Here is a 60,948-nt window from a genome sequence, read left to right as displayed (position 1 = left end):
CTTCCTACACGTACACATGACTTACATCCTCGATAAAAACTTTTCACTGCTTCTAACAACTTGCCACCCACCCCATATATTCTTAATACCGTCCACATAGAATCTCTATCAACTCTATCATATGCCTTCTCCAGATCCATAAATGCTACATACAAATCCATTTGCTTTTCTAAGTATTTCTCACATACATTCTTCAAAGCAAACACCTGATCCACACATCCTCTACCACTTCTGAAACCACACTGCTCTTCCCCAATCTGATGCTCTGTACATGCCTTCACCCTCTCAATCAATACCCTCCCATATAATTTACCAGGAATACTCAACAAACTTATACCTCTGTAATTTGAGCACTCACTCTTATCCCCTTTGCCTTTGTACAATGGCACTATGCACGCATTCCGCCAATCCTCAGGCACCTCACCATGAGTCATACATACATTAAATAACCTTACCAACCAGTCAACAATACAGTCACCCCCTTTTTTAATAAATTCCACTGCAATACCATCCAAACCTGCTGCCTTGCCGGCTTTCATCTTCCGCAAAGCTTGTACTACCTCTTCTCTGTTTACCAAATCATTTTCCCCAACCCTCTCACTTTGCACACCACCTCGACCAAGACACCCTATATCTGCCACTCTATCATCAAACACATTCAACAAACCTTCAAAATACTCACTCCATCTCCTTCTCACATCACCACTACTTGTTATCACCTCCCCATTAGCACCCTTCACTGAAGCTCCCATTTGCTCCCTTGTCTTACGCACTTTATTTACCTCCTTCCAGAACATCTTTTTATTCTCCCTAAAATTTAATGATACTCTCTCACCCCAACTCTCATTTGTCCTCTTTTTCACCTCTTGCACCTTTCTCTTGACCTCCTGTCTCTTTCTTTTATACATCTCCCACTCAACTGCATTTTTTCCCTGCAAAAATCGTCCAAATGCCTCACTCTTCTCTTTCACTAATAATCTTACTTCTTCATCCCACCACTCACTACCCTTTCTAATCAACCCACCTCCCACGCTTCTCATGCCACAAGCATCTTTTGCGCAATCCATCACTGATTCCCTAAATACATCCCATTCCTCCCCCACTCCCCTTACTTCCATTGTTCTCACCTTTTTCCATTCTGTACTCAGTCTCTCCTGGTACTTCCTCACACAAGTCTCCTTCCCAAGCTCACTTACTCTCACCACCCTCTTCACCCCAACATTTACTCTTCTTTTCTGAAAACCCATACAAATCTTCACCTTAGCCTCCACAAGATAATGATCAGACATCCCTCCAGTTGCACCTCTCAGCACATTTACATCCAAAAGTCTCTCTTTCGCGCGCCTGTCAATTAACACGTAATCCAATAACGCTCTCTGGCCATCTCTCCTACTTACATACGTATACTTATGTATATCTCGCTTTTTAAACCAGGTATTCCCAATCACCAGTCCTTTTTCAGCACATAAATCTACAAGCTCTTCACCATTTCCATTTACAACACTGAACACCCCATGTATACCAATTATTCCCTCAACTGCCACATTACTCACCTTTGCATTCAAATCACCCATCACTATAACCCGGTCTCGTGCATCAAAACCACTAACACACTCATTCAGCTGCTCCCAAAACACTTGCCTCTCATGATCTTTCTTCTCATGCCCAGGTGCATATGCACCAATAATCACCCATCTCTCTCCATCAACTTTCAGTTTTACCCATATTAATCGAGAATTTACTTTCTTACATTCTATCACATACTCCCACAACTCCTGTTTCAGGAGTACTGCTACTCCTTCCCTTGCTCTTGTCCTCTCACTAACCCCTGACTTTACTCCTAAGATATTCCCAAACCACTCTTCCCCTTTGCCCTTGAGCTTCGTTTCACTCAGAGCCAAAACATCCAGGTTCCTTTCCTCAAACATACTACCTATCTCTCCTTTTTACACATCTTGGTTACATCCACACACATTTAGACACCCCAACCTGAGTCTACGAGGAGGATGAGCACTCCCCGCGTGACTCCTTCTGTTTCCCATTTTTTTAGAAAGTTAAAAATACAAGGAGGGGAGGATTTCTGGCCCCCCGCTCCCGTCCCCTCTAGTCGCCTTCTACGACACGTGAGGAATGCATGGGAAGTATTCTTTCACCCCTATCCCCAGGGATAATATATATATATACATACACACACATATACACATATATACACACATACACACATATACACACACATATATATATACATATGAAAAATGTAAGAAATAATTTAGAAAACTGAAACTTCTATCTTGAAATGAAATTAAAAAAATGAATGTCACATTGGTTAAATTGATGAAAACTACTATTGATGTTTGTGTAAATAAATTATACATTTCCCTTCTCCATAGCCAGAGGTTGAACCATTATTATTATTATTATTATTATTATTATTATTATTATTATTATTATTATTATACTTCGTCGCTGTCTCCCGCGTCAGCGAGGTAGCGCAAGGAAACAGACGAAAGAATGGCCCAACCCTCATATGTACACATGTATAAACATACACGCCCACACACGCACATATACATACCTATATATCTCAACGTATACATATATATATGTATACACACAGACATATACATATATGCACATGTATGTAATTCATACTGTCTGCCCTTATTCATTCCCGTCGCCACCCCGCCACACATGGAATGACAACCCCCTCCCCGCGCATGTGCACGAGGTAGCTCTAGGAAGAGACAACAAAGGCCACATTCGTTCACACTCAGTCTCTTGCTGTCATGTATAATGCACCGAAACCACAGCTCCCTTTCCACGTCCAGGCCCCACAAAACTTTCCATAGTTTACCCCAGACGCCTCACATGCCCTGTTCACCCTCCTGCATGTTCAGGCCCAGATCACTCAAAATCTTTTTCACTCCATCTTTCCACCTCCAATTTGGTTACCCACTTCTCCTTGTTCCCTCCACCTCTGACACATATATCCTCTTTGTCAATCTCTCCTCACTCATTCTCTCCATGTGACCAAACCATTTCAAAACACCCTCTTCTGCTCTCTCAACCACACTCTTTTTATTACCACACATCTCTCTTACCCTTTCATTACTTATTCAATCAAACCACCTCATACCATACCACATACACATATACATACATACACATCCACACACACAATATATACATACCTATACATCTCAACGTATACATATATATACACACACAGACATATACAAATATACACATGCACATAATTCATACTGTCTGCCTTTATTCATTCCCATCACCAAAAAAAGGCAGACAGTATATATATTTATATATATTGGATAGTATTACTGGACTCCGCCTGCATTTTATTACACTTAGTGGCTGTATCATCATCACAAAACGAAGAGTCCAATATCGTCATGGAACTTCTTGCACCGGAAGGAGTCAAATTTTTTTTGCTTTTCTTCTGAATGGGCATAACATTGAATCTGCCAGAGCTCTATTTGAGGGTTTGGGATTTGCATGGTAATCATATACTGTATACTTTTTTGGGGGGAGTGGCATGTGGTTTCAAATAGGTTGCAGCAGGGAAGTGTTTGGGGTTTGGCTGTGGATGGTAGTCACTGGTTTCATTTCATTATTAAACATTTACTTACATTATGAATAGATACTGAGGAGCTTTGGTAATCCATTGATTTAATAATAGGTGACAAACTAATTCTTACACTCAGATTTACTCGAGTCTCATCCCTGCCTTATTGGAGTGAAAGAATACCATCACTGGGAAAACAAGGGAAGATGGGTTCTCATATTTCAAAATTCGGGAATATTAGAACTGACAGACAGGTTCAGGTAACTAGGAGATTCATTAAAGTCCCAGGAAGGGTTCCTCAACTGAGGGGAAATATTTACGTCAGGGCTGAAACAATTTTTGAATTCTTCTAATGCATATGAACCTGACATTGCTTTCGGCTTTTGAATTTTAAACATTGATAAATAAGTGGTGACTGAAGCAACTGTATATATAAATTGTTGATTATTAATATGTATCGTACTAGTCATTGTTTATCGCATAACTGTTCCCCCAAGGAACTCCCTTCAAGGGGTAGCCACAGCAAGTTTCCATTTATCCCTGTTGTTACATGCCTCCCTTGCACACAATGTTAGTTTTCTGCAAGTTATAAGGGTTTAAATTTGCTAAGGTTGAGAACATTACTCTCTTTACTTTGGCTACATGTGATTCAGTAAGGAAGTGATAATCAAGATAACAGTTCACTTAAGCATTATTCAAATGCACTTAGTATAATAATACATTTAAGAAATGTGGAAATGCAAAGCGTTAATAATTTGTAAGTTTTGAGAATTTTTTTTAATCAAAATATCATTGGATGATGATGGTGAACTGGTTTCTTCAATTGGGACTCAGTATTCTTTAAAATGGCTGGTTTAAAAAAAGAGGTTTGAATTACATTTATTCTGTATTTTTTATAAATAAAGCATAAAAAATCTAAAGCTATAAGGATAAGATCTGGTGTACATGTGTTTGGTTGTCCCTTGTCAAACCATTTTCCAATATACAATACTCAGTGTGATACTTCCCCAATACCCAACAATTTGTGACACCACTGATCACAATTTCAAAAGATTCATTTACCTCAGTAGTGCCCTAAAAGCATCCTTTACAAATGAACGTCAGAATAAATATACCAGTGTCTTCTTACAATTCACACTAGCTTTGACTATAAACACAAAATACCTTCAAAAAGTCCTCATTTCATACACAGTCAAAGTTTTTAACACCATATGGTCATATAATGAATAAAAACAAAGGGGATGGAGGAGAAATAGAAGGTGACTAAAAGAAGTAAAGAATCCTCCCCTTATGTTATTAGTCATACTTTTCAAAGAAGGAACAGAGGAAAGAGCTACTCAAGGATTTTTCTGTTGTGGTTCAGTCATATATTTCTGATGCTACTTTGCTGAGGCTGGAAAGGGTGAACAGGATTGAAAGAAAGAAAAAAAGGCAGAAAGAGTAAGCTCTGCTCTTTGTGCATTCACTAGGGACAACCACAAGAGTAAGTGGCATCCCCTTCCTCCAATTTCTCCTCCTTCAGTTTCCTCCAGGCAAACATGGCTTCCAGTGCATCCCACAGACAGGATTCTTTTGGGTAGTCATTATCCACCAGGTTCACAAGGTAGTAGTTCTGCGTGAAGTGACGGATTATTTCTTGAGATCGAGAGTTTTCTGGGTATAGTTTACCCCACTGTTCCTCCCACAATCCAAATGCTTCATCCTAAATTAAGAAAAAAAAAAGCCACTTAAAAGTTACTTAAACTTTATGATCAAAACATTCAAAAGAGGTAAAGTACACACATAGACAACATACAGAATTTAAGAAGTTGTATGATAGTAGAGAATGTTCCAGAGTGGGACCCTATGAGTATAAGACTTCCTCCCCATACAGTAGAAATAGGAAATTACACATAAAAGACAGCATGAAATAGGTATAGAAAGATAAGAGGCACAAAGAAATTAATGTATATTGTGTTTAAGGAAGGTGACGATTTAAAACTCTGTCATAAATCTATGAAGGAAATATTACTTGAAAAGCAGGAGATCAGGCTTTAGGATTCAGAAGGAAGACTTATAGTAGATGATTTAAAGATATGTAAGGAGATGAACAACAAGTTCAGATGTGTTTACATGAAAGTTTACATGAGAAAGATAGACAACAGGAGGCCTGACTGGCTCACAACTGGGTTGTCTGGAAAAAAATAAAATCTAACTTGACAAGAAAATGTAATTCTGTTCAGCAGCTTTTAAAGCTATCACTGACTCCCCACTGCTGCACATTAGCCTTCTAGTGTCCCCCATTACTACTGTCACTTTTATAATTTATTTCAGGCATTTTTCCTCAGAGTATACCTGAATTTATAAAAATTTTTCATGGTAGACTGCACACAGAAATCTGGAGAGCTGTATGACAGTAGAAATGGTCAAGAGATGGGGGTCCAGCAAGTTTAAAACTCCTTCCCCTTACAGTACAAACAGGTAATTAAATTATTGCACTAACACCAGTCAGATGGAATGGGAAGGAGATCATGGAAAGCAATGAAATATCTAGAAAAGACATAAGCAAGATAGTGAAAGTCCCTGACCCATATAAGGTTCATAATCCTGATACAAGCTCCCCAGGTGTGCTGAAACATACATGCTGAACTCAATGATAAGCCCTTAGTACTTTCCAAAAGGAAGAATGAATCAAAGTTATTAGGGCAATTTTTTAGTCAAACAGAATGAGTGATACACCACAATTGGTAACACAGTTCTAAATGGAAAGCAAATTGCTAAAGCTCAGAAGGAAAATGATGAGAGGAAATAGTGAGCACTAGACAAGGATTGGTTTGCTGGAAGAATTTTCCACTCTCATGTTTAACTATGAAATATGTCATTCATGGTAAAATGGGTAAAAGAGCACACACAAGTACAATGAAATTTTTCAAGAGGATGTTCAAATTACAAGGAAGGAGTGACTGAGTACTGATGAGTTTTTGAGAATCAGATTTCCCTACCTGCATCTGAAGGTACTGATGGTGACTTCTCATTCACAATGCAACCACTTGCAGGCAGTCTGGTAATGCTTTCATGTGAACTAATATAATTGTGAACACAAACACTGAAAAGTGCTTATGAAAACAATATTGAACTGGAGGCAAAGAAATACAAAAGCATACTCATGTGTTTGGCTGCACTGATGGCTGAGGTCATGCCCCCTGTGATGCCTTACAATGGGAGCAGACAGACACATCTATCAAATAAGTATGAGGGGTATAAAATACAGAAACATGCAAAGATTGTGGGCACCTGAGGTTACACAGGAACCATCTTGCTGCAGAACAGAATATACCATTTAGGACAAATAAATGGATTCCTTTTAATACAGGTTTCTGGCTGTGGTACAACTTAGCCATAAGGACTATTGCTCTGATTATCCACAATATTTTCATATAAATAAACACTTAAATCTGCTTACCTTCCAAGCCTTAAAACTGAGAGGGTCCACTACAGTAGGTTGTATGATCTCAGTACCTGGAAACACACCCCATGTCACAGCATTTGAACGATGTTTATGACAGTTACTGAAATCAGCTGAACCCTGTTGAAAAAATATACAAATATTTAGCATAATGATAAAATGATGTCAGCAGATGTGACCTTTCTTTGTCAGTTCCTGGCAGTACCTCACTAATGTGGGGACCAGAGATCAAGTATGAAAAAAAAATTAAGTAATCTTGTACACTATTACTTAATGTGTACACATCAAAAAGCTAAGGACTCAAATATACATATACATAAACTCCATAATGAAAATTAGTCTGATACTACTGAAGTCATTAATTTCTGCTGATGGGGCCAATGAATCTAGGGGATAAGACATTCTAGCTCCATTAGGGAATGGCAGAGAAATTACCAAAAATAGCATGCTGGTAACGACATTTGTAAATAAGGTCAAGATAACCTTAAATGAACAACAGCTCACTTGGGTCTCCTTTTTATCAAGATGAATGATGTCAAAAACCCAAATCTGGAGAAGCGTGAATGAACACAAACTGTTGGTAAATACACCATCTCTCTCCGGGGATAGGATATCCTTGTCTTAATCATTTATCTAATTGCAGAATCTAGAAAGTTCTTTCTTTGTAAGACACCATCTCTTTAACTCTTTATACCATCAAGTCATCTTTTAAACACCTGTGTAATGCCTCCATTCAGTTTTACTGTTTAGTCTATTTCAACCTATATTCAAAGAAGGTGTTGCAAGCAGCATTTTCCAATATTTGGACTGTTACCAACCCCTTAACACTAAAGTGAGAGGGTTCATGAAACACTGTTTCAATCACATCCTTACAAAATCTTTATCTTAGTTTTAAAAAGTATTTCTTGGACAAATTAAACTTACAAAGCTACACTTTTCTTAATTACTTATATCTAATACATTTAACTTTTTATCACAAAAAACAAGTATACCAACCATACAGCTGTATATTATACATGTTCTACATTTGTCCATAAAAGTAAAACACTTACATCATGGTTTAAGATATGATAGTTGATTCTGGGAAAAAGTGGCAGAACATTCAGGAGAGCATCTACATTCTGACTGCATGTAAAGAACTCCAAGTAGGCCTTTTGGTAGACATATCCTCCTGGCATCCCCCATCCAACAACTGGGTCCTCACTGCTTGCTCCATTGACATTAGGCTGAAAAAATAATTAGGTGAGAAAAACTTACTTAAACATAAATTTTTCTTGGTGATGAGGACAGGCTGACTGGTCTATTCTTCCCATTAACATCGAAATTGGCACGCCTAATTATGCAATGAAAATACAAAAGTATATTTGCAGCCTTACCTTCCCTTCTTAATGTGTACTAATTTCTATTCCAGGCACCCAAAACTTCATATGAATATCATATGATCACAATTAGATCACTAAACCCCCAATATGAGGATGTACCAGTGAGGTTGAATAAGCTCTGGAGAATTAAATACCCACTCATATGAGAAAAATATTTTCTTACAAGGCAAAGCTTAATCTTATTCATATGATATTCCCATATGATCCCCCTACATCCCTACAAACCTCAGTCTGTGAGTCTTCTCATATGAAAATGACCTGACAATCACACCATAGCATCTTAACACTAAACAAGTTATCATGAGCAAAAACAAGCAACAAGACATGACACAAACAGAACACTACAAAATGTCTACATCCCCACAGAAATTCACTGTAAACCCAACTTGCACTCATCTAAAAACGTGAATGATCAAACATTTCAACTCAACAAAACTTCAGCCCTACTAGGTATCACATACAACACAAATACAATGCTCACACCTCATACCACAAACATCAACACAAAAGGCCATAAAAGCCTAAACACCAGCACAGCTCTTACTGATGCCAGTTTCAGAAAAAACAGAATCCCTTACAATCCTCAACAAACAATTCATTTGTTCCACCCTAACTATGTCCAACCTCAGCAGAGCACCCACTGGTACCAGCTTCAGAAAAACACAGAATCCCTTAGAATCCTCTACAAACATTTCATTTGTTCCAGCCTGAACTATGCTTAATCTGCCTGAGCATCCATCCTGTCAAAGGCAAATACAACAAAGATGCAACACATATAAAACAGAGCATTCAGAACAGTCATAGTTCCCAACAACCAGAAACATTCAATGCCTACTTAATAAAAGATAAATATTCCAATAAGATCTCACTTTAATTGCTCGGCATTTCAATCTTTGTAATAGCACCAAATCCTTCTCGTCCAAACTACTCCATTACAACCACTAGCCCCTAAGCAGATATCAAAGGTTTATCCCTGTCTCACACTCCAGCAACCTATACTCACAGGCCTCCTTCGCTATTAAACACAATATTGAAAAAACATGCACATTAAAATGACCCACTCACTAAACACCATCCTACCGGATGGTATGTTTGATGGTAAAGTAATCCCAGAGATGCTGTATGGGGGTAAGTCTTGGGCCTCACTTGTAAAAGAATAGAAAAGGTTGGATGTGTTGGAAATGAAATGCCTGAGGACAACATGTGGTGTGAGGAGGGTTGATAGTGTAATGAATGAGAGTATAAGAGAGAGGGGTGGTAGTAAGCAGAGTATGAGTGAGAAAGAACAGGGTACGCTAAAATAGTTTGGACATATGAAGGGGATGAGTAAAGAGAGACTGACCAAGTAATGAAAGGGTAAAAGATGTGTGGAGACCAGAGGAGAGAGAAGCAGAAGAGAGCGTTGAAATGGTTTGGACATATGGAGAGAATAAGTGAGGAGAGATTGACAAAGAGGATATGTGTCAGGTAGAGGGAACAAGAAGTGGAAGACCAGACTGGAGGTGGAAGAGAAAAGGATTTTGGGCGATAGGGGCCTGAACATACGGGAGGGCGAAAGGCATGCAAGGAATAGAGTGAATTGGAACAATGTAGTATACCGGGGTCAATGTGCTGTCAATGGACTGAACCAGGGCATGTGAAATGTCTAAGGTAAACCATGGAAAGCTGTATGGGGCCTGGATGTGGATTAGAAAACTGTGGTTTTGCTGCATTACACATGATAGCTAGAGACTGAGTGTGAACAAATGGGGCCTTTTTGTCTGTATTCCTGGTGCTACCTGGATGAAGCAGGGGATAGTGATGTTGTATTCCTGTGGGGTGGGGTAGCGACAGGAAAGGTGCATGTATGTAATGTCTGTGTATGTGTATGTTTATGTATGTATATGTTGATATGTATATGTATGTATATGTGCGTATGTAGGCGTTTTATGTACATATATTTGTACTTGAGTGAATAAGCCATTCTTCATTTGTTTCCTGGTGCTACCTCGATGATGCGGGGAACAGCGATCATGTATAATAAAATTATTATCATTAATATTATTATACTTAATCACTGTTCCCGCATCAGCAAGATAGCACCAGGAAACAGACAAAGCATGGCCTATCCACTCATATACACACACATATATATACGTAAAGAAAGAGCTTTGAAGTATCGAAGCCTGATCATGCAAGAGTGTGAGTGTGCAAGGGATTGGTGAGACTTGGAGTGATGTAGTACATAGTGGGCAGCATGGTGTCATTGGGCTGAACCATGGAATATGAATTGGTCAGTGGAAATCATGGACCAATTTAAATTCACATGTAACGGAATATCATACCATCTGTGAAAGTTGATGACAAGGGGCTTTAACACACCTGACTGCTGATGAAGGTAAGTAACATACATGACAGCTAATAGTAACATGTAATGCACCTGAAAGTAGATAGTGGGGGATGACAGCGTATTTAAAAGCAGATAATGAAGGTTGTTGATAAACATGAAAGCTGATGGCTAGAGTTAGTAACCTGTCTGACAGCTGATAGCAAAGAATAGCAAGAACACATCAATTAAAGAGTTGACTGACAGTACACCTAACAACAGGTAGTAACAAGTGGTAACAGGCCAGACAGCTAAAGGTTAGACATAGCAAAACATCTGGCAACTGATGATTATTGCTAGTAGTACACTTGTTAGCTAATGAAGAGGGTTGGTAACAGACCAGTTAGATGATATGAAATCTAACAAAACAGTGGATGACAATTACATAAATTAGTAATACATTTGACAGCTAATAGGCTTGGTAACCCTTCTGATAACTCATGATGAAGCTTCATAACATACATGACAGTTAATAATGAGGATTACCTCACATGTAAGAGCCAATCATGAAGGCAAATAATACACTTAATAACTGATGACAAATACTGGTAATATACCTGACTGCTTGTTATAAGCATGAGTAAAATACCTGACAACTAAGGCTGAGGACTAGAAACATACCTAACATGTAATAGTGAACAATGGTAACATATATGATGGCATGATGATGGTTGAAAATATAGACAACTGCAGATAACAGGGGTTAAACACATGATGGTTACTAAAATGAGATGACTGCTTAAACTTGGTAACATACCTGTGAGTTGATGGTGAGGACTCCTCGTTTATTGAATTCTGAAAGCTTGTCTGTTAGCAAGGAAGTCTCAGCACTAAGCTCATCATCATTCCAAGGAACCTGAAGTTATATTATTCAGCACTATCAAAACAATTATATTCAAGTTGTACATCTAACAAATGATGAATACCTTCATTTTGCTTAGTTCTAACAGCTGACTTAAAAGATGGGAGAGAAGATATTAAGCTGGTACTTAGTTACACAACTCTAGAACCCCATTCATGGGGATCCTGCAACCTCAAGGCTGCACTCCATACAGAATCAGAATAAGATAGGATTCTTAGGGATAAGAAGGTTCTCAATGACAATGCACTTCTTTCTTTTACGCTAACAACAATACAGCTTCATCAAAAGTGACTTCTCAGCCAGTGTTCCCACTTGCTGGCAAATACAAATTCTGAGGCATTAGTGTTGATATTTTTAGAGATAAAACTACTCTGTGCATTTATGTAAACAAGCTTTTATCTGCAAATAAAAAACACGTGAAAATATATATAGTAATTAAATATGAAAAATGTAAAAGATAATAAATACACAAATGTTTAGAGTGAAATCACACCTTGCCAAAACAAATCTTTATGAAACTCCTACAGCACTCTGGAAGCCAGCCATGTCCACTGGGTGAGACCATAGGCCATAAAGTGTAGCAAGGTTGTGTGCGCGTGTCTATGTGGGGAGAATCCAAGGTATCTCAGCAGTGTTTGGCGACTCCACTGTGGTTGCTGCAGTGTGGGTATGAAAGGTCCAGAGATGTGTTGAATCAGTGTTTTTAGAAATGTATGGATGGATGATGCCCGGAGCTTAGATGGGAAAGTGTGACTCAAATTTGTCTGGGTTGCATGGTTTCGGATAAACATGTCAGCAAAATTACTTTAAGAGTGACCTGGAAGGATTATTCGTTAGTGCTTTTCGAGTCATTTCAGTCTCAGTAGGGTGATATATAAGACTGAGTTGGAAGGATGATTCTTTTGTGCTTGTCAGGTCATTTCAAGTATGTATGTGTTTTGTCAGTTACATTAGCTGGAGTGGAAGAATTTCTGAGTACAGGTTGCTGAAATGATACACTGGGCAGGCTTTGCACTTCTACTTGGCAGTAGATGATTAGTTACAGAGTGGCTTGGGTGGGAAGGGTCTACTGCTGTTGCAGAGAAGTGAGTGCCGATCATGTTGAGGAGGGACTGAATTGGGAGGATTCTTTTGTTTCTTAGTGTATGGGTTGTCAGCCAGTGACTGTGTGGTTTGCAACTTTATATTTGCTTTTGAGAGGGTGGAAGACCTGGCAGGTGAGATATATATCAGAGTGAAGTGAATGAATTGCTTGTAAAGGATGCTAAGGCATTGTTTTTCTAGTCCAAATTTGGTGCCAGTGTTCTTAAGAGCATTAAATTTATTTGTTGCTTTTCTATTGATATTCCTGGTGCAGGGAGTGAAAGGCAAATGTGTGTCATATATGGTACCAAGAATGGTTGGTGTTTTGTACAGTGGTAGCAATGGTTCATTCAAGGTGACTGGAGGATGTGAGCTGGATTTGTGTGAATCTGACATTCAAAGAGTGATTGAAGACTTCTGTGGAGATGCAGACATGCTGATTTTTGGTGAACCATTGTTCCAAATTTGTAATGAAGTACTGCATTTTGCTAATGCTACTGTAATGTCAGAGTGTTGTGATGCGATTGTTGGACTTTACCTCCTTGAGGATACACAAGTTATAGGTCACCCTAGGCAAGACTGAATCTTCTTCAGCTGATGAAACAGAATACAATCTTGTCAAAGGACTTTCACCTCAAAAGTCCATCCTGTCCCTGCAACTTTGTGTTGCACAGCCCTGAAGCTTCAATACCCCTAGATCACTGAGAAGGGGTCCTAGGGTTATATATATATATTTCAAAGCTGATATATATATATATATATATATATATATATATATATATATATATATATATTTTTTTTTTTTTTTTTTGCTTTGTCGCTGTCTCCCGCGTTTGTGAGGTAGCGCAAGGAAACAGACGAAAGAAATGGCCCAACCCACCCCCATACACATGTATATACATACGTCCACACACGCAAATATACATACCTACACAGCTTTCCATGGTTTACCCCAGACACTTCACATGCCCTGATTCAATCAACTGACAGCACGTCAACCTCGGTATACCACATCGATCCAATTCACTCTATTCCTTGCCCTCCTTTCACCCTCCTGCATGTTCAGGCCCTGATCACACAAAATCTTTTTCACTCCATCTTTCCACCTCCAATTTGGTCTCCCACTTCTCCTCGTTCCCTCCACCTCCGACACATATATCCTCTTGGTCAATCTTTCCTCACTCATTTTCTCCATGTGCCCAAACCATTTCAAGACACCCTCTTCTGCTCTCTCAACCTCGCTCTTTTTATTTCCACACATCTCTCTTACCCTTACGTTACTTACTCGATCAAACCACCTCACACCACACATTGTCCTCAAACATCTCATTTCCAGCACATCCATCCTCCTGCGCACAACTCTATCCATAGCCCACGCCTCGCAACCATACAACATTGTTGGAACCACTATTCCTTCAAACATACCCATTTTTTCTTTCCGAGATAATGTTCTCGACTTCCACACATTCTTCAAGGCTCCCAGGATTTTCGCCCCCTCCCCCACCCTATGATCCACTTCCGCTTCCATGGTTCCATCCGCTGCCAGATCCACTCCCAGATATCTAAAACACTTTACTTCCTCCAGTTTTTCTCCATTCAAACTTACCTCCCAAGTGACTTGACCCTCAACCCTACTGTACCTAATAACCTTGCTCTTATTCACATTTACTCTTAACTTTCTTCTTTCACACACTTTACCAAACTCAGTCACCAGCTTCTGCAGTTTCTTACATGAATCAGCCACCAGCGCTGTATCATCAGCGAACAACAACTGACTCACTTCCCAAGCTCTCTCATCCCCAACAGACTTCATACTTGCCCCTCTTTCCAAAACTCTTGCATTCACCTCCCTAACAACCCCATCCATAAACAAATCAAACAACCATGGAGACATCACACACCCCTGTCGCAAACCTACATTCACTGAGAACCAATCACTTTCCTCTCTTCCTACAAAGGCAAAGGGGATAAAGGTGAGTGTTCAGATTACAGAGTATTCCTGGGAAATTATATGGGAGGGTATTGATTGAGAGGGTGAAGGCATGTACAGAGCATCAGATTGGGGATGAGCAGTGTGGTTTCAGAAGTGGTAGAGAATGTGTGGATCAGGTGTTTGCTTTGAAGAATAGATGTGAGAAATACTTAGAAAAACAAATGGATTTGTGTGTAGCATTTATGGATCTGGAGAAGATATATGACAGGTGTTGATAAAGATGCTCTGTGGAAGGTATTAAGAGTATATGGTGTGGAAGGCAAGTTGCTGGAAGCAGAGAAAAGTTTTTATCGAGGATGTAAGGCATATGTACGAGGAGGAAGAGAGGAAAGTGATTCGTTCTCAGTGAATGTCAGTTTGCAGCAGGGGTGCGTGATGTCTCCATGGTTGTTTAATTTGTTTATGGATGGGGTTGTTAGGGAGATGAATGCAAGAGTTTTGGAGAGAGGGGCAAGTATGCAATCTGTTGCAGATGAGAGGGCTTGGGAAGTGAGTCAGTTGTTGTTCGCTGATGATACAGTGCTGGTGGCTGATTCAGGTGAGAAACTGCAGAAGCTAGTGACTGAGTTTGGTAAAGTGTGTGAAAGAAGAAAGCTGAGAGTAAATGTGAATAAGAGCAAGGTTATAAGGTACAGTAGGGTTGAGGGACAAGTCAATTACGAGATAAGTTTGAATGGAGAAAAACTGGAGGAAGTGAAGTGTTTTACCTATCTGGAAGTGGATTTGGCAGTGGATGGAACCATGGAAGCAGATGTGAGTCACAGGGTGGGGGAGGGGGCAAAAGTTCTGGGAGCATTGAAAAATGTGTGGAAGGTGAGAACATTATCTCAGAAAGCAAAAATGGGTATGTTTGAAGGAATAGTAGTTCCAACAGTGTTTTATGGTTGCAAGGCATGGGCTATAGATAGGGTTGTGCAGAGGAGGGTGGATGTGTTGGAAATGAGATGTTTGAGGACAAAATGTGTTGTGAGGTGGTTTGATCGAGTAAGTAATGAAAGGGTAAGAGAGATGTGTGGTAATAAAAAGAGTGTCATTGATAAAGCAGAAAAGGGTGTATTGAAATGGTTTGGTCACATGTAGAGAATGAGTGAGGAAAGACTGACAAAGAGGATATATGTGTCAGAGGTGGAGGGAATGAGGAGAAGTGGGAGACCAAATTGGAGATGGAAGGATGGAGTGAAAAAGATTTTGAGCGATTGAGGCCTGAACATGCTTGAGGGAGAAAGGTGTGCAAGGAATAGAGTGAATTGTAACGATGTGGTATACCAGGGTCGATGTGCTGTCAATGAATTGAACCAGGGCATGTGAAATGTCTGGGGTAAACCATGGAAAGTTTTTTTGGGGCCTGGATGTGGAAAGGGAGCAGTGGTTCTGGTGCATTATACATGACAGCTAGAGACTGAGTGTGAACGAATGTGGCCTTTATTGTCCTTTCCTAGTGCTACCTTGCGCGCGTGCAGGGGGAAGGGGTTGTCATTTCATGTGTGGCGGGGTGGTGACGGGAATGAATAAAGGCAGCAAGTATGAATTATGTACATGTGTATATATGTATATGTCTGTGTATGTATATATAGATATACGTTGAAATGTATAGGTATGTATATGTGCGTGTGTGGATGTGTATGTATATATATGTGTATGTGGGTGGGTTGGGCCATTCTATTGTCTGTTTCCTTGCACTATCTCGGAAACGTGGGAGACAGCAACAAAGTATAATATATACCCTAGCCTGAGCCAGGTACCCATTTTATCAACCAAACCCTTGAGGTGGATGAACAGCAGGGATGACTTTGGACCAACTGCCACAACCAGGATTTTAATGTTTGTGCTTAACCCTGGGCAGCCCGTGAATAAATCATGGTCAGGAATGCTAAGCACGAGAGTCCATAATTGTGATAAAACCTATTCTTGTTTGCATTTTCTTGATTTCTTTTCTATCCATGTGGCATATAAAAAAAGAATATTGACTCAACCACTTGCATGAAACAAACTCGCTTTTATTCAGTGATTAAGTTCCATTTTCAAATGAATATATGAAATCTTTGTTGGGTTAAAACAATATAAACATTTCCTAGTTTTGATTGAAAGGCATGCCCTACAGTAAATGATAAATCAAAATTTTCTTTTGTCATAAAGATGAATGATTTTAAAGCATTCACATGATACTGTAGTGGGAAGAAACTCCTTACCTTAGTAACCTTATGGCCAGCCTTGTTGCAACTCCCACTGACGTAGGCACTGAACACCTCCCAAACATCCTGTTCACACTCCAGAATTTCTCCCCACATGGCTAACAACTGCTCTTTTGAACTTTTGCTCTGTAAATAAGAAAAATTTTCTAGTCCATAGAAAACAGTATATGAATCTCTTGCATTACTTATTACAAACTTATATGCTGTGATCATCTACTTGAAGATGCTAAATGACTGAGTGAACTACAATTGTGTCCCATGAGTGAGACAAGTCTATTCAATAGAAATTGTTATTGTGTTTGGTTTAGGATTTGACTGCTTTTCACCAGTGACAGGTATCTAATGTTTGGTGGTTAGGGATTGAGTGGAACTTCCTCACAGGTAGCTAACTTACTAATCATCTGTAAGGTTAAGGATAACTGCATTAGCCTTCCATCTGACCACCGTAACTCTTAGTCACTTTAAACTGGAAGGAATGTTGTATCAGTATTTAGAGATTGTGATATTCCTTATATCACAGCCAACTACAATTAGCACCAGGAAAGAATCCCAGAGTGTCAGTTACCCATAAAGCATAATGGTATGGTACAGCCTCAACATGCATGTACAGTACATCCCCTATTTATTAGTGATCGCTTTCAATGTTTCACTCAAAACTCTATTTAATCTTTATTTTCATCAAGTAGTGTTATATGAGCTTACCTTAAGGTAAAACAGGTAATAATCTTTTAACTCCCCAAAAGCAGGAGATTCAGAGCTTCCCCATCTTCCATTAGGGAATTCATCCCAGTGTTGGGTTCTGTTGAGAAAATTCATACATATGAGAAAACAAATATTACATGATAATTATTCTCAACTGTCTAATAATAAAAATTTTTAATAACTGTGAACAAATATATATCAACACCTGTAATCAATTTTTGATTTTCAACTTATTGATCACCTTCACCTCTATTCCTAAGTGTTGATAGGCTTGCAACTCAATTAACAGTTATTATTATAATGTCTCCTAATATCTATAGGGAAAAAGGTCAACTAGGCCTTATTCTTGATATGATTTGCAGATAAACACTAAGCAAAGACATAACAGGATATCCTGCCATCTCCACTTTGCACTGTGAATGCAACTAATTTCTATGAATGAAAAGTCGTACAGCTAAAAATTATGAAATTGAACATGCTAGCTGTGATCCTCTGGGATACACAATTCACAACACTACAAACTTAAAAAATGAAGCTTAAGTAATTTTAACCATAACATCAGGGGACAGATTGATATATCAAACCTGTAAACATAAGCTTTAGGCCGGGAAGCCCAAAAAATGGGACGAACATCCTCTCCACTTCGCCTATGGTTTGCAGCCATTTTCCAGGGTAATGGTCTTCTCGGTGAAGCAGCCCAGAGCCCTAACTGCTTAAGAATTGCTGTAGTTGCTACCTCTCTGAAAAGATCATCATATTACAGTTTTGGAAACAAACTTGTAACCTGGAATACACAACTATACAGTTAAACCTTATCAGTTAGCATTAAGTTGGGGAGCCCTTAAGAAGAGTTAATGACTTATCACATTTGTTCTAAATCAATGAAAATATAATAGATAAATGTTAATGAAAAATTATCATTAATGCTTTCATATTTTGTCTTTCAAGTTTTTGTCGTTTTTTTTTTTAATAATGAAAATATTCATTTTGCACAATAGCCCCCATATATCACAGAATGTGTGAAATAACAAACAGAGTTTGCAAGACTAAAATCCTGAAAATTACCAGGAGAAACAAAGCAATGGTACATGTGAATTCATGAAATTCAACCATTATATTTGAATAAACTGTTAAATAAACACCCGTTATCTCTACATTTTCACTTGAACACAAGGGCATTTGCACTAGTATCGAAGTTATATTTTTTCTTTATTATCTATTATACTTAACTGCTGTTTCCCGCATCAGCGAGGTAGCGCCAGGAAACAGATGAAGAATGGCCCATTTACTCATATGCACATATACATATCAACTTATACACCTACACATGCCTATATGTACACATAAAAAGACATATACATATATACACATGTATATATTCATACTTGCTTTCCTTCATCTATTCCTGTCTCCACCCCGCCCCACAAGAAACAGTGTCGCTACCCCCTGCTTCAGCGAGGTACCGCCAGGAAAAACAGACAAAAAAGGCCATATTTGTTCACACTCAGTCTTTAGTTGTCATGTGTAATACACCAAAATCACAGCTCCCTATCCACATCCAGGCCCCACAGACCTTTCCATGGTTTATCCCAGACACTTCACATGCCCTGGTTCAGTCCATTGATAGCACGTTGACCCCATTAGACCACATCGTTCCAGTTCACTCTATTCCTTGCATGCCTCTTACCCTCCTGTATGTTCACGGAACGATTGCTCAAAATCTTTTTCACTTCATCCTTCCACCTCCAATTTGGTCTCCTGCTTCACCAAGTTCCTCCACCTCTGACACATATATCCTCTTTGTTAATCTTTTCTCACTCATTCTGTCCATATGCCTTCATAAACAAAGAGGGTGAAAGGCATGCACGGGATAGAGTGAATTGGAATTATGTGGTATAGGGGGTCAATGTGCTGTAAAAAGACTGAACAAGGGCAACTATAGAATGGATGTGAGCAGGTGTGGCCTTTCTTCATCTGTTCCTAATACTATTACTCTACCACTGGAAACGGCAATCAAGTATGATGATGATGGTATTTCCATAGAAAGTACCAGTTTATTCATTTTCTTAATATTTCTTGTTATTTTTTTTCAAAAAGTTTACTATGCTGCTTAATGATGGTATGTATTTTGACACACATAAAAAGAACATCAGTGTTTTACACATTAAATTTTTTTATTTTTTTCAGTGAATTCAAACTTTGGTTACTGTCTTTTAGAAATAAATAATTGTAATTATCATACTGAATTTGAATGATTATTGTGTTACAATGATAGTGAATATAATAGCAAATGATGTAATAACATTCTGTTAATGTGGAGGAGGAGCATAAGCAAGTTGCATTACAGGATCTACTTTTACAGCAGGATGAAATTAAAAAAAATATAAATGCTTTTTCTGGGAAATTTTCTTGGACTTACTTTTGTATAAATGGACCTTGTATATACAAGAAAGATGCCTTTGTACGAATATACCAGTTTCTAAGTTAATTAGCATTCATTTACAAGAAATATAAATTTCTTTTTAATTAAATTAACATAATTACATAAGTTTTTATCTCAATTTAAAAGATATAATGGGGTATATTTTTCTCACAGACAACAGTGTTATATCTACCAGATTTTATAAATCTTTCTAAAAGATTTTCATTAAGAATGCTTCTACAACATTACTACTGATACGGGCACAATCACACGATAGATCATCGAATCTTACCCTAGACTTCTGTTCATCAGTAGCAATCAAAAATACATCCTGGCCTGTGAGATAAGGTAAAGAAGAATATCCAGTCATAAAAGTAAACAATTTACTTTCATTATTAACCAATTTGAACTTAAGAAACACTTTGCCAGATTACTGTAAGGGCCTTATATGTTATATCCATTACCATCCTCTGGTCCACTAATGGCACCAGGAGGACTAATGGCAGCATGCAATACTGCAGCTTTACAGAAAGTTAGTGGCTAGAGTTAAAAGTGTATGAGGTTAAGGTATTTGTAGACATAATCAGTCGTGAGGAACTAATTTACAAATAAGTGTTTTCAATTCTTATTTGAAAAATAAACTTGTATTCTACATGAAGTTTTAGACCTTTCTTAAATGATAAGAATTAAAGAAAGATTTATCAATGTGCACCCATTCCTTTTTACAGACTAAATAAAACATTGGTATACTGTTCAAGATACTGAAAGCAAAATGAAAATTCAATTAAAAATATACATACAACCAATAAAGCAGAATAAAAAGAGAGGTGGTTTTCCATGAAAAAAATAGATGTTACATCTCACATGCAGTCTGCCTACTTTTAAAAGCATTGACACCATACCTATACAGCATGTTAATATGATGGGTGGATTGGATTTATAGCTTTTCGTGGGTGTTGTCAGCGTTTCTACACAGCTTTAGAATTAAACACATAAAGATTTACAGTCAAGACAGCATAATATATCTAGCCAAATTAAGGCTATGAGCTATGACAACACAATAAATCTAGACAAACACCAATACAACAGACACATTACATCATTAAACTAACTGAGATTTCCTATGGGGTATATACAAGATATAATTATCAATCCTTTCCAAAGCATGAGGAAAATGTACAGTAACTACACAGTACCACCATCAATATACTTCATATATGAAAGATAAAATTAAGAATGTTACTAGTGAAGAAATATGATTCTACAAACCACTTCACAGTGGCTAATATCAAACTGGCATGTCGTCAGAAAAAATAGAATATAAATAAAAATCACAGACAATTTACAGGGTCTACTTGATTTGTCTGCTAGGTCTGAAATATGAAAAATAACATTAAAATGAAAGATATTATCTAATACATTAATTTCATTTCATAATGACAAAATGGTAATATGCTATTAAATGCAATTACCAGTTTAAATGTCATTTAATGGAATTCTTCTTGACTTTACTGTAAAGATGTACTCAAAGTTGAAATAGTTAAGGTTCACCAAGTCTAGTGAAATTCATTGTACATTCTTTCTAAGTCAATTCTATCTGAGGATAAAAAATCCATTAAAGTCATAATACCACTAGTTTCGAGCTGTTGCAACTGATGAATGAGGTTAATAGGAATGGGAATCATTAAGTACCGGGAATTATACCAGCTGATTTGAACAAATGTGTATCTGATGCTTATGGTGAGAAAATGATTTATGATCAGTATATATCAAAAAGAGAAAATTAAAAAAACATGATTGCATTTCATAGCATATTAGATTTATGTAAATTATATATATCTGGATAAAGGAGAAAGTGATTGACTATATTTTATATCAATGGCTTTTTATAACATTTCTGGCACTGTCATAAGACCAACATAGGTTGAGGTTAAAGAAGCAAACCCTGTTACTGCATAACCTGTAACTTTTTTTTACAGGCTACAAATACCTGTCTTGTAGGTTTAGAGTTTAATTAAAGCACTAAATTAACTTAAATTACAATAATCTTTATTGCCTTTCATAACTAAGATATGAGCTTATTAATTTTGATAGAAAGCTTTTGTTGAACTTTAAAATCCTTTAGATGTTGACCTTGTGGGGTAAGCATTGCATATTTTAATTCTTAATAATACACACCACTGGTAATGATTTTTTGTGTAAAAATATAAAGTGTATGAAGTTTGATATCCATGATAGAAAAACATTTCATTTATTCAAGAATGTTGGTCTCCATCTGTTTATGGGCATGATTCCTTTCTTAAGAAAATTAATATTCCTAATAGGAATCTTCAAGATGATTCATTTAGTACTTTCCTGTGCAAAACAGTTGAACAAATATAATCTTAACAGGTTTCATTCCAATGAGATATAGAAATTTTTTCTTTATTGGCTGGTACAGCAAAAGAAAATTTTCCATTTAAGATGTAATATGCATGGTCCTTTGCTATCAACCAACAGCAACCATTACAGAGCAGAAGTGGTGATGGATTGTACTGTGTTTTTTCTTTCAACATTTTATATTCATAAATCACACAAACCAGCCACGACAACCCCAACCTCAAAAGCCATCTTTGAGCCTTCCAATCCACAGATCCCTATTATCTACCTGAAAGACATCCTTCCAGCCTTTGATCATATAGAAAGGCTTCCTTAACTTTGTCTACAAAATAGTATCCTAGCGTTTTACCTCATAACTCTCTAACTTCCTGAGAGATTCCTAATCTTCCAAACCACATCCATCCTCCAACCTCTTCCCTCACAGAAAGCTTGCATTCACCCTACTTTAGAGAAAGCCTTTCTACCCTCTACCTCATAAAGTTACTCTCCCTATTACCTTAAAAGAAATATTCTTCCCCAATATCTCACAAATTATCTCCTAGCCACTTTCCTACCCTCTACTTCAGAGTCAACTTTTCCTTAACCTTACTAACAAGAATAATATCCGCTACCTAACAAAAAACTTTCCTTTTCTGCGTCTTTGAGACAGCCAAATCCAATCTGAACCTTTCTGTTCTCTACTCCATAGATCAATGCATGTCACACTTCTACTTTCAAGTACAGAAAATTCTCTATATCCTCTCCATCATCACTCAAAAAATCTAGAATCTGTTTAGTGAGGATGAAGAGTGCACATCAAGTGATTTTCTAATACTCTTATTGGTACTGTACTAAAAAGAACTAACAGAGTCAATACATTATCAACGCTTAATAATCCTGTGATAGAAAGGCTGTTTTAAAACTAAAATTGAAGTACAGCAGGATGACTTACCAGATGGTAATCAGCCAAATGTTAAACTCTTCGTGACTGATACCTGCAGTAAATCACCTCAAAAATCATTTGTAACAAAATGAAAAATGACAAGAGTTAGCTTTTCCCATTAAAAATACCTGAATCACCGGAATTATCAGTTGCGTACCAGCAGTACTATGAAATCCATGTGTAAACCACTGAGGTCCAATCAACTTTTGTTTGTGCACTTTTAATTTGCAAAGCACCATGTCTACACCACCAACTACCACCCCTTGCTGAGACAGTAGCACTAATGGAGCCACATCTGCACCATCTGCAGCCACTCACCTGTTGAAACTGTTGTACCCCCTGGAGCCATGTCTACATCACCTAAATCCACCCACTTGCAGAAAATGTAGTACAGTATCCTGGGAACTATATCAACACCATTTACAGCCACTCAGCTACTGAAACCGTAATACCCCTTGAGACATTTCTGAATCACAGCCACTCACCTGTTGAAACTGTAGTACCCCCAGAGCCACTCACCTGGCAAGACTGACATACCTGTAGTGCAATGTCAGTACCATTTATAACCACTTACCCAAGAGACTGTAGTACCTCTGAAGCAATGTCAGCACCACCTAGAGCCACTTACCTGTTGAAAGAGTACCACTGCAGATGAAATATCTCTTACAATGACAGCTACTCACCTTTTGGTAATGTAGTATGCTAGAACTACCTGCACCACCTACAACTACTTACCTGCTGAGAGTGCAGAACCCCAACAGCCATGTCTGAACCAAATACAAACACTTACCTATTAAGAGTGTAGATATGTACCCCAGGAGCCATATCTGCATCAAACAGCTCTCTGATTAATGTGCACATTTGATGAATTCCATAATTTCTGATTGCTTCATCATTGTCTTTCAAGGGACCCACCACAGCCATAATGTCCTGGGGAACGTCCAACTTGGAAAGTTTGACAATATGCCGCAATGAGTCATAACTCTGAATGGGCATGATGCCAGGCAGAATGGGGCAATTTATACCTAATGCTCGACAATCTCTGACAAATCTTATGAAAGTCTGAGCTTTAAAAAACAACTGTGTGATGATGAAGTTAGCCCCAGCATCAACCTGCAAAATCCAAGAAAAAACAGTGGTACAATATACCTTCAAACTAATGAATGTCTTGTTTCAAAGATTTTGCAGTTTACTTCTTTGAGGGGGGAGTCTGAACCTGAAAGTAACGAAAGACTTAAATGTGTAGTTAATTTATCATCAGTGGTGTTTCTGGACTCCACCTACTCAAGGTTACACTGCGCGTGAAAAGTCACCTTTACCGAGACTATCACTGGGAGTACGGTCTCATCAAAGAACTTCTCATTCCAAAGGAGTCTACGTTTCCCTACTACTGAAAGTAGTGCAGCCTTGAGTGACAGGATCCTTTAGAAAGGTCCTAGGTAACATTATGACTCTTTCACAGATATAGGTTTTAAGGTAGTTAAAAATATTAAAAAATTATCATTTTTCCATCCATCCATCCATATGTCCGATGCCTATTCCCTGCAGGAACTCCCTCAAGGAGTTGGCCACAGCAAAAGTCTCCATAACTGATGAACTCCATTGCCATGTCTTACCTTTCAGTGCATCACCCTGAACAGGCCACTAACAGAGGGCAACTCTAATGCAGTGTTTCCAAAGGCTCCTACCTAATGCTCCTACTGACTACTTCTACCTAATGCCCCCTCCCCCTTAATGTTCCTACCTATTACTTCTACCTACTGTTTCTGCCTCATGTGCTTACCTACTACTACTATTTGCTGCTCCTACCATTTTGCCAAAAGGAAGGGCTAGTGCACAGTGCTCACTGCAAGAAAATTTAAAGTAATGGAGAAAGAGTTGTATGAGTTAAATGTTGTGAAATTTTATGTGTGACAAGAAGAAAATGCATGTTTGTGGGCAGAATGCCAGCAGTCTATGGATGGGCTAGGCAGAAAGAAAAGGCAGCTATCTGGGTCAGAGGAGCGCAGCCTGACAACCACTGAAGTGCTGGCTCACTATGCAGCCTTCAATAACCTTCTCGATACCCAGGTGGGTAGTGCGAGTAATATACCTCTCAGGTTGATGGCTGCCCACCAACTACTACCATCATTTTTCATCATGATATATACTCAACCCCAATTTTTGTGATACCAATTCATCCAAATATAGTTTTTCATACCACCACAAAATTTAAACAAAAGAAAATTTAGAGACCAAAAGATTTCCTACAACTTCCAGAAATTAAGAAACAGATGCAGCATGTCATCAACAGTTTACCACATTTTCATTGATATGAATTTTTAGACAGTACCCTAATAAGACAATATGTGAAGGTAAAACCATACCACTAAATGGTCAGTTATTCCATGAACATTTATGGAAAAAACTCAAAACTAATTCTGAACTTAAATAAATATGATTTCTTTATACACCTATAAAACAAATTATATGATGAGCACTTAAATAATGACTTGACTAAACATATGATTTTTCATACATCTGTAAGACAAGTTATGTGTTGAGTATTTAAATAACTTTATTTCTTGGCTTAAGTGATAAAAAAGGTAAAGGAATATTAGTCCAAGTACAAATCAGGAATTTTTCTCTAAATTCATTCATATAAAAAGATATTTTGAGTGTAATTTTCATACACTATATAATTTCTAAATATAGCTTTAATGCATTTTTAAAACATTCTTATGAATGCTTCAAAAATTACAATGCTCTTTAATTCTACATTCTCAGACTCAAGTGATTTTACTAAGGCATACACTGGCTTAACAGATAGCAGGATAGGCACCTATTATCCTCTCAACACACCTCACCTCAGGCAGAGAAGGTAACTCCTTCATCAATGGGCCAATACACCCCAATCACAATGTTTGGTAGCCTTAAAGAGTAAAACTGAAGACACAGAGTTAGGAATCAAGGCCTCTTTGGACAAGTAACAAAGAGTAAATGAAGCCTCGGTTCTGGCATAAATGCAGAGAAGTTTCAATACAATACCCTGCAGTTCCACTAGACAGCACTGAGAGGGTCCTTACACAATCAGACCCCTTGGGCAGCCAGATGAAAGGGTAGTGAAAAACCTAATATACATATGAGGTGCTGCTAATCAACACAAGTGGATTTATAGTATACTTCTCAAGTTTAGAAATGGAATTTCCTCAAGTCCTACACCAGTCTGGAAACCAGAAAAACAGCACTGCATGGGAAAAGATTATCACCTAAACCCCACCTCAGCCCCAGAATTAGACAGATTCCCCCAGCTGCTATCTTTTAAAAGGGATTTCCAAGCATTAAGCATAGCTGTATGCACTATCTGGATACACTCATTATAAGACCACTTCCACCTTTCCAGACATCCTTAGGCCAGGCAGTGCTACACCAAAGATGGAGTGGAGGAAAACTTGACATTATCTGACCCATCACCCTCATCTCATATCTAATCATCTTTGAGAGAGCATTGAGAAAACAGCTCACTAACCATCTTAAAATGAACAGTCACTTTCATCAGGTGGATATGGCTTTCAGGTAGGAAGGTCATCCATAACTGAGCCTGTGCCTTGAGCCTCTTACTGTAAGAGTTCAACATTACCTTTCTTTCAAAAGGATAAATGGTTATTCTTGCAAAGAAATAGTTTTCATTATTCAAAACCTATATTTCTCAACCCCAGAATGAGATGCACATACATCAGAAACCATACCCACATGAAAGAGAGAGAGAGAAAGAGAGAGAAATGTCCCATATACAGACCAGCTGCAGTGACCAAGTTTAAAAGTAAGCAGTGTACACCAATGTAACAGTATGAAGAACTTGCAAAACTAACTCAGAGTACATATCACAGAATATGATGAAAAGTATAAATTTTGGTGGTTAATGATGGGGAAATCCTGGATGATATACCAAACCTGGGAGGTAAAATGGTATATCACACCCCCAGTGAGCAAGTGCTCTTTCAAATGCTTAAGGGGTCCAATTCAAAGGTGAAACATTTCATGATTATTGCCGCTTTACAATAGTTCACAAATTTGGGATTTCATTTGTATATGTTTCACAAGATGTCTGTAAATAACACTTGCAAAATTATCACACCAATCTGTATTTTAGAACAGTCTGCAAAGTTTGAATTACATTAACATAAAATACCCAATATATCAACGTATGATACCCAAGCTAAATATCTATAATCAAGAACAGACCTTTTCCTTTAGGTGCTTTAGATCATCTCCATAAGTTGTAGCCTCAGGATGACCAGTCGGGTAACCAGCAACACAAATAACAAAGTAATCACCAAATTCTTTTCTTATGTGCTTGACTAGATCTGCTGCATACCTAAATCCATCCTCAGGTGGCTCCCAATCATCTGCACCATTCGGTGGATCTGTAAATCAATAAACAATAGATAAATATATATAAAATATATATATATATATACATATATACATGAGGAAATATACACGAGGATGAGAAGTGTTTAAAGAATAGAGTGAACTAGAAAGATGTGGTATACCAGGGTCGATGCATATGGTGTGGGAGGTAAGTTGCTAGAAGCAGTGAGAAGTTTTTACCAAGGTAAGGCATGTGTACAAGTAGGAAGAGAGGGGAGTGATTGGTTTGCAGTGAATGTCAGTTTGTGGCAGGGGTGTGTGATGTCCCCATGGTTGTTTAATATATTTATGGATGGGGTGGTTAGGGAGGTGAATGCAAGAGTTTTGGAAAGAGGGGCAAGTATGCGGTGTGTTGTGGATGAGAGGGCCTGAGAAGCAAGTCAGTTGTTGTCCGCAGATGATACAGCCCTAGTAGTTGATTTGTGTGAGAAACTGCAGAGGTTGGTAACTGAGTTTGGAAAAGAGTGTGAAAGGAAAAAGTTGAATGTAAATGTGAATAAGAGCAAGGTTGTTAGTTTCAATAGGGTTGAGGGACAAGATAATTGGGATGTAAGTTTGAATGGAGAAAAATTTGAGGAAGTGAAGTGTTTTAGATATCTGAGAGTGGACTCAGCAGCAAATGAAACCATAGAAGCAGAAGTGAATCACAGGGTGGGTGAGGGGCAAAGGCTCTGGGAGCAATGAAGACTGTGTGGAAGGAGAGAACATTATCTCGGAGAGCAAAAATGGGTATGTTTGAAGGAATAGTAGTTCCAACAATATTATATGGTTGCAAGGCATGGGCTATAGATAGGATTGTACATAGGGTGGATGTGTTGGAAATGAAATGTTTGAGGACAATATGTGGTGTGAGGTGGTTTGATCGAGTAAGTAATGTAAGGGTAAGAGAGATGTGTGGAAATAAAGAGTGTGGTGAAGAGAGCAGAAGAGGGTGTGTTGAAATGGTTTGGACATATGGAGAGAATGAGAGGATGGAGTAAAAAAGATTTTGAGTGATTGGGGCCTGAACATACAGGAGGGTGAGAGGCGTGCACGGAATAGAGTGAATTGGAACAATGTGGTATACGGGGGTTGATATGCTGTCAATTGGCTGAGCCAGGACATGTGATGCATCTGGAGTAAACCATGAAAAGGTCTGTGGAGCCTGGATGTGGATATTGAGCTGTAGTTTCAGTGCATTACACATGAAAGCTAGAGAATGAATGTGAATGAGTGGCCTTTTTTGTCTGTTTTCCTGGAGATACCTCGCTGATGCAGGGGGTGCCAATGCTGTTTCCTTTCAGCTTTATGAGTCCCTTCTATCTATATGAGGCTTTTGCAGCATTCAGGAAGCTGGCTACATCCACTAGTTGGGACCACAGGTCATGCACTGTAGTAATGTTGTGTCTGCATCGATGTAAAGAAGGTACAATGCAATTCAGTTGCAAATGCTCGGTGTTTCATTATGGTAGTTGCATCATGGACAAGAAGAGTCTTTGGATATGGTGAAACAGTAGTGATGGGTGATGTCCAGAGCAAAGGTGACAGAGTGTGACTCGTGTCTGTCTGAAAACAAGCATGGTATTTTACATGAAAAGATGCTGGAAACTTACCCCCTCTCAGTGCCAGAATACTACGGATACCAACATCCTTGGCTCGCTTCAGATGTCTGGTGATCTCTGTCTTTGTCATGCTGCAACAGGTCATGTGCAGCATTGTCTCCAGCCCACAATAATTCAAAGCAGCACCTAGATATAAGTGATACATTATCAAGGGAGAATGTCCAAAATTATATATATATTTTTTTTCATACTGTTTGCCATTTCCCGCATTAGCGAGGTAGTGTTAAGAACAGAGGACTGAGCCTTGGAGGGAATATCCTCACTTAGCCCCCTTCTCTGTTCCTTCTTTTGGAAACTCAAAAACGAGAGGCGAGGATTTCCAGCCCCCACTCCCTCCCCTTTTAGTCGCCTTCTACGACACACAGGGAATACGTAAGAAGTATTCTTTCTCCCTTATCCCCAGGGATATATGGATGAGGTCAAGCAAGTATGAATATGTACATGTGTATGTATGTATATGTCTGTGTATGCATATGTTGATATGTATATGTATGTATATATGCAAATGTGGGCGTTTATGTACATATATGTGTATATGAGGGGATGGGCCATTCTTCGTCTGTTTCCTTGCACTATCTTGCTAACGTGGGAGACAGCGTCAAAGTAAAATAACTAAGTAAATAAATATAGTTGGGGGCTCCAGTCATAGGCAAAACTACACACCAAGGCTGTGCCTTAATTGATATATAGAAAGGATTACGAAAGGGAAAAGGATGAGTCAAGGGAAAGTATTTACAAGTTTTGAAGGAAATGAAAAACCTGTTTTTTAAAATGTACCTTGTCATAGTTATTGGGAAAGACATGAGAAAGTAGAAAGTTCCAAAGCTTCAAGGTGTTGGGAAAGAAAAAAATGATCAAAACATCCCACCCTTGAGTTGCCAGTGGCCACATAATAATCATGTGACACAGCAGCTTGCTGAGTATCGCATGGTCTACCCAGTGGTGGGAGCAGAGAAGCAGCCAGCTCTTGGGAGCAAAAACCAAAGTAATACCTATAGATGAGGGAAGTAAACCAAAACTGTGTCATAGGGCAAGCAGATCAGGTTTTGAAGTTTTCAAGTTAGCATGGAAGAGTTTATAAGTCAGACCATTTCAACTCAACTCTGTCAAGTAAAGACGTTGAGGTAGATAGTAAAACCAAGTAGTCATTAAATCAAGAGGTGGAGCTACAGAACCATCAAAGGAGAGAAAAGAGTTGTGAGGAGTTTTTGACAGAGAGATGGGCAGAAACTGGGTCTTGAAGGCATTAAACTTAACTAGGTTTCATCAACCCCACTGGGATATCCTGTCCAATTCTAAGTTTAATGGTTAAGTAGTGTTAAGATGAAATGATCAACTGAAAGAAAAGGGAGCAAAACTGAAGTATGTGGATGAATGCATTGTTGAGTCATCAGCATTCAAGTGCTTTTGGTTATTTGTTAAGAGGAAATCATTGATAAAAAGGATAAAAAGTGTAGGGGCAGAATAGAACCTAAGGGACACTAATGGTGACAGACAAAAGTGGGGAGACTGATACATCAACAACTATAGAGATAGATTGTCCAGAAAGGAAGCTAGATACGAAGGAGCAGAGTGAGGGAGGGAAGTCAAAAGACAGGAGCTTAAAGATGAGATCCTAATGCCACACCCTGTCAAAAGCTTTGAATATGTCAACTACATAAGACTCCCCAAAATCTTTCAGGGATGATGACTAGACATTAGTAAGACAGGAAAGATTATTACCAGTGGATCTCACCTTACAGAAGCCATACTGGTGATCAGAAAGACCATGAGCACAGTGTCTGAGGATATGGGAGCTGAGGAGGGATTCCAAGACTTTGGAAATGGTAGATGTAAAAGCAATAGGACGATAGTTAAAAAGGTCAGAGTGGTCACCTTCCTTGGAGAAGGAAAAGTTTTGGTTTTTAAACAGAAATGGAACAGATGAGCAAGCACAGGTGCAAGTTCAGAGGCACATTCTTCCACACACAGCAGTGAATGTCATCAGGACCATAAGCCTTGCCTATGTCTGAAAAGAGATTATGGGGAAGGGCATAGGTTTAGTAAGCAGTAGGCAAAAAGGAAAACAGTGGTAGTTGGGGGACAGATATTGAGCCAAATAACATAAAAGTTTTGGGACTCAAGGTTCTCAAGGTATACTATAGATGGGTTGTTGGAATAGGTACAGACACCACCTTTGAACTGGAATTGTGTGTGGAGATCATAGTGGCATATGAAAGAGGGGCTAATGAGAACATATTCATCACTTGTTCAACCGCTTTCTGTGATTATTTTGATCTTTAGGCTCAGCCTTAGACATTAGTCATTCACCTTGTGGATATATCCAGCATATAACATAAATTATTATCTTTAAACATTCACTTTTAATTCTTAATACCCAGAGAAAATAAAGAAGCCAATGAAACAGTATACCTGCTATTGTTAAAGATGATGTTTCTGTATCTCCACCAGGGTTGCCTGCCGGATGCCATGTGACATCACAGAAAAGTGGGTCACCCTCACGCATGCGGTCAAACCTTTAGAAAAGATCAGAGATCAAACTCTGAAGATATTTCTCATTTTCCTTGAGAATACAAATAATGATTATTTAAACAAATACATAAACTGAAATATCAATTATAGTAACAAGAATAATGATACCATGCAGGTTTCTATGAGAGTATTTTTTATGTTAGTTCATGTCTTTAAAACAAACTCTGACAATGAAATATGTAGTGATCGTGAAAATAAATATTTACAAATCAGTTACAGTGACAGGTAACAATTCCATCTCTTACTGAATCTATATCAACCCTTTCAGAAGCTAGTTCCCAGTGTACAGACAATTCTCCTCTACATTACAAAATCATTTCAACATCTATTATCAAAATCTGACTTATAAAATGAACATTATAACTTATCCTTAGTGAGCAAGATAATTTACAGATAGAATATCTACTTTTGATGTATACTCTGAGACCTTAGTTTTACACTGATTAACCAGAAATTTCTTTAAAAAAAGTTACTTGAAAATAATTCAACTTCATACAAACATAGTTTCAGCTGTATGAATCCCAGCTGAACTCAAGCCAGTTAAACTTCATCAAAGGAAATATATAAAAAACTAACCAAACTGAAAAACCTAACCAAATAAAATCAAGCTTTAATGCTGTAACATATCCAACAAACTTGTTCTTTATTTAAGCCCCATGCACTACGCCATTTCTACTACATAAAACTCACCTGGCCAGCAAATTCACTGCACCACCCTTTGTCCTTGGAGGAAAGAACTCAAGAGAAAAGAATTTGTCATTGGACTCGATACGGCTCTGAATCTTTTCACTAAGGCTGTGGTAGCCTGAGAGATATTCTGGTTCATAAAGATGATTTTCTTCATCTGAGTGATGGTAATCTTAAATAGAAATTAGAAAATTATGTCTTTAAACTATATCTTAAGTTTAATTTCATTCTATTTACCTGGGATTTCATATTTCATTTTGTTAAGCACTAACAACAATAAGGGAACAAATAAATTCTAAGGAACAAATCACAGTACTTTTGAATGAGAAAATGTATTGAAATTTAACTAACCAATTCCTGAATATACATGATCCCTCTGGCTGAGGAATTCCTTAAGGATTGGCAAAGCCCCAGGGGTTCCTGGTGATGGCAGAGCCGCCGGTCCCTCCTTAACCATGCTGCTCAGCTACACTCCAATCTCAGTAACTGAAAAACATAAGCTTGTCAGTTTATAGATGTAAGTTGTGAGGTATGGCAAATTGTTTCGCTCTAAGGAGGTGACCCGTAAGCCTTGAGGGAATCTCTATGATCCCCGAAAGTTAGATACCTCTTAAAACCCGTCTTCAGTACTCACATGATATGACAAAGGCTTAATTCGTACCACTTGGCTGGCAATGATATCATCTCTTGGCTGCTGGTGCCGATCTTCCTTATAATTCTTCAAACAAAGATAACAGCCTTAAGGTGGTTGCTGTCAGTTAAGATAAAGTTTTCTCAAAAGAGAGGGAAAGGAAGGACATGATACAACCCCGTAAAACTGTTCGTGGAACACTGGCCTACAGAATATTTTCATACTACAAAACTTATATTTCTCCAAGAGTCATTTGTCCCAAAAGCATCAAAAGCACACCATAGAGCTGGAGTGTTGGAGAAAAGAAGACTTATCAAAATAGGATAAAGTGAAGCAAAAACAGTACTTTAGGTGTCATCTTAAGACACACACAAGGGCCCACCTGCCTAAGCAGTGGCAAACCCTGGGCCACCCAGGTTAACCCCTAACATACAAAGTAATGTATCACTGAATTGAGAAATATCGATGTTTTGTACCCACTGCACGCTTTATATTTGTCTCCGCCTACCTCCAGTCATGTACCCTTCACTCATACTATTAATGAAATGCTATCCGTGTAGATGTTGATGAAAGAAAATTCTACTATAAGTCAGAATTTATAAATTCAATATTAAAGGCTTCCTTAACAGCAAACAGTCACTATGGAGTGGCCGGCAACTCATGTTAAGGTAGATGTTAGACATCTTCAATGATCCAATGCTTTGACTCCCATTATTAGGGCCAAGACTTAGGGCCTGAACCGTTGTGCAGAGCCCGGACTAACTACCATTAGGGCCATCTTTGTGTTTGTCGAAGAAGTTTGCCATGAACCTAGCCTAATAAAGATAAGGATGTTGTGGGGAGAATTCTGAATAAGGATGATTCAAACTTGGTCAAAGGCCGCTCTTTGGCCACCCTTGAACCTAGCTTAATGCAGGTGTGTAGTGATTACAGTGAACACAAATTGATCCATGGTAGGTAGGTTCAAAATTTTTCTGCGGTCGGTCGCAAAAGCTAATAAATAATAATAATATTTTATATATAGATATCATTACCGATGATCATGACAATATAGGAAGTGTATATGAACTCACTGAGTTCTATATACGTGTTGCCTATAAGAACATGTTGAATACCAGCTTGCTTCAATAATAAAAAAAAAAAAGCTAAACCACCACCAAACAATAATTTATCAACTAAACAACTACTAACGTTACTAAACAATTACCAACGCCATTAAGTAACTAAATGAGCAGTTCCAACAATTACCAATATAACGACTTGCAACACTAAACAGCTGCCAACACTAACTTATGGACTCGCAACACTAATGTAATCAACTCCCAACACTAACTAATCGACTCGCAACACTAATGTAATCGACTCCCAACACTAAACAACTCCCAACACTACCTTAACAACAGTTGGAGCTTCCTTCCCCGCCAGGATACGACCCCATGTCTTATCTATGGGACAAATCAACCGTTATGCAAACACCAAACCTACCTAGCTAGGCCTGCTCGACCCCTATTATACAAACGTCACCTTCCCCACCGTGTCTGCCAGACCTCTTATCACCCAGGGTTGTTAGCCCTACACTGGTCTCATAGAGTCATCTTCATCAGAATAACTTATTATCTTGTTTGCCATGTACTGGCTATATATACTTCAAATATTATGGATGCATTTATGAGAGAGAGAGAGAGAGAGAGAGAGAGAGAGAGAGAGAGAGAGAGAGAGAGAGAGAGAGAATTACAGGTTTATACATGGTGGGAGAGACCTTTACATTTGTGGAGTTCAATCTCTTCCTTATTTCTTTCGTATCTGCATTCATTATTTTCCATGTTATCAGCATTTCAAATGTTCACACCTAAAAAATGAAATAGTTCCTCGCGCCTCTCTAAAATTTTGCCTAACTCACTCTCCCTCCAAATGAACCCGTTTCCCAAAGCCGGTATACTGAAGACGTTTCAACATTCCAGTAATGAAATATTTCAAGTATGTCAACTCCATCGCTCAACCATCCAAAAGAGGTGGCAGATCGAGGGCCTCAACTCCTCTCCTTGCAAACGTATCCCTTTTCATTCAGACTCCAATCTTGTCTTGTAAAGTTTGTCTTAGCAAATTTCATTGTAAATACCGATCTGAAAGTTATGGAGACCAAGTTCGACACTCATGAGACCCCTCAGAAAATAAAGAGATCTGTCGTACCCTTGTCAACCGCAATGTCTTTCATTTCGTCTTAATGTAAATCCGTGATCTTGATCGCCCTAGCTTGTCTTTCTCGCCAAGTTTTCACTTTATTCGCCAAGCGTCTGTCAGTTTGATAGTTTAAAGTTAAGCAGTACCGGTGGCAACACTGAAGTGCAGGTGACAGACGTATGAGAGTTTTCATGCTTGATCAAGTGATTAGTAAGTAGCTCATCTGGTCTTAGCTTGCCACATAAAGTTTGCCTGTGTCAGTTCTCTTAAGAAATAATAATAAAATACTGTTGAACTTTACACCCTCGATGTTGTAACTGATAAAAAAAAAACTTATCGTTCACGTTCACAGCCAACTCTTATATGGCATTAAGAACTTTCGGTCAACGTCTAACAACGCTTGGCTCAAGAAGAATCACCACAATGTGGTAGCTACTTTATTTTTTCAACTCCAATAGGCCTACGGCTCGCACAAAGCTCTAGTGGGACTTGGATGTATAAAGCTTTTCTATAGTTTGATTTTCATCAGAAAGCCGCAGACTACGAAAGAACGAATTTCCCATTAATTTTATGGGTGTATTCTTTCAATGAAGCCGATTTTCAAAAATTCTACATGAAAACTTTCTCAATTTTGAAAGTGTCCTTGTCAAATACCCTTGAAATCCTACACGAGCAAATAAATTTCTAAGAGCTACAGGTTCTAAGACGAATGATCCGAATAACTTCAAAAACTGAAAAATGTTGAGCTGATAAACGTTAACCCGAGACGCAAAACGTAGAACCTATGAACGTTGGGTCGTGGAACCTCAGACCGAAAAGTGTCGAACCAAAAACCGCCAAGGGCTTAAGAACATCGAGGGCAGACAAAGTTTAGCAGCCGAGGAGTTCTGTACTGACTGCCGTTAGATGTCAAAAGCCCCGGAACATTAATAGCCAAGATGAGCACAGAGCCGAGAAACGTCGATAATGAGCGCTGATCCTTAAATTGTTAACACCTAGGGAAAGTTGGCTGAGTAACCTCAACAACACATAGCTTTCAAGCGATAAATTTTCATGGGTACCCAGTCCCAACGGAAAACTACAGCAAAAGAGTAAAATAAGCTGAGAAAAGAGGAAGGAAATGTTCGCGGCTGGATATGTCAGGAGCCCACAGTTTATACGCAGCCTTCAACAATCTTTGTAATTCTTATCTACAAATTTAAACTGTATTTAGCGATATACTAGATTTCTAAAAGGAAATTACAAAAGTTAATATGAATGATATGGGATCTGACCTACTTTCACAGGTCATTCACCTACGTAAGCTTCGTTCTCAGTTCATCGGATACTGTGGCTTAAAAATATCGCCTTGATGGCTATAAACCTGGGACGCTGCCTCTGGCAACGCCAAAGCATAACTACACGAGCGAGCATCCTCCGTCCGGACAGTGTCCTCCCTCACTCGAGTGTTGGTTACAAAATTATATATGCCGACTTTACTGTTAGTTTTCAAATTTTTCCAAACCAATGAAGTAGTAAGGCTAAGATGAGACAAAATCATCGTTAAATTTCTCTAAGGCCTCCGTAATAATTACATAGGCATGCTCCTTAAAATCAAAACCAGGAACTATGAAGCCATAAAGCGTAGCTAAGAGTGAGTGAAGTTACATGTCAGAACAAGTAGAAGACAATACCTTGGCAACAGAGAAATAGTCACGTGGGAGACACCAACCGACGAGACGTTTAACTAAAACAATGTGATCTTCAGAGATCTTTATAACATTATGAGACTCAGACGAGACCCAGTGATTGTAAAGATCCTTCCTCATGTGGGACAATGGGTACAGAAATCAAGAATAGGTAGTTACATACAGGAGGCAAACAGCGTATATGTATGTGCACAAGCTTGCACATACATATGCACATTTGCATACAACCAGGTTAGTGTTAACCCACGCTCATGCATACACACGTATACGTTTAAAGGACAGGTTTTTCTCTTCCAAAATTCGTACATACTTTTTCTTGTCTCTTTTTTCATTAACTTCTTTACATTTCTTTTCAGGTCTGGCCTTGACGTGTATTTTTGTCCGTGCCTGGGGCTTCCCACATCAAAGAAATGCCTGTATGACGTAGCCGTCAATGTTCTATCAACATCAAGGGCCAGTAGTCCAATTCCTGCTAGGACAGCAAGTCATCAGTGGGATCAGCTTCATATCCTCCCTTGTGGCGTTCATCTATAAATTGGTACGTGGTCTATATATGTATATCTATCTATCTATCTATCTATCTATCTATCTATATATATATATATATATATATATATATATATATATTCACCTTAGGACTCAAGACAAGATGAGCATATAACTGCCTGGAATACACAAACATCCTACATAACGCAAACAAAGGCCGGTCTCCCCCCCGTCACTAGGGCTATTGTGGCTAGGGTTGGTCAGGGCATCACAGCCTCACCCAACCAAACTTACCATCCAGCCAAATATTATTCACATAATCGTACTATGCTACCAGTAGCACTATAGCCTTTGACAAACTTTTGGATGTATATAATCGTTAATGTGTGACCAGTTCTAAGATGGGATTTTATAGTTTTTCCTCTTCCAAACATTATATATGGCACAATAAACATTTCTATTTACCCTCTAAACCATCCCAGGTACTTTAATCAACAAGACATCGTCATCTCCGGAGGGAATGTGTAACATGAACCACTCACTTGAAGGGAAGTCCCTGCCACTTTCGTTGAACGTTGACACGACAAACGTTCTAGGTGTGGGTGCGGAGAGCAGTAACCTTTATGTGTTCCAGAGACACAAGAGCGAGTGAGGTAGAAGGTCTCGCATCCAACGTATTTACGTACTGGTTGTCCGAACAGTTGCAGCAAGTCTCTTGAGGTATCATGTTTGTATTACCAATAATCTATCATACCCTTCAAATCAGGATACTTCATAGCAACAAAATAATGGTAAAAAGTTGAGGTCTCGTCATATGAAACTTAGATCGATATCAGTATCTCTTGTTATATGTATTGGTAATTGTACCAATAGATAGTACGTAGCAACTCTACTCACTGATTTCTAAATGTTTCATTTTTTTCTTTTGAATGAATATGACCCATGGAAAGTAATCTTATGCGAAAAAGTATAACTTAGAAATAACATTACATAAATTAAGCTTCACCAATACCTGAGCGATCAAAGTTGAAGACTGTGATGTCTATAATACAAGAAATATAAACAATGCGTTGTTCACTGATGCGTTGTAGCAGATTTTGCTGGAGATGCGTTATAGCGTGGCTTGCTGATGGCCTCTGATACCCAGGGTAATTTTCCACTCACGAGAACTTCGGCTGCAGATAGTGTTATCTATCCTTTTAACTCTCAAATAAAACTACCAAGACAGGAAAAGTCAGCAGATGAAACAATATAACATAAGTTTTTGAAGTTCCAGCAGCCTATCCATCTGTGAAAAGTGAAAGATCCAAGTTTCATACATATGTTTCCCCTTTAACCCAGAAATTATATATATATATATATATATATATATATATATATATATATATATATATATATATATATATATATATATATATATATATATATATACGTTATTTGTTCAAAAAAATTGTCATTAAATACTGCGAAAGTTAGGGAGGAAAAAAAATGTGGATTTGTTGATCGGTGCTGATTGAAGACTATGAATTTCAGACAGACACACACACATCCAGACGACTCGATCCGTTTCATGTGGCTGCTGATGTTATATTGACAGTGTATAGTGAGGACTGTTTCTGTCATCCCCGCCATGCTCATTGGAGACGTGGACTGTAATTATGTAATGAATCATAAATTCATGGTAGTACAAACCGTAACGTTTAAAGGAAAGCGTATCTACGATAATACACCCATTAAATGACTAACTGTCCTCAGTAGACACAACATTATGATATCCGCGAAGGTCGACTCCGGGGTAGTATATGCCAGACTCTGCTGAGATGGTCACCATGATACGGCTCATATCTTGGCCAGGGACCCGCTCCATGGTACTACTGATATCTTGGCCAGGGACCCGCTCCATGGTACTACTGATATCTTGGCCAGGGACCCGCTCCATGGTACTACTGATATCTTGGCCAGGGACCCGCTCCATGGTACTACTTATATCTTGGCCAGGGACCCGCTCCATGGTACTACTGATATCTTGGCCAAGGTTGAAAATGTAAGTACAAACCCAGACTTGTGTTTTAAAAGCCAATGAAACCCAGTTAAACTTTTTCCTTTTACTTTGCACATAGAAACTAGAGAAACAGTTTTATATTCTTGAAGATAAACTTACTGGTCGTCCTAGCATACCCTTACTCTATAAAGCTTTCGCAGCTCTCAGGAAGAAGGCCTCGTCCACCGGGCACGACCCGTAAAGGTCATCAATTGTGATGTTGAGCGTGTGTGTGCGTGTGTGTGGTGAGAGTGCGTTGAATGTGAGTAGCAGTCGGGTGTCTTCATCATGGTAGTTGCGTCATGGGCATATAGCATCCTGCGGTGTGTTGCAACGCTGGTCTTATCCATGTACGAGTAACGTGTCCAGGTTGGGGACGGGGAAGTGTGACTTGTTTGGGGAGTTTAGTTTTTGATGGAATTATGTCTGGTGGGGTGGTATTTATGTCTGGTGGGGTATTATGTCTGGTAGAGTGGTATTTATGTCTGGTGGGGTGGTATTTATGTCCAGTGAGGTGGTATTTATGTCTGGCGGAGTGGTATTTGTCTGATGAGGTGGTATTAATGTCTGATGAGATGGTATTTATGTCTGGTGAGGTGGTATTTATGTGTGGTGGGGTGGTATTTATGTGTGGTGGGGTGGTATTTATGTGTGATGGGGTGGTATTTATGTGTGGTGGGGTGGTTTTTATGTCTGGTGGGGTGGTATTTATGTCTGGTGGGGTGGTATTTATGTCTGGTGGGGTGGTATTTATGTCTGGTGGGGTGGTATTTATGTCTGGTGGGGTGGTATTTATGTCTGGTGGGGTGGTATTTATGTCTGGTGGGGTGGTATTTATGTGTGGTGGGGTGGTATTTATGTGTGGTGGGGTGGTATTTATGTCTGGTGGGGTGGTATTTATGTCTGGTGGGGTGGTATTTAAAACTGAGTTGAGAGGACGAGTATTCAAAGCTTGTGTATATGCTTTGTGAGTATTACGTTTGCTCGGGTAGCAGGGATCTGTGAGCAGAGGTTGGTACAGTGTGAGGCAGGGGTAGACTTTACCTCTAGGTAGGGGTTGGTGGTTGATTATGGAGTGGTGTGGGTGGAAGTGTCTGATGGTCTTGCAAAGACCTGACTGCCAGCAAGTTGAGGTGGGTTAGCATCGGGAGGTTCCTCGTTTCATTGTGTAAGTGTTGAGTATTCGTGGTGGCTAGCCAGTAAGTGATTGTTCTTTGTGCTCTGTTTTATGTGGTTTGCAGTTGAGAGGCAGGAGGATCAGACAAGTGAGCTGTAGTTCAGAGTGGAGCAGAAGAACTGTTGGCAGAGTTGACTGAAGTGTGTGAGCTGGGTTCATGTCTATCTGGGTTAAAAGACTGGCTGAAGACTTCCGGAAATGCAGACATTCTGGCTCTGGGTGTGAGCCATAGTTCCAGTGGTGTGATGTAATGTTACATATTGGTTGTTGTTACTGTGGTATCAGGTGTTGAACTGCTTCATGTTTGTTGTTGTGATATGAGTGTCAGGTCGTCTGCATATGGGAGGACCTTCATGTTTGGGAGATAATGGAGGTCGTGTAGGAAGGGACTGAAGAGGGTTGGAGGGAGAACCTCTCGGGGAACTCCATTGTGGGGGAGTGTGGCATGGCTGTCAAAAGTGATTCATGAGGGGCTAGATTGGTGCTATATATATATATATATATATATATATATATATATATATATATATATATATATATATATATATATGGGATACCACTTCTGGGTCAGTTCTCGGGGAATCATGCCCATCGAAGAGAATATATTGACAACTGTAATATGGTGTTTTATTCCCGTGACTCTCTGATATATTATCGTCTGATATATTTTCTTCCCCAGCCATCCACTCTCACTATAGTTTCTGTTTTTTTTTTTTTCATATCTACTCCATTACAGTAAAGATACAGAATATTAAGTGCAATTCTTTCTAACGTTGTTGCTTTGAATGCTATGATACTAAGTTCTTCCAGCTGCTCGGAAACTGGACATGAACCGTTCATGTAGCTTGTATTTCACTCTCTGACCAGCTATGCTGAGGCGCTGAAGGAGATTGCTGGCTGTACTCGCGTCTTCAACTGGGTAGAGGTGTAGGGAGCCAAGGGCAGTAAGATGGTAGAGAGGAATCTCTCCCCCAAGATCCCTACGTCTACGAACCACATGGAACAATAAGTCTTATTTCAACTCTCCTGAAATGAAGTTATGCGATTTCCATACCTACTGTCAGCCATGTTAAGAGTAGTTTAAAGTTAGTGTACCATGTTTGGCTAGTCAGTGTGTGCTGTGTTAGGTTAGGTTAGACTAAAAAGGGTGACGTAGATTGGGTAAGCAACAGTTATATTGTGACATGTTGCCATGTAACGTGTGCCAGGTAATGTTTTCATCGAGTGCCTGTCACCAGCATTAAAATTTACTTAACATGGCATCGTTACCCTCTCAAGACAGGCAGAGCCCGAACTTCAAATCAGTCACGACGCAAACCATGTTAAAACTAACGTAACCTAATGCAATTGAACACCTAAACCCACTTTAGAACAAATAATTAGTATCAACTTTCCATACTTGGTCCAATTATACCTTACATAACAAAGATTTATGCTTGTTTCATGATATGATTACAGGAGAGATGGGCAGCGTCCCAAGTTGGGCGGTGTGGGCCTGGCTGGTCGTGCCCAGAACCAGAGTGTCCAGGGTGGGGAGTTTCCATGGGACGGGCCCAGCTTGACACGGGGGGTTGAGTCACATCTTATCTCCAACAGTGGTGGGGCAGGATGGTGGTGGCGATGCGTCGTGGGGGTGGCCCTAGTGTCGGTGACGGTGATTGGAGGTGATGTTGGAGCAGACTGCCAGACGCACCACGAGCTCACAGATAATCCTCCTGTGCCAACAATTATAGCCTGATTGACCTTAATCTGTCCATCATCATAGTTAGGTTTACTAGCGTATACTCATCTTGACGATTCTCCGCCGAGCATAGCGATGATATGTAAAATTTCCACTGATTTTTTGTAGGTAGCGATTTCTTGTTGAACTTACCGTAATAACATGCGATAACGATCTTCTGGTAATATACATACGATACCGATCCTCTGGAGTTCCGGATCGTTGTCGTATATATATATATATATATATATATATATATATATATATATATATATATATATATATATACATTAGGATAAATTTAGTGGGAAATCGTCATTGTTCGTGTTCATATGTCACTTTATGATAGCAACTCCACCACATCTCCCCCTCCATAACGGAGTTGGAAGCCTAGCAACTCGCAACTAGCGAAGACAGAAACATGGTACAAGCTGATATATATATATATATATATATATATATATATATATATATATATATATATATATATATATATATATATATATATATATATGTGTGTGTGTGTGTGTGTGTGTGTGTGTGTGTGTCAGAAGTGGAGGGGACAAGGGGAACGGGGAGACCAAATGGGAGATACAAGGATGGAGTGAAAAAGATTTTGAGCGATATGGGCCTTAACATGCAAAAGGATTGAAGGCGTGCACGGGATAGAGTGAATTGGAACGAGATGGTATACTGGGGTCAACGTGCTGTTTATGGCCTGTACGAGGGCATGTGAAACGTCCGGGATAAACCATGGAAAGGTCTGTACGGCCCGGACGTGGATAGGGAGCTGTGGTTTTGGTGCATTACACATTACTGTTAGAGAATGGATGTGAGCGGATGCTGCCTTTCTTCGTCTATTCCTGGCGCTACCTGCTAGCGCAAGAAATGGCGATCGAGTCTAAGATATAATATACACATAAATATGTACGTCCTTAGTTGCCATGCACCGTCATTGGTTAACTCGTTGAACAGCTACCTTACCTTGAGGAACCATATCACCAGAGGTTCCTCTCCACACCCAACCTCACGGACCTTTCCATGGTCCCTCCCAACCGCTTCATATTCCTTGGTTCATCCCACTGTCAGTACGTCGCCCCCTGTATATAACCCTTCAATTCGTTCTATCTCATGCACGCCTTTCATCTTCCTTGAATTGTGTTCAGACGCCAGTAACTCAAAGCCTACCTCACTCCACCCCTCCACTCTACGGTTTCTTCCTCCCCCCCACTTCTCTTCCATTTCTCATGTCTGTCATCGCAGCCTCTCTTTCCTCATGTCCAGACCATTTCAGCGCATCCTGGTATATATATATATATATATATATATATATATATATATATATATATATATATATATATATATATATATATATATATATATATATATATAGTGTGTGTGTGTGTGTGTGTGTGTGTGTGTGTGTGTGTGTGTCTGTGTGTGTGTGTGTGCGCTAGTCTTCCGTCGCCATGGTAACCATCTGGTCCCCTCAGTGTGGTATAGGTATAGATGTGCTCTGTTCTGACGTGTCTCATGTGTTTCATTCTCGTATTAGAGGAAGAAGTCCATTACTGAAGAGTTAATGTGATCCTAAACAGCGACAGGAGTATCTAGAGGGTCTTCACAGGAATATAGACTATCAATTTGTTACATAATGACACACATGATAAGTGTAGGTAGGCGCTGCCGTGCCTGGCCGTCATGGTAACATCTGCGGTATCGTATGTATTGATCTGTTGCTGCCGGCAGGGTGCGCAGGCGCCGCCAGCTTGCCAGCTGATCCAGTCCCTCCCACTCACGCCCGGGGAGTAACGGACGTGGTTAACCTGTGTGAACTGTAACCCTTGACTGTGGTGTTTCTTGGTCTCACCACATCGCCGAGCAGAGTCTGTGTCACTGGAAAGATAATCCAGACCAACCCGGTGGGCGTCGAGGGCTGCAACACAATACAGACTAGGCTGTAGCGAGGCTAGAGCCTTTCTGTTTTCCAGTCAGAAGAAACTTACCCTGAAGTGTGATAACTGAACTGTAAAATATCGAAACAGACCTTAAAAATATCATCTTTAATAATCAGAATCGAACCTGCTAATTGACACTCAGTGCAAGAGCAGCAGGAAACAGTCCACGGTACCGTTTGACCTCCACTTGGTGTATAGTTGGGTCGAGAGAGCCGCCGAGGTGAAGATCGAGGTGGAGGCCGAGGCCAGGATGCGCCAGCAGAATGTTCGGACTTTGTCGCTGGTTGTTGGGACCTTCACCTACCTGCTTATCGGAGCCGCAGTGTTTGATGCCCTCGAGTCCGACACCGAAGCCGAGAGATTACGGATAATTGAAAGTTAGCTCCTGCATGCAAAGTTCTCGTTGCTTTTTAAGTTGAAAATGTGCTTTTGTGTGTGTATATTGTGGTCATAGCAGGTGGCTGTAGTGTTGTGGGGGCCGGCCGTCTGTTGGACGCCGTATGACCTCTGCCCTGTATCGGCCAGGTCAAAGATCACACTGACATGTGTGGTTTATGCCAGTAGACCCCCATAGTTTACAAGTGGGTTGGAGACCTGTCACACTTATGAAACATTTGTCTATTTTTCGGGAACTTTCCACCTTGTGGGCCTACCTTCGTTAAGCTAGCAAGCTGAGATAATTCTAGCACTGTGTGATAATGAGATGTGGCTTGATTTCTGGTCTTTATGATAAGCTGTCTGCGGTACAGACTGCCCAGCAACACACCTGTATTATATCATGTTTATTGTTAGTTATGATTATTAATATTATTGTTGTTATTGTCTTTTGGTTCTCAGTGAGAAGATGAAGACTCATGTTATTCATTTATTTATCTATTCACATGCATCGCTTGTCTGCCATTAAACTTGACACCTACATAAACATCTACATAAAAAACATTACTATCACAAAACATTACCACAATGTTTGACCATCACAAAGCTTGACAACCACAAGAACTGACATTGGTAACTTGATCGCAAAACTCGGCTGCTAACAAAGCTTCACAACCACAAAACTTTATTACACATCTTGATTGCAGCTAAGCTTTACCACCACACTGTAACATTATTCTGAAGCATATATATATATATATATATATATATATATATATATATAACACGTGTATATACATATGAATGTATGTATGTTTTATAGCAGTGTATATAATCGTGATAATGGAGGATGAAATCATGCAACTGTTTCAATTAGAGGACATCAAAACTTATCAAAATGTCAACACTTACTGTAATGTGATAGATAATGGGACTGTGATAGATAATAGGACTGCAGTGAATACGACCATATCTTGGATGTAAGTGGGATACAAATCGGGTGGAATTTTGCTGACATAATTAAATGTGCACATATACATCATAGTATGGCGACTGTATAATAAAAAAAAAAAGATCTTTGAGACAACATGTAGATAAGGTATATTTTGTTTTTTCCATCAGTCGCAAGTTGAATTACGATGTTGTAAGTCAGTACAACGTATCCTAAGTCAAAAGTGTCGTAGGTCCTAAACACCGTATTTCTAAGCCTTGCTGTATGTATAGGTATGTTCGCACAGCCAATTTAACACGGGCATGTTCCCGTTGCATCGACCCCTTAACAGCCGTATGTTCGTGCTGTTTCAGCAGTCAAGCAGCTATGTCTGGCATCATAACCTCAATTGTGTCCGTGTTGTATCATCATCCTAGCTTTTATGTTTGTGTTGTCATCACCTTAATAATAACAATGCAGCTCTTTCCTAGCTGGTGCATAGCTGTGCGATCTCCCATTATACGCTAAGGCCTGCTTCCGCCAGATGTATATTAATCCATTGGTCTTTTCCACATACGAGATGTGTAAAAACTCTTCCCCTTATTACATTTGGACACCATGTCAAATATAACATCCCACAACACCCTTTTGTCTCCCTGCCTCACTTCTGACAATAGTAGCGTCCCACAACCTGACGTACGACAACTCCCACCCTTGCCTTGGCTCACCTGCCTGAGTTCCTGCAATATTATCACCCCTGCCAGGCATACCACAACACCCAGATCTTGCTTTCTCTCCTGCACCTTATGCCCGGGAGTCATTTCATCACTTCTCAGACGCACGACAGCGCCCAACATTTGCTTTGTGTGTTACCTGCTTAACTTAAGGCAGCAATAGCAACCTTCTACCAGACGTGCGACAAAACAACACTTGCCAGACGTACGAAAACACACCCAACACTTGTCAGACGTAAGACAAGCCTCCACCCAGCAATTGCTAAAGGCAAGACCCCTCATTAAAAGCTGTGTGGTCTCTTTCCTCCTCCCCTCCGACAGAAGTGCGTGACCATCTGCAAGGGAAGTATAACATCAGCGGTTCCGACTACAAGGCCATAGAGACGGTCATCATCGAGAACCAGCCACACAAGGCCGGGCCACAGTGGAAGTTCGCTGGAGCGCTCTACTTCGTCACCGTTGTCGTTGCCATGATCGGTGGGTGGCGCCTCATGTCCACACTGACCCTGCATGACAAGAGTATTTATTCCACGATCTCGATATGTTAATGATGTATTTTTATCATAAGTAGAAATGCATTGATATACTCTATCTTGAGGAGGCTGGGGTCCATTTGTAAGGTTGGATGAAGTTTTTTTTATGATGCTAACCTAACCAACCTTACTATATAGCAACACCACCCACCACTCATGTCCTCTCCCTACCGTAGGCTATGGTCACTCGACGCCAGAGACGGTGGGAGGGAAGGCCTTCTGTATCGTGTATGCTGTGGTTGGCATCCCCCTGGGCATGGTCATGTTCCAGTCCATCGGTGAACGACTCAACAAGTTCACCTCCATCATTATCAAGAAGGTTAGCAAGCTCCTCCTCCAGTTGTCTCACAGTAGCTCCTCAAGGTTGACCTCCATCATCCTCCAGTGTGTACAGTTGCCTCTGACTCCAGATGGCAATGTAAACATTTCAAGTGATGATGATAACTGAAACGCGAGTAATGTGGTGGACGACCTACATTAACACCAGACTCCTCCTCCCGTCTCGTATCATTATTGATGATGTAAGGTGTCCAGTTTTATTTTATTTAACGCTTTTAGTCTCCTATCTTATTACTTATAATCCAGCTACTCATAATCTCCTACATCATTACTTGCTGCCGGTAATAATCACTGTGTTCAGCTCTACCCTGATCATCTCTAGTGTTCTTGTGGTTTAGGGAAACCCTGACAACCCCTCCTCCCATGCTGGTGTGCCTCTAGGCCCCAGGGATAGTGCGACAGGTCCCCCTCACTACCACAACACCTGGACCACTGCAGCCACCTAATGGGTCATCCTGTACGCTACCACTCCACCTGAGTTAACAGGAACCACCTGTTGCAGGTGAAGAAGGTGTTGGGGTGCTCCACGACGGAGGCGACGGACGTGAACCAGCTGTGCGTGACGGGCACTCTCTCCTCCATCGTCATGACGGCGGGAGCAGCCGTCTTCTCCCACTATGAGAACTGGAACTACATCGACGCCTTCTACTACTGCTTCATCACCCTCACCACCATCGGCTTCGGCGACTTCGTAGCCCTCCAGGTAAGACAGCCCAGCCCCAGTAAACCCAACACGTAGCCTCGTGTATGTGGAGAACGTCCACACAGGATCTCCCAGACCCACAGTTTGATAACTTTGGTGTCGTTTCTTTCGAAGTTTGTCGTCCCCTGGTGACGCATCGTCGATTGAAGTATTTCTTTGATGGTGAACGAAAGAAGTTTGATTCGGGTAATTCAGATTTAAAGATGTTAGAACCTATAAGTGTGCTAGAGATAACATTCGAGGATGTGTGAATATGTAGGAAAGTAGCTTTTATTTCACAGTTTTACATCAGATATCTTGGGGTTCATCCATTCTGTTGTAAGATGGGCCCATTGTCAAGTTCAGCTTGTGAGTTGAGCTCATTTAAGAGGTCATCTCTGTAAGGTCAATTCATCATACGAAATAATCCTCCCAAAATCATTTTAAGCTCAGATGGTTGTCAGCTAGACTCGCTAAAATTGTAGGTCATTGTTACCTCATCTCAGTGTACTTCCAGTGAGACTGAATCCATTGTAAGATTTATTGCAAAACATTCAGGTGGGATTTATTGTTTATTGTATTTATCAAATATTTCGCCCCATCACAGGACAAGGAATGGTTCCAGTGATGGAATAATGCACAGAGCAAATGTTACTCATTTAAGTCTTCTAAAACGAAATTACGACTATTGAGCACGACAGTACGACCCTCATCACGACAGTATGACCCTCATCACGACAGCACGACCCTCAACACGACAGTACGACCCTCAACACGACAGTACAACCCTCAGCACGACAGTACGACCCTCATCACGACAGTACTACCCTCAACACGACAGTACGACCATCAGCACGACAGTACGACCCTCATCACGACAGTACTACCCTCAACACGACAGTACGACCATCAGCACGACAGTACGACCCTCATCACGACAGTACTACCCTCAACACGACAGTACAACCCTCAGCACGACAGTACGACCCTCATCACGACAGTACGACCCTCAACACGACAGTACGACCATCAGCACGACAGTACGACCCTCAGCACGACAGTACGACCCTCAGTGTGAAAGTACGATCTTCAGTAAGACATTAAGACCGATGCACTGAGCATCACAAGGTGTAGCTACACTCACAGTTAACATCCTTCCTCAGTTTACTCTAAGGTCAGAGTTGAAGACTATCGTCGCTTCAGAAGGTCAGGAGACGTAAGCAGTTGGTGTTGAACGCTGGCGTTGGGTGGGCGTAGAGTAACATATACACTTGGCTGATGTCTGTGGAAAAGCAAGAGTTTGGTTGGGGACGATGTGTGGACTGACGTGTTCAGGGAGGCGTCAGTGTCTGCCCAAATAGATAGATAGATAGGTGGATGGATAAATAGGTAGATGGATAGATAGGTAGATGGATCGCTCGGTGGATGGATCGATAGATAGATATTACCACCAGACATTTCATAGTTATAACATGACAAGAAGTGGGTGATCACAGACGAAGAGACAAACTCTGTGCCGCACACACAAGTAGCTGCGACACAGACATACGAGGGTGTGTGTGTGGGTGGGTGGGGGGAGGGGGGGGCACAGACGTTGGAGGAGGATCACCAGACCTGACCTTTCCCTGCCTGGTCCTCCTGCAGAAGGACAACGCCCTCACCTCCAACCCAGGCTACGTGGCGCTCTCTCTGGTCTTCATCCTGTTCGGCCTTACTGTTGTGGCTGCCTCCATCAACCTGCTCGTCCTCCGCTTCATGACCATGTAAGTACCCAGCTCCCCAGGTAAGTACCCACCTCCCCAGGGAAGTACCCACCTCCCCAGGTAAGTACCCACCTCCCCAGGTAAGTAACTTACCTCCTCACATCATAAGTATCTCACTTCTTCGTGTAATTACCCACCTTTTCAAATACGTATTTACTTTCACAAGTTAGGACCTACTTTCCGAGTACTAACCTTCACAGGCAAGTTGTAACACCTCCATGGTCGCAGGTTAGTAGAGATTCATCACTGTGTAAGTGGTCCATCTTCTGTACAGCTGCATGATAATGTAAGTGCCTCCCTCCAGGGTCGCCTGTTAGTACAACGTTAGGGCTATACAGGTACTTGCCTCTCCAGGGTCAGGGGAAGTAGAACTTGAGGGCCATGTGAATACTTACCTCACTAGGATGTGGGACATCAGAACTTGAGGGCCGTCTCATTCCTTGCCTGTCCAGGGTCGGACCGTATATCGTCAAGCCACAGAGGTGACTGTACTGGCAAACGTCTCAGGGTCCCAATGAGGATTCAGGGTCGTTTAAAGCACCATCCAGGTCTGCTGTGAGTATCGCCTGAGTTGTGAGTACTGCCTTAGGGCTTTGTGGAGCACGAGTCTTGGTCTCTGTCTGTATTTTTCGGGGTCTTTATGGGACTTTGGTACCTCTGGTAAAACCATTTCAGGGCTTCTCATAATGCTTCTTCAGGTCCTGTGTTATTACCGTCTTAGATCCTGTGTTAACATAGCGTCAGGACTGTGTTTCAGGGATTCTCTTACTACACACTCATGGGCACTGCTTATACCACTTATGGGGCTCTGTTAATACTACTTCTGAGGCCCTGTTGGCTCTGTTGATACCACTTCTGGCGCTCTGTTAATGCCATTTAAGGGCCCTCTGAATAGAACTTTCGGGCCTACTGTTAATACTGAGATGCCTCAGGTAAATTTTGTTTTCATATAGGTCTCGTACGTTAAAGTCGATTGAGACATTCTCTCTCTCTCTCTCTCTCTCTCTCTCTCTCTCTCTCTCTCTCTCTCTCTCTCTCTCTCTCTCTCTCTCTCTCTCCCTAGCTCTCCCTAGCTCTCCCTCAGGCCCCTCTCACCCGTCGTGCTCCTTCTGATGCAGGAACACAGAGGACGTGAAGGCCGGGGACTACGAGATGCAGGACGCCTCACAGAGTGTGGTGACCTTGGACGGGGAACTGATGGCCATCAACGGCAAGATCCTGGCGGGGACGCAGCAGGAGGCAGCCGAGCTGGCGGCCGACCAGCGGGCTGCTGGCTCCTACACCAGCATCACCACCGTTTGCTCCTGCACCTGCTACCCTAGGTCCCAGCACCACAGTCCAGCCCACCTCCGACACCGCTACTCCATCGTCAGGTGAGGAAACCCTCCTCCCTCCATCACTACCCCATCGTCAGGTGAGGAACCCCTCCTCCCTCCATCACTACCCCATCGTCAGGTGAGGAACCCCTCCTCCCTCCATCACTACTCCATCGTCAGGTGAGGAACCCCTCCTCCCTCCATCACTACCCCATCGTCAGGTGAGGAACCCCTCCTCCCTCCATCACTACCCCATCGTCAGGTGAGGAACCCCTCCTCCCTCCATCACTACTCCATCGTCAGGTGAGGAACCCCTCCTCCCTCCATCACTACCCCATCGTCAGGTGAGGAACCCCTCCTCCCTCCATCACTACTCCATCGTCAGGTTAGGAACCCCTCCTCCCTCCATCACTACCCCATCGTCAGGTGAGGAACCCCTCCTCCCTCCATCACTACTCCATCGTCAGGTGAGGAACCCCTCCTCCCTCCATCACTACCCCATCGTCAGGTGAGGAACCCCTCCTCCCTCCATCACTACCCCATCGTCAGGTGAGGAACCCCTCCTCCCTCCATCACTACCCCATCGTCAGGTGAGGAACCCCTCCTCCCTCTATCACTACTCCATCGTCAGGTGGGTTCACAGGGAACTCCTTTCATCACAGGTCACACTTTATTAAGACCGATCTCTCATCTCCCCAGATATGCCCTAGCAAGCTCCCCCTCTCCCCATGCCCGAATAAGCTTCAGCACACCCCAGTAAGCTCCCCTATCCCAGCAGGTCAAGCCACAATAAGCTCCCCTCTCCCTACAGGTCACCGTCGCGGGTGTCCAGCCTGCTGGTGGAGCAGGTTGGGGGGAGCAAGGTGGCTCCCCACGGCAGCGAACACTTCCCTCCCCTCCTGCACGACTCATTTATGGTTGCCAACTATCTCAAGACCAAGAGGTCGTCTGTGTGAGTCCCAGCGGCCAGCCCTCAGTAACGAACAGTAACACAAGACCACTAAGCAGTAATGCCTGGTAACGCTCAGTAACACACACTGCTATGATAGTGGAGGAAAACAAATATCGCGCCTTTTTTTTTTTTTTTTTTTAAGAAAGGAGATTGAGATATATTGCTGCAGTGCAGACTAGTCTGTTGGACGAGGTGTGTCTATAAAACACCGGAAAACACAATCATAAAGCAAATGGATGATCAATCGTAGCAGAAAACCTCTTAAGGTGGAAACTTATTTTAGAAAATGAGGTTATGCATGTATTTCTCTTCTCGTCTTTATAGACAAGCGAAGAGTCGGTTGTTTCAAAGATATACTGACAGTTTATGTCGTGGTGGAAAGCGTTGGTAAGAAAGTTGAGTCGTCAAGCAGACATAAGGTGCAGATTGTGGTGGATCGAGAAGTCTCTGGATGGAGTAACGGAATCTCTTCCACATGGGTTTGGTTAACCTGTGGCGTGCCGCAAGGCGCGGTCTTCGGGCCGCTGTTTATATGTTAAGAACAGGCCGGGAGGCTAACATTATTACCTGGATGTGATTAGGGATGATAAGAAGATCATAAGGGAAGTAACTAATGATTACCAACATTGTATCTGGCTTGATACTGACAAACTCCACAGCTGATCACATGACTGGATGATGATGCTGTGAACCATACGTTAATGAGGATGGAAGACAAGGAAGGAACTTTACGTGGATGCGATCTGTCAGGACTAACGCTGTTGCGACCAAATAGTAACGCTGGTGTAACACACCGTTATAGCGTTACGTTCGATAACGCACGTTACGTCATAGTATGGCTGCGGTAACAGATATTAAGGAGTAACAGGCAATAATGGTAGAAAACTGGCGGGAGAGAACAAGCAGCGACAACATTTTAGATACATTGATACGCATTTAATACATAGCCACTTATATATCACGCAGCATTGCCAGACGTGACTACTGTATTAGATATATCGTAAAGCAGTATTGCCAGACGTGACTACTGTATTAGATATATGGTAAAGCAGTATTGCCAAGATTGACAATTGTATTAGATGTTAAGCAGTATTTGCTAGAAATGACTATTGTATTAAATAGCAAAAATTTATTACATCATATTGTTGACAATTATTATGATGACATTTTTAATGATATTATATTCTTATACTGTCATATTTTTCCCCCATTTTCCCTAAAGAGTTTATTGTCCGAGATGTTTTGAAATGTTACATGACGTTCCGTGACATCAGAGGCGCCAGCTAATGAGACTTCAGTGGAACACGATTGGTTCCCCAGGTCATTACTGATGTCAGGGGCATCAGGTGGGTGCTTAGCGAAATTATTGGTTCAATATATATATATATATATATATATATATATATATATATATATATATATATATATATATATATATATATAGCGTCACATGAATATATAGATATTTTCCCAAAGAATTTAAAGCGAATGAGATGAAAGATATATATATATATACATATATTTTTATAGCTGTAGTTCATGCCATAATGGTAGTGTCCTCTTGTGTGACCTGATTAATGTGTCAAATTTGTCGAAGTTAATCCATGGCGTGTGTGTGTGTGTCGTACACAGCCTTATAAGACATTCTTTAAGGTTTCCTATATATTAGTATAGGGAGGATGAACACAACACTATCCAGTAAGCACATTAGAATATCTTAGTGAATACATCTGTAACATTTCTAAGAACAGCTTTTATTTTCATACAGTAACTTAATTGTAAATACAATTGTTGCACAAAATATATGATAATTCTATGCAAGATTTATTTATATGTGCCAAAATTATTTCCATAAATGTTATCATATTCTGCTATAAACTATATGTATGATTTTGCAAATATTATTATCCTCTTTATATATATATATATATATATATATATATATATATATATATATATATATATATAGTGTTAATGGACTTCGTCTGTTTGTTATATCATGAGTTACATCTTTGGCAAGACTGTATCATCGTCAATTAACGAAACAGATACCAATCTAGTCAAAGAAATTATCGTCTTAAAAGAGTCCATCCTGTCCCTGCTAATGAGTGTAGCGCAGTCTGAGAAATGCTGAAGTCCCTGGATAGCAAGTCGTGGGTTATAGCCCAAAAAGACCTGTGTGAAGAGGACGTAGTATAAGTATTCTAAGGTAACCTTTAAGGGTTAAAGACCCATCAAACTGAATCGCTCATATTGAGCGACAGCTTACAGTTCCCTTAATAACTAGTCGCATAACTAGCTAACCTATTAGGAATGTAAAAACTATATACAGGGTATGCTATTGCAGTTCTGTACAATATGATAAGCCAATCCATCGTACAAATATAAAATATTTCTAAATAAGAAAGCTTTACTTACTAATTATGGTCATGCATTTATTGGGTTATTTAAATACAACTAGGTGCATTTCGTGAACCAACCACGATTAAGATGAAAAATAATTACGTATATATTCCATCGCAATGAAAGCTGATGCCATCAGAACCATGATAAAGTTAACAGCAATTTCAAAGTTCAGCAGCAGCACCATGTATGTTAATATTTGGGTCACTCACAAATATTAGCAAGCCTAGTTGTACATACTTCAAATTTTAATGAGCATGAAGATGTATGTCCTCCAAAAAATGTGCTTAGACATGCCTTTATGCGTAACAGTGCCAAAGTAAATTCTTGTTTGCGGAAAATATTTACAAACATATAAAGCTCCTTGCCTATCAAATATTAGCATGAATATAATCGTTAATTAGCATATGTACCTATTTTGGAGGAAAGGTCAAGTACACTTTCAAACACATGAATATCAGAGGTGAGAACAAATCCCCCATGTGTACGTTAATATTTAAAGCTAAGAAGAAGGCCGACTCAAACATCATGGCTCAGTTGGCTGCCGACCGCGGAAAGGGAGGCTGTGCGACGGCCCGCACGACACCCGACACCTATTCTGTTAACCAGCGGCCTGAAAAACCAACACATTATAATCTCTTGCACCTCCTACCTGACGGGAAAGATGTATTCAAGGTGGAGTTATCAAGTGAGTTTAGTCCTTCCTGTCTTTACCTTTAGAGGCGGTTTTAAATCACACAGCCAGAGGGGTTAGTCCCGTGAGGCACGAGTAATCAAGAGCCCATCAGTTTAACATCAATTGGTCTTTGATATATAGTGCGGGGAAGTACACATGAACCCCAAATGCAAGCTAATTCTTCCTTTATGGGTTCCTGGAATAAAGGCAGGGGCTGTGGTCTACGATTCCCGCCGTGTATGTCCTTAATCCCTGTACACGAACGCTTGTCAGTTATCCTTTTCACGCCGGCGACAAATGGCATCAGTAAGGAAGCTTGGGGGGCGGCGGCTGGCTCGCTCACCCGTTTAAAAATTTTTCTTATTCACAGACGCTTTTTCAAAAACGTTGTGGTCAGACTGATGGACGGGGGAAATTTAAATATTTATTCTTACCAAAAAATATTCATGGCTTCAAAATCTTTTAGAGAGATAGATAAAGATTTGCTATTCGGTGAGAAGTATTTTATCCCGGGCATCGGCACCCATTACATCAGCAGTCCTTCCTTCATTAATCCCGACAGACAAAACATTCCATAGAGAATCTATATTTCAACCACGCGAGATTAAGATGCCAAGTGGGGCGTCTTAGCTGGTAAGGAAGGCCCTAAGGAGGAGAGCTGGGTGCTGGAGCGTGAGTGAGGGCTGAGCAGCGTCCACCCGCCACAAAGGGATTCTTTGCCCTCTTGTTACGACTCAATCGCCTATTGTGGACAGATGACAGTCACAGGCGGGAAGCCCACCAGTTGACACACTGCTCGATAATCATCATCTTTAATCTTTACGTCATTTTCTTCGTAATTCTTATACTTCGTTTGCTTCACATAACTTTTGCAAGTTTATTTTTCATTTTCTTCGACAGAATTCTCGCACATAAGTTTGGTCTGCCGTTTCTTTATATTCATACTCTTCGCATCATTATTCTCCGATTGTTGATGTTTTTTCCTGTCATTACTGATAATGTCTCAAATTTGCTTGATTTATCGTATGATATAATTGAGAAGAATATTGAAAGTAAAACGGTCGGTCATTTTAGTAGAATTTAGAAAAATATTCGAAAAATCATTCTTCAAAGATTACCAGCAAAATTTAACTTACGTGGTATAGAAGGGTTGTACCTCGGTGGTTAGAAAAACTGGTTGACGCCGTGACCAGAGTTGTGAGCACAGTGAAACTACAGAATGGTTAGACGTAACAGGTGGTGTAATGCAGAGCTTAATCTCGTGGGACCAGTTCTCTTATATATATATATATATATATATATATATATATATATATATATATATATATATATATATATATATATATAGATAGATAGATAGATAGATAGATAGATATAGATAGATATATGAATGACCAACAATATGTAGTGTTATGATGTATGAAAATCCGAAGACGACAAAGCCGTGAGATTAGCCTGTATTAGAAATAACATAGAGAAACTAATGGACTAAGCTGACGGGTGGCAAAGGAATTTTGATATCGATACGTGCAAAGATTTCGCCGTTAGCAGTGAAAACGAGAAGCAAATTGCGAGATGAATATTGTAAAGCTACAAAAGATAAATGAGCAAAAAGATATGAGTGTGACAGTGGTGACCAAAAGCTAAAGAAGCAGTGCATAGCAGTTGTAGAAAAGGCGAACAGAATTCACTGGATACATGAGGGAGCAGACGATTCAGGTCCAAGAAACTAATTCTCAGTCTTTACAGTTCAATGGTGCGTAGCTTTCTTGAATACTGTTTAAACAGGCACAGAGTTGAGAAATTTCTGCGTAGCGGCGACTATCCACGCAATTGCCGAACTAAGATATGGCTTCAGTTAGAACCGATCGTTCGGTTTAAGTTGAAAATAATGTTGAAAGATGATTTGATGAAGATATGAACGACTGATCATATCGATCTAAACATAAGTCTAGGTTTGTTTGACTGCACTGGTACCAAGATACATTTAAATGTTTTACTTTGAATAAACCAATTTACTCTATCTGGATCATATACACATAAAGGGATTTACCAATACCATTGGTTGAAAGTAGTACAATATATACGTACAAGAACTAACAATGATTACGCTTCACGTCCACGGCTATCATTTGCGCCTTTTCAGTACCATAATTTGGAGAGGGAAGTAAACCAAAAATACCAGATGCAAGCTTACGTAAGGTTGAATCATGTTAAGAATACACCAGGGAAAACAAATATTGGATATCTAAATGGAAATTTTCAGTATTGCCGACAACCAACTTCATTTCTTTTTTCCTATCTGGCACTATTGAAAGCCTTTTATTATTTTCCAATTAAAGCCAATTACACAAACTCCCGAGGCCAATTTCTGCACTGATTACAAGTCCAATTTCTTGAGTAATTTTCTTAATTTCTTTAATATGGTTTGAAAAGTTTGAGCTGAGTTGCCAGTTACCTCCGTATGCCCTAATATAGTCTAAGTATACATAGCAAGATTATGCATGTATACACATGTATGTTTATGTCGATTTATAGCCAGATAGGACAATAAGGAGAGAGAAAGAGAAAGATAGGGAAACAAAATAGTTTTGACGAGGTTTTGCCATAAACAAGACGTGATTATAAGAGAGAGAGAGAGAGAGAGAGAGAGAGAGAGAGAGGCGGATGGTAAGGCGAGAGGTGTTATATGTCGGTATTTTTACGCGAGGGAGCAGGTCCCACTAGCGGGAGTTCATAACCCCTCAGGTCAAAGGTCACGTGGGTAGGGAAGGGGGTGTGTCGGAGTCAAAAATCCACTAATGTACTGGTGAGCACCGTCAGTGTACTTATCTCATCATACCGGTATGTACCGTCAATGTACTGGTATGTACCGTCACCGAGGCAGCCTTTAATGTCACACAGAGTAACATCTTATAATTGTACTGGAGATTAAATCCATTGGTCAAACTGTAAATCCTCAATCCGACAAAAGCAATCGGCACGGATGACGGTCACTTGTAGACCATAATGTGGGTGGGGTGGGACTGGGGTGGGTGGGTGTGGAGGAAGCCATTGGTAATCTCTTCGCTTATGTTTGTTTGCAACTACGGATAATGTATGCATGCTTGCGCATCCACATATTCATATGTTTCTCTGTGTAATGTTTGTTTGTTTGTGTGTGTGTGTGTGTGTTAGAGGCACTGTTCACCTTAGTATAATACGCCTCGAAATTTTGTCTGCATATAGGACTATTATCTTTATTTTAGCCTTTTTTTTTATTCAGCTTCAAACTTACTGAATAAATGTAGTTGTTTAATTACAGTCACACAGCAGATAATGGTGGCTATTATATGTGAAGGACGCGGCCGAGATTCGCCGAGGATCACGTGATCATGACGTAGCTTTGTAAACAGTGCACATCCCGAGCTCGCCATTACTCAATTCCATATATATTTTAGCCTGAAAATAGCGAGTGTGACAGGAACGCATCGAAATATGACGGAAACAGAACGAAGTGCCATAGTTCTTCAGATAACAATGATAATATCAAGTTGTGAAAGATAATATTGTAGATATAAGAGCGTACGAACTGGTTTATGTGAGACTTCAACATCCTGGATATCGGTATTCAAGAGGACAGTCCAAAGTAAGCCAACTGCCTAACTTAACCTTATTTAACCTAGTGAACCTAACCTAACCCAACTTAACCCAGTCAACCTGACCTTGCCAAACTTAACTTCGTAAACTTAGCGAGACCAAACTTGACTCAGTAAGCTTAAAGTTTAAGTTCTAGCGTAAACACTCAACGTATCATAAAAAAAAGCCTGAATTAATAACATTCAACCTACCCATCTAACTCCGTGTCATCTAGAAAATAGGTACATAGAATTTACTGATACGAGTGAAAAAAAAAAGCACCACAGAAGTAATTTATAGTTTTAAGATAGAAGTGATGCTTTATCACAGAACATATTATGCCTGGTGGAAGTGATTTGGGCAGATGATTTAAGACCGTAACTTTTCGTCGCACGGTAATACATAATGATAACCGGGAGGGTTATAATGAATGGGGAAATTGTGAGGTATAAGCGAAGGAAATGATTTTAGGAATCAGGAGAATTTACGGGCATCTTATCTAACTGTCTAAAGGAACGTAAATTTACCGTATTCTCGATCTTGTTTGAAATGCAGGATGTGAATGTTATGATTTTTGTGGTGATTGGGACAGATGGCTGTGCTCAGTGTTCTCCAACTGTATGTATACAATAGGACACAAGGAAGATGACAGTGTCTGGTAATTTTCAGTTTTAATACTAATTATTAAGGTATTTCTAAACTTAGTTGAAGTTTGATGAGGTTTTCAAAGGTTTTATTCATTTATACTAGTTTATTACCTTATAATCATAACCCTTCTGTCACTTTTCATGTGTGTTGTGGGGAGGGGGTGGGCTAATACTTCAGCTCATGTTCTCTGGTTTAAATCACTTCAGTTAAGTATAAGTAATACATTTATAGGCGTTTCATCCAAGTCAGCAAGTTATTTCTGTGGTGCCCATAAACTAAAACTATCATTTATTCTTTGGTCTATGAATGTTGAAGTATCCCTTGATATACAGAACAGTAATGAGTGTATGTTTAGTCCAGACTTTTATCACAATTTTTTTTGTGTATTGGCTTGATTTTTTTAATATCCAATATGATTAAAGTTGGAGTGGGAGGATTAGCTCCTCAGCCCCCAAAGCAATTAGAGGTGTAGAGGGCGGGTGAACTAGCTGCTAGTTAGAAGGGCCGAAGAGAATGATTCAGTCTACTGGTTCCCACCTGTTGATGGAGACAGCTGGCCCATCTCCCCTCACTCTCTCCTCCTTTCCTCTCCTCTCTCTCTCTCCCCCCGTGTGTGTAACCCTGTTTGTGTTTGTGTGTTCGGTTTGTTTGTAGGCAAGTAGAATTCCTTTCTTGTGTCCGCATGAGTAAGCGCTATACGTCTGTAACATGTAAAGTTGTATGATGGTACCATTCTCTTTGTACCTCTGGTACAGCGTGATTGTAACTGTGACATAACACTGGTAAATGCTTTCTTACATTAGTGTATCAGTCGGCTTGTCTGTCAGTAAACATAATCGTAAAAACCCAGTCATGGCTGCGCTTCAGTTAGTAGTAGGGAAGGGATGAACTCCTTTTGAGTGAGAAATTCCTCGACGTACTGTATTTCTTTTCGTCCAGTGAAAATAATGCGACCTCGACCAAGATGACATTTTACTTGCGGTGTACCGCATGGATATGGAGTCCCGATATTGCGTGTTTGTGTGATTACGTATTATTGATGGACGTTTTGTACTTACGAGTTGGAAGTAAAATGTTTGTACAACTACGTACGTTTTTGAGCTTTTTGGTAGATACATTGTAAAGATCAGATAGAAATATTTTACCCGCAGTGCCCATATAACAGTTTGTTTCGAGCATCTGTCGTGTATTCTTAGTATGACTAACTTTATTTTTGCTGTGATTTCTTTAAGATTCAATCAGGGGACAGATATATAGTTGACATGAAATGTTTGATTCAATTATCCGAAATAGACAACCCTTAAAGTTGATGGAGTAATTTACTCATAATTACCAGAGAAAAAAGTCGAAAACACGTCTTGCAATTACACCTCATTTAGAAAATAGTAGAGAACTACTCTTCTTTTACCTAATCCAATGATAGGTATACAAGCAGCATAATCTGACTAAATCCATATTAACAATTACATGCCAGAGTTCACCACAATCAACAGTGTTGGGAGGACGAGAGAAAACGGAGGCGCTCCTCCCAGG

The 60,948-nt window shown here is 40.0% G+C and overlaps 2 protein-coding genes across 2 annotated transcripts; one reads left to right on the top strand and one right to left on the bottom strand.

Moving 5' to 3' along the window:
• Positions 1-4,450: 4,450 nt before the first annotated feature.
• On the bottom strand, positions 4,451-38,212 carry LOC139767199 (methylenetetrahydrofolate reductase (NADPH)). Its single transcript, XM_071696318.1, has 14 exons — positions 38,092-38,212; positions 32,915-33,049; positions 32,567-32,735; positions 31,757-31,860; positions 29,336-29,470; positions 27,555-27,736; positions 24,121-24,443; positions 18,192-18,347; positions 17,608-17,704; positions 16,903-17,031; positions 11,533-11,631; positions 8,081-8,254; positions 7,026-7,148; positions 4,451-5,285 (listed from the first exon to the last, which is right to left on the bottom strand). Exons 2-14 carry the CDS (start codon positions 33,018-33,020, stop codon positions 5,049-5,051), a joined length of 2,034 nt encoding a protein of 677 aa, XP_071552419.1. The 5' UTR covers positions 33,021-33,049; positions 38,092-38,212; the 3' UTR covers positions 4,451-5,048.
• Positions 38,213-44,018: 5,806 nt separating this feature from the next.
• LOC139767198 (two pore potassium channel protein sup-9-like) lies at positions 44,019-53,960 on the top strand. Its single transcript, XM_071696317.1, has 7 exons — positions 44,019-44,822; positions 46,807-46,962; positions 47,195-47,337; positions 47,860-48,060; positions 49,684-49,802; positions 50,921-51,175; positions 51,930-53,960. Exons 1-7 carry the CDS (start codon positions 44,696-44,698, stop codon positions 52,072-52,074), a joined length of 1,146 nt encoding a protein of 381 aa, XP_071552418.1. The 5' UTR covers positions 44,019-44,695; the 3' UTR covers positions 52,075-53,960.
• The last annotated feature ends 6,988 nt before the right edge of the window (positions 53,961-60,948 follow it).

This window comes from Panulirus ornatus, chromosome 59 (genome assembly GCF_036320965.1).
Source record: "Panulirus ornatus isolate Po-2019 chromosome 59, ASM3632096v1, whole genome shotgun sequence".
Classification (NCBI taxonomy): Eukaryota; Metazoa; Arthropoda; class Malacostraca; order Decapoda; family Palinuridae; genus Panulirus; species Panulirus ornatus.
This window is presented reverse-complemented; position numbering and strand designations above follow the sequence as displayed.

What these genes read in the sequence shown, in the direction of transcription:
- LOC139767199 (XM_071696318.1), bottom strand. Translation starts at nt 33,020, where the DNA reads ATGGTTAAGGAGGGACCGGCGGCTCTGCCATCACCAGGAACCCCTGGG. An exon ending in ATTACCTGTTTTACCTTAAG is followed by an intron (nt 17,032 to 17,607) that starts GTAAGCTCATAT and finishes TCTTATTTACAG; the next exon opens with AGCAAAAGTTCAAAAGAGCA. An exon ending in CTGGCCATAAGGTTACTAAG is followed by an intron (nt 11,632 to 16,902) that starts GTAAGGAGTTTC and finishes ATATAACTTCAG; the next exon opens with GTTCCTTGGAATGATGATGA.
- LOC139767198 (XM_071696317.1), top strand. Translation starts at nt 44,696, where the DNA reads ATGCGCCAGCAGAATGTTCGGACTTTGTCGCTGGTTGTTGGGACCTTC. An exon ending in CGTTGTCGTTGCCATGATCG is followed by an intron (nt 46,963 to 47,194) that starts GTGGGTGGCGCC and finishes TCCCTACCGTAG; the next exon opens with GCTATGGTCACTCGACGCCA. An exon ending in GCGACTTCGTAGCCCTCCAG is followed by an intron (nt 48,061 to 49,683) that starts GTAAGACAGCCC and finishes GTCCTCCTGCAG; the next exon opens with AAGGACAACGCCCTCACCTC.